This window comes from Vitis riparia, chromosome 7 (assembly GCF_004353265.1).
Source record: "Vitis riparia cultivar Riparia Gloire de Montpellier isolate 1030 chromosome 7, EGFV_Vit.rip_1.0, whole genome shotgun sequence".
In the NCBI taxonomy this organism is placed as follows: domain Eukaryota; kingdom Viridiplantae; phylum Streptophyta; class Magnoliopsida; order Vitales; family Vitaceae; genus Vitis; species Vitis riparia.
This window is the reverse complement of record NC_048437.1, coordinates 18,650,566-18,722,654: the sequence shown is the minus strand read 5'-3', so window position 1 is coordinate 18,722,654 and position 72,089 is coordinate 18,650,566. Positions and strand designations below refer to the sequence as shown.

The following is a 72,089-nucleotide window of genomic DNA, read 5'->3' as shown; positions in this document are numbered from 1 at the left end:
ACTCAAGAATTATTATTAGCTTAAGACTAAAGCCAATGCATATTTGAAGTGACTGCAATTTCATTCCTTGAAGTGAATCTAATGTTATTATCAAAAGTGAATGTAAATTTTCTTCTTTGATTATTAATACTAAAGTAAAAGTTGACATAACAAAATAAACTACAACAAATATATCACTAGAAGTGAAACAATATTGAAAGTATGGTGTTAATTAAGAGCATTTATCATGTACGTGTTATACACTTAAATATTTATTAAACATTTATCAAATCCTAATCTATACTAATATTAAAAGTGAGAGGTGTTTGTCAAACTTTTATACCAAAAAAACCCTTTATCTTTACCTTTTTTATTCCATTAATATCAATTTACATTATAAAATATTTATAATTAATAAATTATGTAATAAAATGTACCTCACCAAGTTCTTTATTTTTCTTGATAACACCCTATTACAATTAATATATCATCAAAACCCAATAACCTAGCTCAAATAAAAATTTTAGGGGAAAAAGGAGTAATGGGTAGCTGGAAGGGAAAAAAGGAAAATGAAGGTTTGTAAAGAAAACAAAGGGGGTGAGTATGGGAAAGAGACGTTTATTTATTAACACCTAACTGTTTCTAATAATATAATTATTTTAGAATCTTAAATATTAAGAAATAAATTAAGCATTTACCATAAACGTTTCTTTTCCCTTCCACAATCTTGAACCCCTCACAGTAACGCTCATGAATCTCATAAATGCATTTTGACTTCAATATTCTATCTATAATTTGATTGTTTAGAGAGAGGCTTTTTCTCCTTAACATATTGCAAAGCTAAATCCTTCTCATTAATGAAACAACGTATAAATACATATCCAAGAGTGGTTGAAGATCCTACAAACTAGGAAGGTTACAAACTGAATCCTATATATATGGATGATAGATAAATACAATTAAATACATAGATATATACAATTAAATACATTTGAATAAGCTGATATGAAAGACTAAGTCAAGCTAAGATGAATGACTAAGTCAAGCAACTGATTATCTCTATTATGCCCCCTCAAGATGGAGCTCGGGAGAGAAGTCCAATCTTGTGTTTAAGTTGAAGAAACGTTGTCGTGGAAGTGGCTTGGTAAGAGCATCTGTAAGCTGATCTTCAGAGGAGACATGGGCTACACGAAGAGCTCCATTTTGAACTTGATCCCTAATAAAATGAAAGTCTATTGCAACATGCTTCATACGGGAATGAAAAATTGGATTGGAACAGAGTTGAGTGGCCCCTATATTATCACAGTAAATGACAGGACAGGAGGGAAGCGAAATACCAAGATCAGTCAAGAGATAACAAATGAAATTAAGCTCAGCAGTTGTATTTGCAACTGAACAATACTCTGCCTTAGTAGAGGATCTAGCAATAGTCCGTTACTTTTTAGAACACTAGGAGATCGGATTTTTACCGAGATAAACAACATAAGCACCGGTTGAGCAAAAAGTGTCCTTGTCTCCTGCCCAATCAGCATCAGAAAAGGCTTGGAGAATGAGAGAGGTATCTGAGAACGCATGCAAGTTGAGAGTAGAGTCTTTGTAGAGTTGTAAACCATCATCAACGGTGCCAACAAGATAACGCAGTAGGCGTTTAACAAAGAACCAATGTGCAGTTGTTGGGCAGTGCATATATTAGGACAATTTGTTGACAGCAAAGGCAATGTCTGGTCTTGTTATGAGCAAATACTGGAGGCTCCAACTACCTGGCGATACTCAGTGGGATCAAACAGAGAAGAACCTGCGTTTAACATGAGAGTCAGACTAGTTGGGATGGGAGTAGGAACAGTTTTGGCATCTTGCATCTTGGTTTAAGTGAGGAGATCCAGAATATATCGCCTTTGTGAGAGTAACAAGCCATGTTTGTTTGGGACAACTTCCATACCCAAAAAGTAAGTTAGTAAACCAAGGTCTTTGATGGAAAATCGCTAAGCAAGGATGTCAATGAAGTGATTAAATTTGGTATCATTATCGCCTGTGAGAATTAAATCATCAACATAAACAAGGAGATACATAGTGTGGCCATCGGCATGAAAGACAAAGAATGATGTGTCAGCATATGAATTCTGAAAGCCAAACTGTAGAAGAAAGTTTCTGAGTTCATGGTACCACGCCCGAGGGCTTGTTTCAGGCCATATATTGCTTTGTTGAGTTTGCAGACATAAGAGGGGTTGTCATTATCAATAAATCCCGGTGGCTGTGACATGTATACATTCTCTGATAGATGTCCTTGAAGAAAGGTATTGTTAACATCAAGTTGCCTTAAGGACCAGCCATGACTGACGGCGATACTAAGAACAATGCGGACAGTAGTTGGTTTTACAACGGGACTGAATGTGTCATGGTAGTCTATTCCAGGACGTTGGTGGTAGCCTTTTGCCACCAATCGGGCCTTGAACCTGTCAATAGAGCCATCAGATTTGCGTTTAGTTCTAAAAATCCACTTGCAACCAACCAGATTTGACTGCTATCCAGTGGACTTAGAGCCCATGTGCCATTCTTTACTAAAACATCATACTCTTCAGACATGGCTCGATGCCATTTATGATCTTTGAGAGCTTGGGTCAAGATGGTTGGTTCATGATCATCACTTTTGGTTAATTGAGTGTGAAGATTCAGTTTGGTGATGGGTTTGCGAATATTGTTTTTGGCTCTAGTAGTCATGGGGTGGGTGGGTTGTGGATGAGGCTCAGGTTGGCTTATATGTGGTGATGGGTGTTAGGGATTGTGGGGATGTGAAGGTTCACGTGATGGTGATTAAGGTGATGTGGCAGGCAGGTTTGGTGGTGAAGCGGCACTGGGGGATTGCTATTGAGCGTCCACGGAAGATGACGGATTGAGTGGTGGTACCAAAGGCAAGTTGGGAATGCAAAGGGATGGTAGAATCCAAGTAGCAATGGAATCTGATGGAGGACAAGAGGAAAGAGCAGAGAAATGAGGGAAGGGAAAGACAGACTCAACAAATTTAACATGCCTAAAGACATATATTTTAGACGTGGATGGATCAAGGCAGTAGTAGGCACTTTGAGTTAAAGAGTATCCAAGGAAGACACATGGTTTGGATCGAGTGTGGAGTTTGTGGGTAGTATATGGTCTAAGCCAAGAATAGCATAAACAACCAAAAATTTTGAGTTTTGAGTAATTAGGTGCTGTTGTAAAAAAAATTCATAAGGAGAGGAAAGGTTCAGTGTGGGTGTTGGCATGCGATTTATTAGGTAAACTGCTGTGGCTAGGGCATAAGGCCAATAACTTAAAGGAAAATATGCATGAGAGAGTAAAGCTAGTCCAGTTTCTACAATATGAAGATGTCTACGTTCAGAAAATCCATTGTGTTCAGGTATGTGAGGTGGTGTAGTGAGATGAGAAATACCATTTGTTGAGAGAAAATAGGCAAGGGTAATATATTCACCACCATTGTTCGAATAAAGTGTTTTGATGGTTTTATCAAAGTGTTTCTCAACAATTGCTTTAAATTGAATAAAAATATCTTTGACTTCTGACTTTTGTTTAAGAGGATAAAACCAAATATATCGGATGAAGTGATCCACAAAAATGACATAATATTTGAATCCATTATTTGATATAATTGGAGATGTCCAAACATCAGAAAAGATAGTTTCAAGGGGTTGAGAAGAGACAATGGTGGATTTAGAAAATGACAATTTGTGGCTTTTATTACTCAAACAAGCATTACATGGAAAATTATTAGATAATGCAGAAGAGAAATCGAGTTTATTTTTGGAAACAATCTGTTTCAGAATTTTGAAAATTGGGTGTCCTAATCTTTGATGCCACTCGGATAAAGTTGTTTTGAGGCTGGAAAATGCAAGCAAGGGTGGAGATACAAGCCACTCATAGACGCCATCTTTAGTGTTACCCTTCAGAAGTGTTATCCCCATTTGAATGTCCTTTACAAGGAAAGCAGTTGGTAGGAATTCAATGGAAACATTATTTGAGGTACAAAATTGAGAAATGGATATGAGATTCTTTTTCATAGTAGGAACACAGAGAACATTGTTCAATTTAAAAGTGTTATGAGTTGTATGGAGAGAGGAAGACCTGCTATGAGTAATGGAGAGACCCGAGCCATCACCAATCATAATGTCATCCGAGCCATTGTATGGAGTATGCATGGAGAGATTGTGTAGATCAGTTGTAACATGGTGAGATGCGCCACTGTCGAGGAACCAAGATGTGTGGCTGGGAGTGTTGGAGGCATAATGGGCCCTTGGTCTCCATGAGGTGGTAGAGGGATTGTTCAAAGCAGGAGAAGGACTATTGGATGTGTTGACTAGGATTAGCCGAAAAAAGGGACACCGTTTTGCTGTATATCCTTATATCCTGTAGATTTGGCAATAACCCAAGTATGGCTGAAATGGGCGACTACCTTGAGGTGTGGGTTGGTCGTTGGTTTGTGTAAGAGGATACCTGTGTTGGTGGCTGTTAGAGGCGCGCCATGTATGATTGGTGGTGCCTGAAGGTGTAGGTGAGCGCCTAGGTGTTGGGTTCCTACTCGTGGGATTAGCAATGGTAGGAAACTGAAGGGGGTTTGGTTTGGGGGTGATCACTGAAGCTTCAAAATTGAGCAACTTTTCATGTAGTTCCTTAAAGGTTATAGGCATGTCTCTGGCTTGGACAGCACGTGTGAGTTCTCTGTATTCATCACCAAGGCCATCAAGTGTCTTGTCAATGAGATCTTCTGCATTGAGTAGGGCTCCAAGAAGGGCAAGCTCATCAGCCTTTGCCTTGATGGATTGCATAAATGAAGTGACACTGTCAGAGCCTTTGGTGATTAGCTTGAGTTGGCTTTGGGCCTGTTTGATGCGGCCATGAGAAGGCTTAGCTTAAGTGGTGGCCAGGATTGTTCATGCTTCACGGGCTATCTTGGCTTGTGCAATAAATGGTATGATGGTGTGGGAGATGAAGCCAATGATTGCATTCAAGATCAATTGGTCCTATCGGATCCAAAGGGTATGAGCAAGATTGGATCTGGTTGTGTCATTGTGTGTGAGAGTGGCTGAAGGACTTGGCTTGGAGCCATCTATATATCCTAAGAGGTCATAGCCAATGAAGAGGGTGTGGAATTGTAGTTTCCAGGAGAGGTAGTTGGTGGATGTGAGTTTTAGAGGGGTTTGGGCAGCAACATTAATGCTGATAAGGGTGTTATGGGAATCATTTGTGGTGAGAATGGAGGGGGAAGAGGTAGCCATGGCTTTTAGAGATTGAAAAGATGAGGAGTTTTGGGAGAAAATTGGAATTTGTTACCTTTGGTTTTGCTCTGATACCATAACAGATTGCACAGCTAAATCCTTCTCATTAATGAAACAACGTATAAATACATATCCAAGAGTGGTTGAAGATCCTATAAAACTAGGAAAGCTACAAACTGAATCCTATATCTATGGATGATAGATAAATACAATTAAATACATTTGAATAAGCTAATATGAAAGACTAAGTCAAGCTGAGATGAATGACTAAGTCAAGCAACTGATTATCTCTATTACTCCTTTCCATGGCCGTGACAACTTTTTCAAGCTCTTAGATTTTTCTGCAAAATTGCCATCATAACATTCCTCTTTGCTGCAAATGGCAGCCGATTCAAGATTGTGTTTGAAGTTATGGTTGTGGTTCTGGAAGGTTTGGATCAATAAAAATGTTTTGTTTGGGATGAGTGAGCCTTGGTAAAATGCAATGTTTTGGGCAAAGCTGAGAATGGCGGTGGCGGCAAAGAAGGTGTTTTTGAAAAGGTGAAGAACTAGCAACTTGTGTGGTGGTTTTGAGAGTCGTGGTTATTTTTGCGCACATAGGGGCGACACCTTTGTTGTCATAATTTATGGTGTTGTCAGTCCTTACTTGGAACCCATATTGAAGGCACGTTTCCCGTAAAAAAATTTCTGTGTTAATTTAGTTTGGGTGAATAAACTATTATTAAGTTTCACAAAAGCAGGACGGAAGGTTGGTTTTGGAGAGTGGTGATACTCCATATTCATTCAAATATACTTATCTTTTGTATTTTGAAACTAAGGAATCATGACATGTTTATTGGTGAAAGGAGATTGTTGTTCATCCCCCGCTTGTTTAAAGAGAAGGAATTGTGTTTGTGAAGTTGACAATTTTTATCACTTAATGAGTTTTTTTGGGAACACAATTAGGCTAATTGTTGTTGCCATTTAGTATTCTTGATGATTTTGCCTCCATCTTTATCAAGGAAAGATTGGAATCCAATTTAGTATTCAAGTATATAAATTTTTTTTATGAATCCTAATTTTTTATTTTATAATCCAATGTTTATTGGAAGCAAAGTTTGTTACTTATCTATAAATTTAGTATTTTTGTAAATATTTTTTAATTTGTCTAATTGTATTTTTTTTTACAAGTATTTATAACTTAAAGGTTTAACTAAAAAGAAAATGAAGTTGGTTGTTTCAATTAAAATTGGGGCTAAGTGTTTCTTAAGGGGCTTTTTTTTTTCTTTTTCATTTTTTTGTTCTTTCTGGATGATTTTGCTTAAAATGTTTGTGTTACTTATATGTTGAGTACAATTTGAGTACATTATTGAATATTATTTCTCTAATTTTGGATTTTTTTTAAACAATACTAATTAATTCATTGAGGAGTTTATTGCATGTGAGTTGGGAGAAGATTGCAATTTAAGATGGTAAATTTGAGAGGTAACCAAGTTTAGTATTCAAGCATACATGTTTTTTTTTTTTTTTTTTAAAGAATTCTAATTCTTTATTTTATAATCCAACGTTTATTGGAATTGAAGTTTGCTATTTATCTTATAATTTTAGTATTTTTGTAAATACTTTTAATTTGTCTAATTATGCTTTTAATTTTTATTATTTTTAGACAAGTATTCACAACTTAAATTTTTTTAATAAAAAAAATGAATTTGGTTGTTTGAATTGAAATTTGGGTAAGTGTTTCTTAAGTGTTTTTTCCTCAATTTTAGTTTAACCGAATCTTAATTTTAGAATGTTTAGAACTCTCTAATGAATAAAATCTTTAAATTTTTTAAATATAAATTACTATTCTAGAAGGAAATGCATTTCTTTATTTTATAATCCAATGTCTATAAGAATTAGAGACTATAGTTCTTTATTTTATAATCTAATGTTTATAAATAATTGGAGACTTTTTTTTTATATATATAATCCAATATTTATAGGAATTGGAGATTCTTACTTCTGCTATAAATTTAGTATTTTTGCAAATGCTTTTAATTTGTCTTATTTTAATTCTTTTAAATTTTATTTTTAACCAATATTCACAACTTAAATCTTATAATCAGAAAAATAAAGTTATTTATTTTAATTGAAATTGATGTAAGTATTTTTTTTTTCCATTTTTATTTTAGTTGAATCTTCATTTTGGGATTACTAGATTTTTCTCATAATCTTTGTTTATTTTACTTTTTTTTATTTATAACAATCACTATTCTAAAAGGAATTTTAAATGACTATATTTTATTCTTAATAAGATATTTCTCTTTTTTATTTGCTAATGATTTCTCTTTATTATGACTTTGTACTACAATCCAATTACATATAGTTTTTCTTGTGCAAGTAAATTGATAAAATTAAAATAAATTTACAAGGAAAGTATGTAAGTAAAAAAATATGTTTGAATAAGTAATCTAATTTATATTTTTTTTAATATTTATCTATTTCTCATAAAAATAAAAAAAAATTTAGTACATATCATCACTAAGGACTAAGTTGACATTTATTTTGCTTAACTTAGAAAATTTGATTTTAAAAAGAATTTTACTATCTAAAATTTTGGTATGGAAAAATGTAACTTTATTTATATTCCCTCCCAATCATTTTTTTTTCTATTTGTATTTCAACCCAATTATTTTTTTTCTATTTTATTTTATGTCTAAATCAATTATTTGACTTTGAATCTTTTTTAAGTTTCTTACATAGATTTTAAGAAAATAAATTCACATATTCAATTTTTTATTATATTTTTTTCATATTACCTCACATGAAAATGAAAGAGATGAGAATGAATTTGATTAATGGTGGTGGTTTAGATCATGCTTACTTTGATCTTGATTTCGTAAATCTCTAGTGAAAATTTGACCTTCTAGCAAATGATGAAAATATTCTTATTGATTGAAATCGTAGCTTAGTGATAACCTAGCGCCCTTCTTTATAGAGTAGGCTGAAGTTGGAGTCCCCTCTCCCTACCTCTCAAATCTCCATTTAAAAAATGGTTCAATTACTATTTGGCATAAGCATCATAATAACAATAAATAAATTCCAAAAATTAATAAAAATTAGAAGGAGATAAAAATAAATTTCATTAATAGTGATGAATTACATCTGACTTACTTTGATATTATTATTTTTTTTAATGCCCTAATGAAAAATTGATCTTCTAGCAATTGATAAAAATATTCTTTGAAAAAATGCTTCTAATTAGGTATAAGAAGTGAACTTGAATTAGCAAGTCATAGTAATTCTTTCATGATTCCCATAAAGCATTTCTTGGACATTAACTATGGCATTGCATCAACAATGTGAGGAAGGAGAAACAAAGAAATTGTTCACACGGGAAACCACGACAAGCAGATAAGAGTTCAAATTAAAACTTATTACAAATAAACAGACAGCACAACCCACAATCCAAGCCTTTAACCCAGTGCAGATTCCAACAATTGGATTTTCAAGTCTTATATAATATACATCAATTCCTATGGATAAAAATATAATAATTAAAATACATCTAGAGTGAATTAAAGAGGAAAAAAGACTTACTGGGTTTTATTGCCACTGAGGGGAACTTGAGACTCCAATTCCCATACCTATTGCATATCACAATGAAGCCTCGGTTAGAAGAGGAATAAGGTTTAACAAAACTCAATGCAACTCAACCTGATAGCCTTCTATTAAATATTTATAAAAACAAGTTTCGCATTCACTTATACCCAAATTGCATGCTCTTTCGATTAAACAAACTTGAAATGTATATATTTACAAAAAATAAATCATTGACACAAAATAGAATTAAATTGTGACATATTAATAAAATTTAGTTAGTTATTTCAATTAATTAAAATAATTTGGGCTTATACAAGGCTCACCTTTGTGTGGGAATTAAGATTTGTAGTCAGATAGCTCTCGTAGGCTTTGAGTTTCATTCCCATAAAAAAGGACGTTTGGAATGTGCTCAACTATCTTATAATTTCTGCCCCGGGAGGGTATCATACTTAGTTTCAGTTCTTCCTGCAAATCAATAAATTCAAGACTTGTAAGTCCGGTAAGGTGGCGGATACCCGGGGGGAGCTCCTCCAGTTGTGGGAAGGGCCCAACTGAAAGCACCTCGAGTAGGGGCAGTGCTCCTTTCTCTATTTTCACTCTCTTTAGTCCCATCAAGTAACGGAGAACTAAGTGCTTAAGTTTCTGAAACCCAGTGGCCTCAAAACACATTTGCTCAACAACAGAGGCACGGAATAGGCCAAGGTGCTGCAGGCTAGGCAGGGCTTGAAGGACTTGCACTGGATCATTCATCAAGTTAGAATCATATAAGCTTACAGAAGATAAATATTGAAGTCCAGAAATCCAGTCAGGTAACTTCTCCAAAGGCCCGATCAATTTGAGACGTGAAAGACAGGGGGGCGGATATGATATGTACTGTAAATCAAGAATCTCATCTTCCCCCAATGACGAAATCAACAAAGATTCAAGGCGATTCATGTTTGTAATGGAGGCACATAAATGCTTCCCATTTTCTCTAGTAAGTTTTGTAATACTCAGCTTCCTCAACTGCCTCAGCTTTCCCAGCTCTTTAATTACCCCCACCCCATGGTTTGCCTCCACACAGGACAGCTTCTGCAACTCTTCCAAACACCCAATACCCTCCTTTACTTGCACTCCTTTAACACAAACCGTGTCCAAATCACGATCAACATCATAATTCTGGGCTAGAATATTGCGCAGCTTTTTAAGCCTATTGATCTCCACAGGAAGATCCTCCACAAGGGTATATCTCAGATCCAAAGTCTGTAGGTTTTGCAGTTTACCTATGGACCTTGGAAGCATCCTGACTTTTGTATTCCTCAGGCTTAAGTACCTCAAATGCAACAGATTTCCCAAATTTTCAGGAACGCTATCCAAACCAGAATCATCAATATCCAATACTTTCAGAAGATTAAATCTTGAAGCCAATGTCCCCAGAAAAAATGTCTGAGAGTCGTAAAGAAAAATGGAGCGGATGTACGACTTTTTACCAGTAATGTTTGCAACATTATTTGGGCTATTATGAACTGATAGGCGCCTAAATCTTCCATCAAAACTTGAAGTTTCTTCACCCATCACACAACAAAAACTCAACTCCTCGGCCTTTGTGAGAATAATCTCACGCATCAAGTCATGAACGTGACAATGTCTAATTTTTCCATCAGCAAATACCTCAGACACTAGAACTAAGCTCCTTTGTATGAGCTCGGTCAAGAATTCTTCTGCAACCTCTTCTAGTGTTACACCTCTCTTGGTTTTTACAAAACCCTCAGCAATCCAAAGCCGAGTAAGTGGTCCACATCTAATTGTGTAGTCCTCCGGGAAAATGGCCAAGTACAAGAAACAGGACTTGAGGTAGTAAGGCAGATCATGGTAACTGAGAGAGAGAATGGTATTGATACTTTCAAGGTGCGAATTACTTTGTAACTCACAGCCTATGGTGTCATTAAATTTTTGCCATTCGGAGACAAGCTTCTCTTTTCTTGACAAAAGACCACCGATTGCTACAATTGCTAGTGGCAATCCTCCACATCTTCTGATAATATCATGAGACAATTTCTCTAATTCCGGGGGACATCCACCCTGAAACACTTTCTTGCAAAAGAGTTCCCAGGAGCTCTTTGGAGGCAGAGGTTGCAGCTTGTGGATGTAATCAAATGAAGATTCTTTACAACAAGAAGCTACTTCATCATTCCGTGTTGTGATTATTATCCTGCTCCCTTTTTTATTTTCTGGTAAAACATATTTAATAAATCCCCAGAAATCTAGTTTCCATACATCATCAAAAACAACCACATACCTTTTATCTTGTAAATATTGCCTGGTTATGGTCATTAGTGAGGACTCGTCCATGCTATTGATACCCTCAGGAACTGGCTCCTTCCTTGATTGATAGAATTTCATTGACATGTTCCGCAGTAGCTCTTCCATCTTGAATGACTGAGACACAGTGATCCAAGCAGAGCAATCAAAGTGTCCCACCAATTCCTTCTTGTCATATACTTTGTTGGCAAGAGTGGTCTTGCCAAGTCCGCCCATGCCAACCACTGAAATTACAGTTCGTTCTCGAGTTCCCTCCACCAGCCGGCTTGTGAGTTCAATTTTTTGAGATTCAATACCAACAATTTCAGCTTCATCTATGAAAAGGGAAATCACCCGAGGGTCATGCCATGGCGCACTTGTACTACTGCCTCCAGATCCTGGCTGAACTGAACTAATGAAGCCGTAGGTTGAACTTGTTTCCTTGAGTTTGACAACCTTTTTCTGGATATCACGGATCTTGGAGGCTACCTCATGGCGTCGTTTCAATTTTTTTATCAAGCGACCAACTTTGCAGAGGAAACCAATGAATCTATGCCGTCGACTTGGATTTCCCAAGTGAAGCAAGTATTCATCGATGACATCTTCTATGGAATAAGCAGTCTCCCTTAAGTCTTGAATCCAAGTTTTAAGGCCTTGGCTGACATCTGCTTTCTCCCCCTTTGCATCTGCATCCTTTAGGAAAGCTTGAATATATAGTAGCTCTGTTTTAATGTCTTCAACTTGTGTGTGGACGCCTCCCAATAGTCTGGCTTCTTGATCTAGTAATGGGAGCAACTTGTCGATGACAATGTTGACGGCAATCTCCGCCATTTCTCCTTCTTTTCCCCCTTTGAGAAGGCCAGTGAACAACAAATGCGTTAGCTCATTTCAGATCTAATCTTCCATCTATCCAAACTTTGTGGCCTTAGAACCAATGAACCCAACACCACTACTGCCAAAAATTAGAGTGTCTTTTTCTAATACCGGAAATTTGGGTACACTAAATTTTTGTCAAAGTAATCACAAAATTTAGTCAAAAAGACAGGTGTTGAAAACTAACTGGACATTAGAAAAGTTGAAATTAGGCTTAAGTGTAACATTTGATTTCTTACGTGTCTGCTTTTGACAGAATTGAAATAAAATTTTTATAATTTAATTTATGGTATTTTATATAAATACATTTTTTAAAATGCACTTACAAATATTGCCAATTAATGTTTAATATCGAAGCAGATGATTGATCATGAAGAGCAAAATATTTGACCTTATAATATTTTGTAGAAGTAAATTCAAATAAGATGTGTGTGGTTGAAGGTTAAATTCAAACCCCGGAATATAAAGGATATAATTAAATAAGATGTCTAATCCTATATGCATACTCTAGTTTCTTAGTCATATACCCTTTTTTTCCCCTTTTCCATAGTATGGTGTATATAAAATACATAACTTGTTGGGTCACCACAGCACTCATGCCCCTTTTTAATTTATTGGTGTTCAAACAGTGGGGTGTTTTTTTAAGATGTGGAAATGAAACTCACAATAAAATGGCCATGGAGGCTTTGGATCAAAGCTGAAATGTTTCAACTTGAACCCAATAATTCAACTACCATTTGATATTCATTTTCAGAACTTTGGACCCAAAAGCAAGTAGGGAGTTGCAACCACACGAAAATTCTTTGCCTTCGATGGTAACATTAGACTCTTCCATTCTCCTAACTTTTCATAAAACCGAAAAGTTGCAGTTTGTATAACAATTATTTAGGTTTATTATTAAAAAAATGTCATATTTAACTTTGTTTATTGAATTGTAATATCTAAGGTTAAAATTATACTCATCTTCACTAATATTTTAGGAAGTATAGTCATTCTAGATTTTTGCTATTGCCATATTACTTCTTAGGGATAATTTTGTTGGGTTGTAAAGCCTAAGTAAGTCTTGTAACGTTATAATGAGAAATTTAGGGGTCAAACTTTCCAATCAACTTTTGGGATTGAAGGGAGAGCATTCTCTTAAGATAATGTTATTTTATTTATTAAATGAAGAGTTTGTTTCTGTTGTATTTTATCCTCTTATAACTTAGAAAAATTGTGTGCCATCACAATTGAGATGAGAAGGAAAACCTTCACCAATATAACCCTTTTATCTTCATTTGGTTAATGGATTCTTAAATATTGGTACCCTGCATGAATGTAAGGATCAAATTGGTAGTTGAATCATGTCACAATCTTTATCTTTTATCTTTACTTCTGCCCATGTACGTGACTATGTTAATAAATCCATTATCTCTTTGGGAAAACTTTCAAAAATTTTAAAATATAAAATTCAAGAAATGGTCCTTAGACAATAAAATTCAAGAAATGGTCCTTAGACAAATATTGTATTGCATTATTATATTTTCTATTTAAAAAAATGAAATTCTCTTACATTTAACCATATTCATGATTAAAATATTTAAACTTCATAAAATAATTTTTTTTTATATTATGCAATTCAATATATAAAAATAAATTATATATATATATATATTAAATAATACACATATTAATATTATTTAACAATATATTTTATAAATATTTTTAATTCTTTTTAAAAATAAATTTAATTTATAATTAAAAAAATTATTTTGCAAGATAAGTAATATAGAAAAATAAAAAATTAATAAAAAGAATAAGAATGTGTTTGATAATGATTTTAGGAAACGTTTATAGCCTCTTTAATATTTGAACAATAAAAAATTTTAAGTGTTTGAAAGATTAGAAACGCTTCCTAAAATCACTACCAAACGGATTATAAATATATAATACATGAAATACGTATATTCTACATATTGGTTTAGGATTAACATATCATATATAGAAAAGATATAAAAATGATGGTAAATAATATATCCCGACATTTATCCTATTCCATATTTGGTTGAAGATGAGATAGGATAAGTAGTGAAATAACTTAACTTATTTCATCACCAACAACATATGGGATGTGATTTGTTATATACCCTCTCTTTTGTCCTATCTCTGTTGGGTTTTTCCTCATGTGGAAGGCCCAAAATTAAGAGCCCAAAATTTAAGGTCTCTTAGGCCTTTATATAAAGGGGTTAGAAGAATAATCCTTTCTTCTTCTTCTTCCAATTTTTTGCAGCCATCGGAGGTAGAAGAAAAAGATAGAGAAGGAGAAAAGAGAGAGAAGGGGAGAACCACCATTTTTTAAGAGAAAAACACAGTTTTTTCTTCACTGCCCAGATTTCATCAAAGATACGATGTCGCTTTGTCTGTGGGCTGATCAACCTAAAATTTGGAGGAGAGGTTTGTGACTCATTGATCTTCAATTTGAATAGTGGAGATCGCATTTGGAGATCCAGACGGTCGTCTTTCAGTCCGAGAACAGAGCCTCTGTTTTGATTCATTTTTCTATCCGGACAGTTTTGATCATAAGCTCTGATCAAGGTTAATCCGTGGTTCGATTGAGCCGATTTTTGGAAAGCACGTTCGTGACTTATTGATATTCATTTTGAACGGTGGATATTGGATTTGGAGTTCAGAACAATTATATTTCAGTTCGAGAACAGTGGTGCATTTGGTGAGATCTCTCCATTATTTTTATCCAAAGTTGTTGAAATTGCCAAGATTAATTGATCTTGAGATATGGTTGATGTATGCCTCTAGTTTTCTCTAGAGAGAATTGTGTAGCCCATTAATTATATTAGTAGAGTTTTTAAGTGGCGTAAGGGTCCGTGGTTTTTACTTCTCATATTGGAGAAGGTTTTCCATGCTAAAATTATTGGTGTTCATATACTTGTTGATTGGGTGAATTCTTGTTGCTCTATTTGATTGATTCCTATTAGGTTCTCACAAGAGGGGATAAAACTTGGTTGTGCATTCTTTGTGTTTATCCCATCAATCTCATGTTATATCCAGTCAACTGAACATATGTTTAGAGTTTTTAATTTGTATATATTGATTGTCGAAGCAATTGACCCACAATTCTCTATAAAAAAAAATAAAAAAAAAAGTAAAGGAAAGGGCTTCAAAGTATAAAAAATCATAATAAATAATTGAGAAAAAGTAGAAAACTTTTTACCCATCCTCTGTCCATCAAAATCTCAAAAAACAAAGATTGTGATTTGCCTTTTTTAGAGACATGTAAGGTATTGCAAGCTTCTGAACTGAGTCCAAGGTTGCATTACCAGGTTCCTTAGGAGGAGTGTGCATCTTAAATTTTAAACTCTTTGCTTCTTTGGATATGAGTTAGGCTCAATAAAAATCGTTATATTTATTGTCATTGAAGACTGAAGTTCTATCATTTTTAAAGGATCATCTATTCATCCCTTGCCTCTGAGTAGGTTTATGTAGAAACAATATGTTTAAAGTGGTAAAAGAGCCATTTAATTTAATCATATTTCTTTTGTTCTTAACTAATATGTATTTTGAAAAGAGAAGCTGATGAATTAGTATCTCAACCAAAGAAAAAATAGTTGATCTAATAAATTATCCAAATGAAAGCTTTATTAAGAGGAGATGATTTCAATTTTTTCTTAAAAGAGTTTAGGATATTCAAATAGACAAAATTAAAATACTAAGAAGTTTATAAAAATATATAAAAAAAAATCACAATTTACATAAAAATTGATGTAAAATATTTTTAGAACCTAATTGGCTATTAAACAAATGTTGTTAGATCATGATTCACTTATTAGACCAATGGTTAAACCATAGTCAAATTGTAATATTATTTTGACATTATAAATATATAATTTATATATTATCAAAATTAAAATAATTAAAAAACATAAAATATTTCATCTTTTTGTTTTTAACTTTAATATATTAAATCATGAAAAAATGTAAATCTTTTAGTATTTTTAATTTTGTCAAATGGTAAAATTATAATATTTAATTGTTAAAGAGACAAAAATATATTAACGAGTGAAATAAAATTTTATTATTTATTTTAATTTATTTTTCATTAGCTTTATATTTTTATCATTATACTATCTTAATATGCTTTTGGTACAATGCATTTGTTTATTCTAGATAGTCCATGTATGCATAATCTAGTATCATTATGAAAGAAAAGTATAGCTCAGTGGTTTGTTTGTTTGTTTTTTTTTTTTTTTTTGAGAAGATCCTTCTAATTCCCTGTACAATCTTCATTTGAAAAATGGTTCAATGAAAGCATAGCTTAGTGGTAGCCTAGCCTAGCCCCCTTTTTCAAGTTTGAGTCCCCTCTTCCTACCTCTCAAATCTCCATTGCAAAAAATGCTTCAACTACTATTTGGTATAAGCCATCAATATGACAAAATAAATAGATAAATAAATAAGAAATAACTTCCAAGTACCAATAAATATAAAAAGAGTTGAAAATAAATTTCACTAATAGTGATGAATTAGATTCAACTTACTTTGATATATAAATTTTTCTAAATGTCTTAATGAAAAAATTGATATTCTAGAAAATGATGAAAATATTGTTATTGAATGATATTATATCATATATTTTTATTGCCCTTCTCTTAAATATTATTCATATATGAGATTACATATGTTTTTCAAGTTTTAATTAGAATGAAAGAATAATTTTGGAAAAGTAATACCCAAATGCATATAAGGAGAATATTTCTTAACAATGAATAATGGTGAAAGGTGATTAGAACACCATTTGTTAATTAGTTTTAAACTAGTGTGTTAGCCCAATGGTTTTCCTTAGTACGTTTTGATGATAAAAAATTATGGTTAGTTTGCTGATCATTGGAAATTGAGATAAGTTTCATGTATAAATCAAGAAAATCAAAAGAGAAGTCAAGTGAACCATAAAAGGATCTAAGGAAAGCAAGATCAAAGGTGCATGAAGACCATTCGAACTTAGGAACTTGATATAAGATAAATACCTAGGTGCACCTAGGATTTTTACTTAATCATGCATCTATTTCATACTTGGTTTGTCATTAAAATTAAGATTTAAAGTTCAATATTATCCAAACTTGAGTATGTTTTAAAAAACCTTAAGCTAAAACTACTTTAAATTGACATAGTAAGTACCTAAAGGTGTTTGTAGACCATCAATTTTGTCCCTTTAGCACATCTTTAAGTTCACTTCCAATGTTCCACAGTAGTTCCTTGGTGGCCCATAGCTACTCATACTACTTACCTTTTTTGAGCCACCTCGAAAACTTTGGTTGAGAGATTATCTGACCCCCTATTGTGACCCTTGACAGTCTTGATTTAGACTTAAGCTTTTCATTCCTTTTTAGGATAGCTTTTAGGTGCATTTTTAGGTCCACTTAGGCATCACTCTTGGCTAATTTAGACACTCTGGGCCCGTTTAGACACCTTAGACTCGCTTAGGTTCACCTAGATACACTTAGGTTCACCTTAGGCGTGCTTAGACACTTTATTGGGGCTTAACTTTTTATATAATCTCTTGATCATTATTGCATGCATTTGATGATTTTATTTGCTTTGTTTATTCATTTATTTATTCATCTATTTATTTATTCATTTTTAATTTCTATTACTTTTTTTCTTTCATTTATTTACCTTCTTAATAGAGAATTGTTGGAATTATTTAGACTTTAAATATGCATACAACCCTTTATTGAATGAGGGAATTATATAACTTGGTCTCTCCTTTTTCCCTTTCTTTTCTTTTAAAATGGTATTATGTTTTATTACCAATCTCATAATTTTTCTTTAGTTTCTTCTCTTTTCTTTTAACTTTTTAATTTTATTTTATTTTGTTTTGCATGAGGAGAAAAATTGCATGGGATTTTTTTTATTGGGAAGATTATGAGCAAGGCAAAGACGTACATGCAACAAGGAGGATCTGAGAAAGCCATCTGCAGAATATTATCGTAAATTATAGTTGGGCATTTACACCCATCTCTAGTGTGCGTCCCAGCATCACGTGACCACCACGGTTCGGTCCCAAAAGGCTTTAAGAGGTTGTAGACGCATGTGTTTTAGGGGACTACATCTTATCACGAGTAACCCGGGCAGCGCTGCTTCCATGAGAGTTGCGACCACCACCGGCGTTTCCTTCTCCTGCCTTCATGGAACCTCTCCCCGCCGGGTTTACCCTTGGCAAATACAAACTCGCCGTCCACTGGACAGTGAGAAAAGATCATCAAAACCCAATTTTTTGGAGCTCCAAAACCTTTAAACCTCCCTCTCTCTGTCTCTCATCAAGTCAGACTCTTACGGAGAGAGATACATGCTTGAGAAAGTGGGATTCCTCACCATCGCCGGCCGAATCTAACATGGAAGAAGACGCCTCCAATGGCTTCCGCTGCCATCACCACCATAACCGCCATCATCACAGTCGATAAAGCTTTGCGACCGCTGATCGTCATTGCACAAGTTCTAGCCCTGCAGACGAAGGAGATGACTCCGGTGAGAGGCGGAGAGGGGCAGCGCCGAGGTCTAGGAGACCTTCAACGACTGACTTCGGCAGGTACAGTCCGTGTTAGATCAGAACCGCATTTTGATTCAGCAGATTGTTTCGCTCTACTCCGACCGTCGTCACCGACATTCGCTCCTCACCCCATTCCTCTCTGATGCGTTCACCTTCTGAGTCAGACGAGGAAGCAGAGTCTCTGATCTCTCAGAGGCAAGACCCCTCCAGATTTCGCAGGAATCCTCTCATCAAATTCATCTGATTGCGGCATCTCGGTCTTCCCCAGAGACTACCACTTGCTGATCGATCTGCTGAAGAAAGGTTCCTGCAACAGTCCTCAAGACGCGTATCGGGTATGAGCACGAGTCACTCACGGCGCATTTTAGCGCTTGATGTGGTGCAGCTGTGAGACTTGTTGGAATTTTTATGTGTGGACTTACATAATTAATTTGATAATATCATAAATCAGTGTTAATTTATTTTTGCATTGTGGTCCATAATGGGATTGGACACATATTGTTGCTTGATTTTTTATGGGCTCACCTTAATTCATTTGACTGGCCCATTAAGTCAAGTAGTCCAACTAAAGTGTGTAATGTGCAATATATATATATATATATATATAGGGATGTGTTTGCATTTTTTGGTGAGCATCATTTCTTCTCTTTGGAGAGCACTCCCGGCAAACACACTCACACACTCCACTTTGGACTGAATTTTGGGAGACAAGGGAAGAGCTCATTGATCGCTCATTCTCGGACCATCACGCACCCGGAAAGCAGATTATTAGATATCAAAGGGAGCAGAAATGGCTTCTCAAAGCAAGAACCAAGGTAACGGACTGAATTTTGCTATTAAATGCATGCTTAATTGTCAACATGTGATCCTATGCAATTTAAATTCTCTTTAATTGGTATTAGAGCAAGCATGATTGACATTTGAGCTGCAATTTTGGGTTAATTTTTTTATTTCTCGTTTTCTGGTTTCGGAAGACATTTTTTGGGGTTTTTTTTTTTTTTTTCGTTTGGTGTTAATTCTTGGTTTTCAAGCCCGATTGAGGTTGGAAACTTGTAGAGAATATTATTTGGAGCAAAACCCATCAAATTTTGTGATTTTTGGAGTTCATTTGATGATATTTCGAAAATTAGGGCTTGTTTGGTTCTTGCTATTATGCGTTTTTTGTGCATTTTTTTGGGTTTGGATTGAAGAATTCATGTTTGAGGATGGAAATCTATGTATTTTTGTCGAAAAATGCGTGAAATTTTGGGCGGAAATTTTTTTTTTTTTCTTCTCCAGAACCAGGCCGTGCTCAGTTGGAGGAGAAGATGAATAGTGACTCGCTGACGTCATCATGACGTCATAAAAAAAAATTTTTGTTTTGTTTGCCTTGGTATTGGTATAATTCTTGGATTGATTATTCATATGTTAGAATTATTATGCATTTGTTAAAATTGACTTTAATTGGACAATTATTATAATTATTGTTTTTATGGTATAATTTTTATTTTGTACTAATAATGTTGTCCAAGGTCAATTTTGTTAACTATTTAAATTTATTGTGGCAATTTATAACACTTGTGTGATTGCCTATCGCAATTCCAAGTGTGTCAAGTTGCGCAAATTAAATATTTCAGTTTATCATGACAATAGTGAACATATATGTGGTTGCCTATCGTGACCCTATATGTGTCAAATTGTTTTTGCTGAGATAATTTAACTCCCACATTTAATCGCTTTATTATTGTGATTACTAAGATCCATACGGGTATTGTAATTGTCCTATCGATGATAACAATGCTTGGTAGGATGCTTAGATTGGTGAAGGAAATTAATTGTATATTATGAACCGTACTAATTTTCTTTGCCCTTTCGGTAATAAAATTAGTACATCTTGGTTGTAATATTTAATTAGTCGTCCTTACCACCATGGAATTTTTAAAATTCCAAGCTATTGCTAAATTGAGAAATTATGGAAACTAGCAAATGCATGATATTGTAATAACATGCATATTGTTGAATTTTTGCTATTTTCCAGCTACCAACAATCCTGGTATTTTTCTGCAATTGTCTGCCATCAAACCTCTTACTGGAAATAATTTTGAAGAATGGTTTGAGTCTTTTAACGTGCATATGACTCTGCAAAATCTAGACTTGGCTTTGAGGGTTGATGAGCCAAGTAAGCCCACTGATGTGAGCTCTGCAGATGAAAGATTATTTTATGAAAGATGGGAGCACTCCAACAGGAGTTGTTTGATGGTGATGAAATACACTATGGATAAATCTATCAAAGAATGTGGGCCAAAGACGGAAAGGGCCAAAGACTTCTTGGAATATGTGAAGGCTAATTATACCAAAGTTGATAAGGCAGAAATGGCAACTCATTTGAAGCTTCTCACAACTACTGTATATGACGGAGTCAGTGGGGTTAGAGATCATATCATCAAGCTAAGGCACTACTTCAACAAGGCAAATGAGATGAAAGTGGAGTTGGGTGAAAAATTTCTGAAATAGTTGATACTTGAGTCTCTTTCTGTTTCCTTTGATGCAGTGAAGTTGACTTACAATGCCTTGAAGGAAGAATGGACTCTGGAGGAGTTGATGTCCATTGTAGTGCAACATGAAGTCTCACTGAAGAAAAATGAGACTCACTCCCTTGCTCTTGTAACTGATCAAGTCAGTAATATGAAGAAAAAACCTCCACACAAGAATTTTGGAGGCTTTAAACAGTTCAAGAGGAAAGGGAATTCAAATCAAGGAACCTCCAATGCATCAGCTTCTTCTAATGCTTCAAAGAGTGAGAAATTCAAGGGGAAGTGCAACTTTTGCCATAAGATTGGCCACAAGCAAGCTGATTGCTTCAAATTTAAAAATTGGCTAGAGAAGAAAAAGAAAGGTGAAATTGTGGTTGTGGTTAATTTGAATGCAAACATGATTGAGACAAATATTGTTGATGTTCATGCCAATTCTTGGTGGTTAGATACTGGTGCCACTATTCATGTCACTAATTCTTTGCAGGAGATGACAAACAGAAGGAAGCCGTCAAAGCATGAAGAATGTGTGTATATGGGTGACGAAAGCAAAGTGAAAGTGGAATTTTTTGGCATGATAAAGCTGAAGTTGATCACAGAAAGTTTTTTGTTGTTACACAATGTGGCTTTCATACCCTCACTTCGGAGGAATCTGATTTCTGTATCTTCTTTGGATAGACATGGTTATTCTTTTCACTTTAGAGGTGGAAAAGTGGATGTTTTTTGCAACTCAATCTTAATTGGCAATGGTGTTTTGTTTGGAAATCTTTATAGTCTCAGTTTGCATCATGGTTTATTATGTGATTCATCTTCTGTTAATTCTGTTGGTGGTTGCAAGCGTGCTAGAATGAATTTGAGTTCTTTCATGTTGTGGCACAAACGCCTAGGTCATATTTCTAGGCAAAGATTAGAGAGATTGGTGAAAGATGGTGTGCTTTCTAATCTTGATTTCTCAGACTTCAAAACTTGTGTTGTTTGCTTAAAGGGGAAGATGACAGCAAAGACCAGAAAGGAGAAGATTGATAGGTGTGGAAGTACTTTAGACTTGATCCACACAGATATATGTGGTCCTTTGTCACCAACTGCTTTAGGGGGTTATAAATATTTCATCACTTTTATTGATGATTTCTCTAGATTTGGTTATGTTAAACTAATCCATGAGAAATCTGACTCCCTGAATGTGTTCAAAGCCTTTAAGGCTAAGGTGGAGTTGCAATTGGGAAAACCCATTAAAGCTGTGAAGTCTAATAGAGGTGGCGAGTATTATGGGAGATATGATGAGACTGGATGGAATCCTGGACCATTTGCTAAGTTTCTGTTGGAATGTGGCATTGATGCGAGATATACAATGCCAGACACTCCTAAATAGAATGGGGTTGCAAAAAGGAGGAATCACACATTGTTAGATATGGTGAGGTGCATGTTGTCCAATTCCTCTTTACCAGAATTTCTATGGGGTGAAGCCTTAAGGATTGCGGCATATATTTTGAATCAAGTGCCCAGTAAGTCTATGCCTAAGACACCTTATGAGCTATGGTCAGGAAAGAAACCCAGCCTTCACCATTTCCATGTTTGGGGATGTAAGGCTGAGGTTAGGCCCTATAACCCACAGTCAAATAAACTTGATCCTAAAACCATTAGTGGTTTCTTTGTTGGCTATTGCATTGGATCAAGGGGTTCTAGATTTTATTGTCCATCTCATACCACCAGGATCATTGAATCAGATAGAGCTATATATTTTGAGGATGAAGTTAATGCTGATCCAAATTTTGTGTCTCGTGAGATACCTTTTGGAGAAGAGCATGTTGTGATTCCTTTTCCTACATCTCATGTTCCAAATATGGATGTTCCTATTGTCCAACAGCCAACCACTAATCAAGGAGAGCATGGTGATCAAGTGGAATCTGGCCTTCCTGTAGATGATACTGTTGTTAATGAGGTTCCTTTGAGAAGATCACAGAGGGTTCGTAGGCCGGCTATTTCAGATGATTATATGGTTTATTTGCAGGAGCATGAGTATGATGGTTATGATGCTTTTGATCCAGTCACTTATCAAGAAGCAATTCATTGTCCTCAATTCATTTCTTGGAAAGAAGCCATGGATGATGAAATGAATTCTATGTATATGAATGGTGTTTGGGACTTGGTTGAATTGCCTCATGGTTGTAAACCAGTTGGGTGTAAGTGGGTCTTTAAGACCAAACGTGATTCTAGCGGGAAAATAGAGAGACAAAAAGCTAGACTTGTGGTTAAAGGTTATAGTCAAAGAGAAGGAATTGATTTCAAAGAAACCTTCTCACCTGTGTCGACCAAGGACTCTTTTAGAGTGATTATGACCATAGTAGCTCATTTTGATTTGGAGCTACATCAGATGGATGTCAAGACAACTTTCTTGAATGGTGATTTGGATGAGGAGGTGTATATGGAGCAACCTACTGGTTTTGTAGAAGTTGGAAAGGAAGATTTAGTTTGCAAGCTCAATAAGTCCATTTATGGTCTTAAACAAGCTTTGAGGTAGTGGTATCTGAAGTTTGATAAGATTATCACCCAAAATGGCTTTAAAGAGAATACAGTTGACAGATGCATATATTTGAGGGTCAGTGGGAGTAGTTACATATTTCTTGTTTTATATGTTGATGATATACTACTCGCATCAAATGATCCTGACTTGTTGATTGAGACAAAGCACATGTTGTCAACCCATTTTGACATGAAGGATCTTGGTGAGGCTTCTTATGTCTTGGGCATAAAGATTCTTCGTGATAGGGCTAATGGAGTGCTTAAATTGTCTTAAAGAGCCTATATTGAAAAGATATTGAAGAGGTTCAATATGCACAACTGTAAATCTACTAAAACGCCAATTGTGAAGGGTGATAAATTTTCAAAGGCTTAGTGTCCTCAAAATGATGATGAGAGAGAGGAAATGAAGACCATTCCTTATTCATATGTGGTGGGCAGCCTTATGTATGCTCAAGTATGTACACGCCCTGATGTTGCTTTTGTTGTGGGCATGTTGGGAAGGTACTTGAGCAATCCTGGGAGTCAACATTGGAAAGCAGCTAAGAAGGTTCTTAGGTATTTGCAAGGAACTAAGGACTTAATGTTGACATATCAGCGCACCAGCTTACTTGATGTAGTTGGGTTTTGTGATGCTGATTTTGCTGACTGCATAGATGATAAGAAATCCACTACGGGCTATATTTTTGTGATGGCAGGAGGAGCTGTATCTTGGAAAAGTGTCAAGCAGACACTTACAGCATCCTCAACTATGGAGGCAGAGTATGTGGTATGTTATGAGGCTTGTTGTCATGCTATGTGGATGCGGAATTTTATTTCAGCTTTGGGAGTTGTTGACTCCATTTCTAGACCGCTGAAATTATTTTGTGATAATTCTGCAGCTGTTGCTTTCTCCAAGAACACTAAGAGTATTTCTCGTTCCAAACATATTGATGTAAAGTTCTATTTTGTTAAGGAGAAAGTGGCAGAGTCACTTATTGATATTGAACACATGTCCACAAAAAGTATGTTGGCCGATCCATTAACAAAAGGCTTACCCATAATTGCGTTTCAGGAACATGTATCTCAAATGGGGTTATTGGAAGCCTAGGTTGTATTAAGTTAGTGGGAGCCATTTTTTGGTATTGTAATACTATGTTATTGTTGAAAGGATTGCTATTATTGTACATTTCCCTATGAATCAAGCAATGAAGCATATATGATTGCTTTTGATTATTTATTTCTGATGAGATTCTATGGGACATTGATTTATGATTATGTTTATGTTGTGATGTTTGATTATGTAGTCCAAGTGGGAGAATTGTTGGAATTTTTATGTGTGGACTTACATAATTAATTTGATAATATCATAAATCAGTATTAATTTATTTTTGCATTGTGGTCCATAATGGGACTGGACACATATTGTTGCTTGATTTTTTATGGGCTCACCCTAATTCACTTGACTGGCCCATTAAGTCAAGTCGTCCAACTAAAGTGTGTAATGTGCAATATATATATATATATATATATATATATATATATATATATATATATATATATAGGGATGTGTTTGCATTTTTTGGTGAGCATCCTTTCTTCTCTTTGGAGAGCACTCCTGGCAAACACACTCACACACTCCACTTTGGACTGAATTTTGGGAGACAAGGGAAGAGCTCATTGATTGCTCATTCTCGGACCATCACGCACCCGGAAAGCAGATTATTGGATATCAAAGGGAGCAGAAATGGCTTCCCAAAGCACGAACCAAGGTAACAGACTGAATTTTGCTATTAAATGCATGCTTAATTGTCAACATGTGATCCTATGCAATTTAAATTCTCTTCAATCGCATCGGGAATGTAAAGAAATGACAAAAGCGACCGAGAGGAGAACGCCCAGATAACGAATCGGTGAGTGGGTTTTCCGTGCAAGATCGACCGTTTCAAACAAGAGATCAGATCATATAGAAGTGCCTCTCGGTGAGTCCTTCAAAGACCTTGTCATTTCTAATTGGAAGAGAGAAGAGAATATGACCAAGGGACCCACCAGACAACGTTCATTGGGTTAACATGTTTATTTTATTAAGTCAATTGAAATAGAAAGTGCCATGAGATGTTTAGAAAATGGGATCTCCTTTAAGGTTATAAAGGCATCTCCAAAAAGGAAATAAAATATTCCATAAGGAGCGGGGTTGCCATATAAATAAAGATAGAAAGAGATCTAGAGGGGGAGGGATTTTTTCTTTAGCAGAGAGAGGGACACAGGGAGAACATTCTTTTCTTTGGTAGGGAGATCATACAAGGAATTTTAGGAGCAGTGGGGGGAATTCAGACAGGCATCGGATTGCCACTTTGATTGGCATCAAGAGGGGATTTTGATTTTTCTATAACACATGTTAGTTTTTCAATTGAGCTTTTTTTTTTTTTTTAGTTCTTTGGTTAATTTGATTCTTAGTGATAAATTTCTATAATCTCAATTCGCATAATTTCTATTTATCTCCTAGATTAGATGTTTTTTTTTATCGTTTTGGTTTATTAGTTAAATAGTTGTAAAAATTTATATTTTTAGTTCTACATTAGTTTATTTTTAATCTATCTGTTGGTTTAAGTCTGTTCGTGATTTTAATTCTTTAACGTAATTAATCTTGTTAGATAAAACACGTATTTTTAACTTTGATTTAATTTAGTTACAATTTATTTTTTAATTTGAATGTGTTAATGATGTTAATTCCTTATTTTAAATAATTTGAGAGATAAAGTTTATTTTTTAAAATTTCCGGATTAATTTAGTTTTAGTTTATAATTTAATTTAAATGAGTTAGTGATTTTAATTCCTTAGTTTAAATAATTTGTGAGATGAAGTTTATTTTTTTAATTCCGGATTAATTTAGTTTTAGTTTATAATTTAATTTAAATGAGTTAGTGATTTTAATTCCTTAGTTTAAATAATTTGAGAGATAAAGTTTATTTTTTTAATTCCGGATTAATTTACTTTTAGTTTATAATTTAATTTAAATGAATTAGTGATTTTTATTACTTAGTTTAAATAATTTGTGAGGTGAAGGTTTTTTTTTTAAATTTCTGGATTAATTTAGTTTTAGTTTTAGTTTATAATTTAATTTGAATGTGTTAATGATGTTAATTCCTTAGTTTAAATAATTTGAGAGATAAAGTTTATTTTTTTAATTCCGGATTAATTTAGTTTTAGTTTATGATTTAATTTGGAATGTGTTAGTGATCTTAATTAGTTTGCCTTTAATTCGTTTTTAGTTTAAATGTTAATCACGCTAAATAAAGTTAGTGTTTTTAATTCCAATTACTTTAATTTTAATTCGTTTTTAGTTTAAATGCATTCATTGATTTTAATTTATTAGTTTAATTGATCGTAGCAAATAGAGTTTGAGTTTTTAATTCCAATAATTTTATTAAATAGAGTTTAATTTCAATTTAGTTTGATTTTAATTTATTTTATAATTTGAATGCGTTCATGATTTTAATTCAATTGTTTGATTAACCCTCTTTGACAAATTCCATATTTTTAATTTCGATTTTAGTTTAATTTTATTTTGTTAATTTATTTATTTGCTTTAGTTTAAATATATTTGTGATTTCAATTTGATAGTTTAGGCAATCTTATTAGATGACGTTGATGTTGTTAATTTAATCTAGTATTAATTATTTTTAGTATTGAATGTGTTTGTGTGTTTGTGTGTTTTTTATTTCATTAACTTCAAATTTAATCCATTTATATCTAATTTTGTAGTTGATTATAATTTTTTTTAATTAATTTAGTCAATCACGTGTAATTATTTTCATGTTTTAAGTATGGTAATTTTGGCTTTGATCTATTGACATTTAGTATGAGCTTTAGGAATTTTAGATAATCAATCCAGTTAATTGCATGTTATTGTTTTCATACCTTCAAGATTGTTGAACTTTGGTCTTTGATTTATCATATTTTGTTAGAATGCTAATTTACCTTTATTGATCCCATATTATTATCTCCATATGCTAAGTTTGTTGACTTTAATCTTTGATTGGTTATTTTTTTTTTTTTACCTTAATTCATGCATTTCTTGAAATCTAAATGTTAGCCTTGGAGAATATTTGTGTTAGTTTGTTTGATTAGGAGGTCATTATTTTGATGTCTTATTAATTGTTAGTCAAATTCTTTTTTTGAAGGCCACTAGAAACCCATGAAGGTTGGCCCTACTCTCACCACTTTAATTGACATGATTGTCAAAATCTTTATTTTGTGATTTCCGTTTTCTTTGTTTTGATTGGTATTTTGTTCTCTTTTGTGTTTTTGCTTAATATTTCCTTCCTTATGTCTCATTGTTTTCAAATTAATTTCTTTTATTCTAGAATAAAACCCTTTTCTTAAAAGATCCCTTTAAAAATCTATTTAAAAAGAAAATTCATTTAGAGTCCTCAGGATCAAATTTTTTTTTTTTTAAAAAAATAATATGCAATCATATCTTGATCGGTTTGCATTATTCTTGGTTTTCAAATGAAAATTTTGGTTTTAAATAAAACACAAATTAAAACTTGTGGTCCCAAATAAATGGGATAATTCTAAGCTAAATTCATGCATATTAGTTGGGGAATTGGTGAAACCCCTATATAAGAAAATCTTTTCAAAACTTATCTTTGCTATCATTCTTGCCATTTGTCGTAATCATATCTATCTATTTTTTTGGAATTGTATAAAGATGGGTGTGATAATTGATGATTTCGTATTCTTTGATCATTTTTGCTATGCTAATTAGATATGCTTGTTAGGATTTCTTATTTTACTATTTATTATCTAACCCCCCATGTCCTGATGAAGCGCATTAGGAGTTATCTATGTTATCCAAGTACGTCCCCTGACACCTACCTTCTAAATCCTGTAAATATGATTGTCATTGTGAATTATACCTATGTTTGAGAATACTTGGGATGTCTTGATATATGTTTCCTTGTTCAATTATCTATGATAAAATGCATGTTGGGTGATATATTATCTAAACTAACCATTGATGTTTTATGATAGCGCTTAAGAAGTGGTTCAAGTACGCACCCTAACTCTCCTTTGTTGTGATTTGATCTTGTTTGGTATGCTATTTTTTGAAATCACCTAGCCTACTTAGGTATCTATAATTAACCAATTAATTGTCACATTTCGTTCAACTTAGTCGGTAGAGACCTTTATAGGGCTTAGAGGGGTGCTACCTCTTTGAGGTACCTTCCCAATAAGTAACCTGATCCCCGGACCTAGACTCGGGTTTTTCAAAGACATGCTTTTCCAAAAATTATGGAGTCACTTTTTTAGGGTTTTTCTTTCTTGTTTTATTTTCCCTTTAAAATAAAAATAAAATAAGTGGCGACTTCGACTTTTCCAAAAATTAATTTTTCACCAAATAAAAGCGAGTCTCGCCGATGGAGTGGGGGCACATGAAAAATGTGGGTCCACAATGTTGTTTAGGTGTTAGAAAGTTTTTTATTAGAAACATATAGGTTTTATGTTGGATTTTGTCCATGCTGGGAACCTTGGATTTCTTCGTTCCAAAACTCCGAATTGTATAGGTACATGAAAATCTACCTTAAGCTTTCTAGAAAATTGTTCAAGTAGAAATAATGACAATAAAAACCATTTAGAATAATAAACTAGGGAAGATAGTAGTCAAACATGAATCTCGATGTTCTTATATTGATGAAGATGAAGTTTAAAGAGTTTGGAGGTCGTTCACCCAAGATCTTTCACCAAATAACTCACACCACGATCTTATCACTCCAAAGTGTGGGTTTTGAAAGAGTGAATACCTCGGATCTTTCTCTTCAACTCTTTGGAGGTGGAAGATGATTGTCAAAAGCCTTAGAAACCCTAACCTCTAAGGAGGTATTTAGAGGGTTCCTCTATTGAGCTTAAGTGACTTGAGCCTGCTAAGGCTTGGATCACTTAATTTAGCTTAAAATGTATCCTAATTGATTAATTAACCACACAAGGTTATATAATTAATCAATGAACCCAATCCAAAGACCTCGTTCACTATCCCCCATGCCACCTTGCATAATTACCAAATTCCCTTATTCATAAGAGTGAACCTAAAGCCAATCTAATCCTTATAAACTGTGTTATCATGATATATGAGCTCAAAGTAAGGACCATTAGGACTCGTAGGAATATTGTCTCTCTCAAGATCCAATTTTGAAGTTGATTCAATATTCCACTAAAGAGAATTAACTACACTCGAATACCTTATGTAAATAACAACAAGATGGAGCTTGGGTTCGTGACCTACTATTCATTGCATGCAAACTCCTCATGAACTAGTGTCCATAATCTAACAAGATAATATTATCACCTATTAAGATTACCTCTTCAATCCTTGAATCATAGATCCCACTTATTATGCAATCAATTGACATATTCTAGCTCTAGGGAACATATGTCAAATTTCCACTAAAAGAAATGCGATAACCAGTCTTCTACATAAAATGTCATTTGGATCACCCAATGAGACACATTTTGTCTCAATCCCATGACATATCATGGTGTCTTTATTTAGAATGCCTATTGCCACCAACCTCCATGTTGAAGAACCAACCTTAAACTAGGGACTGTTAGAACAGAAACTAAACCCAAAAGAGACGATCGGTTTACAAAGAACTTCTTTTAGGAATAAAATCAAACAACTTACACACAATCAACCAAGATCAAGAACACAAGAGAATTATCGTGGTTCAATCAACTTGATCTACGTCTATACTGAGTTCTTGAAGCCTTTATTAAACTATACCAACCAGAGTTTACACAACATTCAAAAACAAAGAAATTATAGCTTTTTCCAATAACCCTTCTCACCTCTATTTCTTTCTATACAAGAAAACCGAAATAGACCTATGGTTATGGATTACAAAGCTCTCTTCTTTTCTTACTCTCTATTCTATACAATTGGAGGCCATTTTCAAGTTTTCTAGAGTTTGCACTTTATACAACAAACAAAACCTCTAACTAACTAACAATATTCCCAAGATAGTCGTTATTTTCTGCCCAGGTCAGCAAGCTTTACTGTTGTTAGTTGAGCTTAGTTAGCAGCCTTGCCACTTGTCACTTGATAGTTGGCAAGCTCTACAAAACTCCACCTTAGCAACCTATTAAGTTGACAAGTGTCTGAACTACCTTTAGGTCTTAGTACCTTCCTTAATGGGAAGTCTTCAACAGTCTCCCATGTTGACCTAATTCAAACAATGTTTGAACTTAGTCACATTTAGAGACTTAGTCAACATGTCGGATGGATTGTCTTTAGTAGGAACTTTTCCAACTCCAATATCTCATGTGGCAATGATATCTCTCAGAAAGGACAGTCTTACATCAATATGTTTAGACTTTTCATGGAAGGATTGATTCTTAGCTAAACGAATGCACTTTGGTTATCATAATATACAATAACTTTACTTCTATACATGCCCAATTCTTTTGTAATACCCTTCAACCAAATTGTCTTTTTCACAGCCTCTGTCATTGCCATGTATTTAGCTTCAGTGGTTGAGAGAGCTACCACTGACTGAAGGTTGGCCTTTCAACTCACTACTCCTCCAAACGCTTTGAATACATACCCAGTAAGAGACTTTCTGGTGTCAATGTTTCCAGCATAATCAGCATCTACAAACCCTTGTAATTGAGTTTCCAACTGACTATTACCCCCATAAACCAGCCTCAAGCTTCTAGTACCAACTAAGTATTGAAAAAGCCACTTTACTACTTGCCAATGTGGCTTTCCAAGGCAGCTCATATATCTACTTATCATGCTAACCGCATATGCAAGATCAGGCTGAGAACACACCATAGTGTACATCACACTGCTCACCATGCTAGCATAAGGTATCTGTTAGCCCAAGGGTTCTCCTAGTCAAGTTTTGATAATAACAAACCATGGTTAAGTTACTAATTGGTTTAATTGTAAAGAATCTCATGCATTAATTTGGAAATTCATCAAATGACCTAATGGATACAAAATCAAGATGTTTGGAAGACCTTTATTCATAGGAAACAAATGTAAGATGAATGCATGGGTGCACTTAGGGTTTACAGATCATTTCATGCATCTTTGGAAAACTCCGTTTATTCTTTAAAGTTACAGTTTCATTAAAACCCGAGTTTTATCAAATGTACCTTAGGCAAAACATTTCAAAATTGGCATATCAATTTACCTAAACATTTTGCCTAAGTGTTAGAAGAGAAAAGAATAGAAAAAGATAGGTTTTCAAGGCCAAAACTTTGAATCAGCCGAGGCACTGAGCCAACCAGCTCAATCGGCCAGGGCACCAGTCGACCGGTTCCATTTGCCCGATCGAAGTCCACTCAAGGAGTGCAAAAACACTCTCTTTCTCTTCCAGTAGCCTTCCCTTCCCGATCGAGGTATCCTTCTTCTCAGTTGAGGTCCGATTGAAGCAACGATAACTTGTCAAAGCATTAAATGCTCCAACAGCTAGTGAACCGGTCGACCCCCAGTTCGACTAGTTGAGGCCGCTTTTTGTTTTTCTTGGCTCCTGAGGTTAGAAACCTATAAATTGAGAGCTTTACTTCATTTATGACATAGAGAACACTTGCATTTATTTATCTACCCACTTGTTCTTGCCTTAAAAGCTCTCATTTCTTTCTTGGTGCATTAAATCTTCACTTACATATCCTTTAGTGCACCCTTGTGATTCATCCTAGCTTTGATTTGTATTTGAGCTATTATTGAACTAGGTTGAGGAAAGTTCATTATTGTAAATTGAGTGTTAGAGCCTTCAATGAGTTGAGTCTTGAAGAGATTTTGTAAGAGCCCATTGGAGTAGGAATCCAAGTATAAAGAAGATTAGAAACTTGGTTGAAGCTTCAAGTTAGTGGAACCCTCACTCGGTTAGGAGCTTGAGGAGAGTGGACGTAGGTAAGGAAGTGTCGAACCACTATAAAATTTGAATTTGATTTCTCTAACTCTATCTCTTTATATTTGCTTCTATTGTGTTTGAATTTGTTGTGTTAAAAAAGAATTTTAAAAAACCCAATTCACCCTCTCCCATCTTAGGTGTTTTTCTCATTTAAGATTAGCCTTTATTTTCTCAGTATCCTTTCCATAAACCTTTTCTCTTCATGAGTCTCGGGTGCTTGTGTTATGGAAAGTCTAAAATGTTGTCCTAGAGGAGTACTCATTGTCTTTACATTATTCATCTAAAATCTGCTTAGTACCTTTGAGATGTATGACTTTTAAGATAGCCTAAGTACCCTCTTGCTCCTATCTCTTTCTATCTTCATTCCCAAAATCCTCTTGGTTGAACTAAGGTCTTTCATTTCAAATTTAGCCTTAAGCATCTCTTTGACTTGCTCTAAGTGTCTTCTTTCCTTATATGCCACTAGCATGTCATCCACATATAGTAAAAGATATACCATGTTGTCTTCAGTTAGCTTAAAATATACACATCCATCATTGTTGCTCTGATTGAAACCAATATCTAGCATTTACTTATCAAATCTTTTATACCATTGCCTAGGTAATTGCTTTAGGCCATAAAAAGATTTCTTAAGTAAACATACCTGACCATCCTTGATTCCTTTCCCAAAGCCTTCGAGTAGTTACATATAAATCAGCTCATCAAGCTGTCCATGCAAGAATGTTGTTTTCACATCTAATTGATCCAACTCCAAGTCTTCATGAGCTACAAAAGCCAACAGCAATCAGATTGAAATGTGTTTGACTATAGGAGAAAATATCTCATTGTAGTCAATACCCTCATTTTGTGAAAATCCTTTAGCCACCATCATTGTCTTGTACCTTGGAGCCTCCTCTCCTGGTGTCCCTTACTTTCTTTTGAAAACCCACGGAGCCTACTAGCTTTCGGTCCTTGGGTTTAGTGATCAATTCCCAAGTCTCATTTTTCCTCAAGGAATCCATTTTCTCTTGTATAGATTTTACCTACTGATCAACCTCATTGCTGTTGATGGCTTCTTGGAACGTTTTTGGCTCCATATTCCTTATTTCTTTAACTACACTTAACGCAAATGTTGTCATCTTAGCTCGGCCATGCTCTTGGGAGGTTTGACTTTTCTACCTGTCTCTTACCAGTCTATAGGATTCCAACCCTTGAGTTGGTTCATCTTGTCTTTCCTATACTGCTTCTTCTTGAATTGTTTCTGATGAAGTCTTTGCAGACTTTTCAGGTTGCAAAGTCTCATGCTCCACCTCAAAGTGCAGCTGATCTGACCCTTCCACATCTTTGGCTAGAGTTTGTTTTGGCATATCTTGCTCATTAAAAGTTACATTTCTGTTGATTATACACTTCTCTTTGCCTTGTGTTTCTGTCCACAACTTGAAACCTTTAACTCCCTTCAGATACCCCAAGAAAATACACTTTACAACCTGTGGTTCTAACTTATTTATTTTGGTGTGTACATAAGCTGTGCACCCAAAAAATTTAAGATATTGATAATCTACAGCTTTCCCAATCCACTTTTCTTGAGGGGTTTTGAATTGTAATGCTGATAATGGGCTCCTATTGATCAAATGGATAGCTATTTCTGTAGTCTCAGCCTAGAAAACCTTTGACAACCCTGAACTTGACAGCATACATCTTACCCTCTCCAAGATGATCCTATTCATGCACTTAGCTAGGCCATTTTGTTGAGGTGTATATCTAACAGTTCTATGTGTAGCTATGCCTTCATTTTGAAAAAATGAGTTAAAAACATTTGACAAAAACTCGAGCCCATTATTTGATCTCAACTTCTTCATTTTTTTTGCCTACTTGAGTTTCAACTAGAATTTTCCATTCTTTGAACTTTATGAATCGCAACTCTTTGCACTGAATCAATGAGCATTTTCCACCAAATAAGTTGGTTGTTCTCTTTCCACCTATTATGGTGATCTGATAGAAATTTTTCAGAGCTAGATCATCGTGATAAAATTGTCATGAATGATCTCGATGATGTTATTGCTTATAAAGAATTAGTTGAGAGACTGCGAGTGTATATTTTTCTGAATGGACTAGATGTAGAATTTGAACAAATTCGAGGTGAGATTCTTAGAAGGGATCCTGTATTGGATCTTGAAGAAACTTATGCATATGTTCGTCGTGATTTTGTTCACCAAGTTACACCAAATGGCTAACCTAAACATTCAGAGCTATCTACTATGGTAGCTTGTCAAGTCAAGTATCAACAACTATAAACAAACCCGAAACCAGATTGAACATCTGGTCCACCGAATCATAATCATAATAAGTCATTTAGATCATAAAATTATAGCTACAAAATAGGAGTTGCATGACCAGAACGTATGTGTACTCACTATGGTGAAACTAGACACACTAAGTCATGGTGCTATGAATTGAATGGATATCCAGAATGGTGAGATTTTGCTAAGGCACCTCACAAATGAAATTCAAAGACAAACCATCATGCTTTTATTGTGCTGGTCAAGCCTAGTCATGCTTCCTCTAGCAATCTTGAGAAAGCCTCCTCTTTCATTTCTACTTCTGAGAATGTGGGTAAGACTCTTCATACCTCTACTCCTGTTAGTCATAGTCAATGGATAATTGATTCAGGTGACACAAATCACCTGACCTTTGACAATAATCATATTTATAGTTCATAAAATCCTCAGACCAACATATAGTGTCCACAACCAATGGTACCCCCTCTCCCGTGTTAGGAGAGGTTCAATTTCTCTTACAAAAAAATTGAATTTAGATTCTATTTTGGTTGTCCCTTCTCTTAATCATAACTTATTGTATGTTGCTCAAATAACCCTTGCTTTAAATTGTGTTGTGATTTTTTGTTCCAACCTTTGTGTCTTTAAGGACATTCAGACTCGAAAGACGATTGGTTATGGTATTAGGAGAGGGAAACTCTACTATCTGGATCTAATTTCGGCAAGCTTAAATTAGTTAGCTCAAGTTTTTTCAGCTAATACACCTGATAAACTTCAGAGTTCAGAAATCTGGTTGTGGCACAAACATTTAGGCCATGCATCTTTTGGATATTTACAGAAATCATTTCCATAACTTTTTTCACAATTGACTATTTCAAGTTTTAAGTGTGACATTTGTGAACTAGCTAAAAGTCATCGTGTTTCATTTCTCATTAGTATGAATAAAAGTCTTGTGTCTTTTATGGTTATTCACTCTAATATATGGGAGCCTACAAATACTTCTTCTTTGAGTAAAACACGTTGGTTTGTTTCATTTATTAATGATCACACTCACATGACTTGGATTTGCTTGATGAAATCAAAGAGCGAGGTAAGTTCTCTGTTTCATCAATTTCACAAAATGATAGCAACTCTATATCAATCTAACGTTCAGGTTATTCGTACTAATAATGGAGGTGAGTTTATCAATCAAGACTTGAAATATTACCCGAATTTACATGAAATTGTTCATTAAACTACTTACCCTTTCACCCCTCAACAAAATGGAGTAGCCAAATGAAAAAATCATCACCTTCTTGAGGTTATTCGTGTTTTCTTATTTCGAGCTCACATGCCTACCAATTATTAGGGTGAAGTGTCACCATTGCAACCTACCTCATCAACCCTATACCTTCTAGTTTCCTACAATTTTATGCTCCCTTTGATGTCTTTCATCATATTGTAAATGTTCCTACCCTACCAAATATGTCCCCTAAATTTTTTAGATGTGTAGCCTTTGTGCATATTCACAAAGGCTTAAGAACTAAGTTGGAACCCTAAGCACTTCGATGTGTATTTGTTGGCTATGCCTTGCATAAAAAAGGCTATCGATGTTATCACCCCCTTTCTCGAAAGCTTTATGTTACCCTTGATGTGGTCTTTCATGAAAATGATATGTGTTACTCTGAGTCTTCACTTCAGGGGGAGAATAAAGATGAAGTGCAAACTTTACATTATCCTTTGGACAACTTGGATTTTATAAGAAGTGATAACTTGGGAACTAGTGGTAAATGTCCAAGTGATGATAACACCATAGATAACAAGGAGGAGTGTCCAAGTGAGACTGGTGATGGTCCAAAATTTTTTGAGGATGAGAATTAGGGTTAGAAGGAAGTTCAGAATTAAATGGAAGTGTCATCAATCTTGCACGATGTACTATCAAACCAATTGTCTTCTCCAGTTGATTCCATGCTTGAGTCTTACGAAAATTCTAAATTTGAACCTCACCTAAAAGTGTTACCCAATCGAGTCACAAGAGGGAAACCTAAAGTTAGCTATGAACCTGTCATCAACTCTAAATCTAAATATCCCATAAATAACTATGTATCCTATCATAGATTGTCAAAGGAAAGTATGAATTTTGTGAATCAATTATCTATTGTATCCATTCCTAACAATGTGTAAGAAGCCTTGAAAAATCCCAAATGAAAGGAGGCAATGAATAAAGAAATGAAGGCCCTTAAAAAAAAATCAACGTGGGAAGTTGTTGACTTGCCTGAAAGGAAGATACCTATTGGATATAGGTGGGTCTTCACCATTAAGTACAAAGTCGATGGAACTATTGAACAGTGCAAAGTAAAACTTGTCGCCAAGGGATATACTCAAACATATGGAATTGATTATATGGAGACATTCACACCAGTGGCTAAAATTAATAATGTTTGTATTCTATTATCTATGGCGGTGAATCTTAATTGGCCTTTACACTAGTTTGATGTAAAGAATGCAAATCTACATGGAAATCTCCAAGAATAAGTGTATATGGAGTTACTATCTAGCTATAATAAGCAAACTGAAGGTAATAAATAGGTTTGCAGGTTGAGAAAATCCTTAAATGGTTTGAAATAGTCTACTACAACGTGGTTTGGAAGGTTCACAAGTTTTATGAAGTCTATTGGTTACAAGCAAAGTAACTTAAATCATACTCTATTCTTGAAGCATAATAAAGCACAAATCACAACTCTTATTATGTACGTTGATGATATGATAGTGATTGGAAATGATCTTGAAGAAAGGAAAACACTAAAGGACATTTTGCCCATGAGTTTGAGATGAAAGACCTCGGTGAATTGAAGAATTTCCTCGAAATTGAAGTGTTAAGATCGAAGAAAGGTATTTTTCTGTCATAAAGAAAATATGCCTTAGACTTAATGAATGAAACTAGTATGACAACATGTAGTCCAACAAACACTCCTATGGAAGAAAATCTGAAACTATGTGTGCATTCAAATCAAGTTCCTATTAACAAGGAACACTATCAGAGACTGGTTGGAAAATTAATGTATCTTGCACATACTCGGCCTGATTTAGCTTATGCGATGAGTGTGGTTAGTCAATTCATGCACTCCCCAAACAAAGAACATATGAATGCTATCATCCGTATCTTACGCTAAATGAAGTCATCTCCAGGAAAGGGAATTTTATTCACAAAAGGAGATAGTTTGGATATTAACAACTATACAGATGCCGATTAGGCTAGGTCAATTCAAGATAGACGTCCTACGTCTAGCTATTTTACATTTGTAGGAGGAAATTTGGTTACTTGGCGAAGTAAAAAACAAGAGGTAGTTGCTAGATCCAATGTTGAATTCAAATACAGAGGAATGGCTAAGGCAATATGTGAATTGTTGTGGATCAAAAATCTAATGCAAAATTTACATATTAAGCAAATCAGCCCTATGAAGTTATATTGTGATAACAAGGCAACGGGTGATATTGCCCATAATCTTGTCCAATATGATTGAACCAAACATGTTAAGGTTGATAGGCATTTTATCAAGGACAAATTGGAAGCAAAATTGATTGAAGTTCCTCATGTTTGATCTCAAGACCAACTTGCTGATGTGTTGACCAAGGCAATGTCAAACCAAGCATTTAATGGTTGTCTCGACAAACTAAGCAAGAGCGACATCTATGCACCAACTTGAGGGGGAGTGTTGACAATTAGGAGTAATTATCTCCAAGTTGATTCTCCAACATTCAAGCCCCTAATTTTCCTCTACTGCTAGTTGTAAAGATAGACTAGAATTACTAGAATTCCTGTAAATATGTGATTGTATCTCGATAGCTATAGTTTTCTTATTGTTAGTCAATTGGTCCTAAACTATGGGATCTAAAGCTTTGTATAGTGGCTATTTATGCCCAGCCAGTAATAGAGAAAACTATCATAGTCTTCTCCTCACAAACTCTGTATTTTTTACATTTTTTTGTATTAATTGGTTCATTCTTTGAGTTTTAAATTATTTTTAGAAATTATTAAACTCGTTAATGAATCCAAAATATTAAGTCTTACTTAATTTGAAATTTATTTGTCTGATAAAAAATTTATAAAAATATGATATATATATATATATATATAAAGCTAACCTAGACATTTAAAATAATTTTTGTCTATGACTTACTAATATTATTGAGTAATATTACTAATATGCAGGCAAGGCAGGGCTTGACAGACTTGCATTGGATCATTCACTAAGTTACAACGATTTATGCCCACTCTTACTAAATTCGGAAGTTTAGAAATCCAGTCAGGTAACTTCTCCAAACGACCCGTTAAGTAGATAGTTGAAAGAAGCGGAGGTGGATTTGATATATACTGTAAATCCAGAATCTCATCTCCTCTCAGCGACCAAACAGACAAATATTTAAGGTGGACCATGTTTGAAATGGAGGCACATAAACGCTGCCCATTTCCTCTAGAAAGTTTTGTAATACCCAGCTTCCTCAACTGCCTCAGCTTTCCCAACTCTGTTATTATCTGCACCCCATGAGTTACGTCCACAGAAGTCAGCTTCTGCAAGTCTTCCAAACCCCCAATATCCTCCTTTACATGCACTCCACTAACAGAAACCGGTATGAAATCAGCATTATCATATGTATAATCAAAGCATAGAATATTGCACAGTTTTTTAAGCCTACTGATCTCAACAGGAAGATCTTCCACGAGGGAATATTTCAGATCCAAAGTCTGTAGGTTTTGTAGTTTACCTATGGACCTTGGAAGCATCCGGACTTTTGTCTTCCTCAGGCTTAAGTATCTCAAATGAAATAGATTTCCCAAATCTTCAGAAATTCTGTCCAAAGGAGCACCACCAAGATCCAATACTTTCAGAAGCTTAAATTTTGAAGCCAATGTCCCCAGAGAAAACATCTCAGAGTTGTAAAGAAAAATGGAGCGGATGTGAGACATTTTACTGGTAATGTCTAGAGCATTATTTGAGCTATTCTGAACTGATAGGCGCCTAAATCTTCCATCAAAACACGAGGCTTCTTCAGCCATTACACAAGAAAAACTCAACCCCTCAGCCTTTTTGAGAATAATCTCACGCATCAAGTCATGAATGTGGCATCTTTTACTAAGTCCATCAATATATACCTGTGACACTTGAACTAAGCTCCTGTGTATGAGCTCAGTCAAGAATTCTTCTGCAGTGTCTTCTAGCGTCACACCCCTCTTCGCCTTTACAAAACCCTCAGCAATCCACAGCCGAGTAAGGATCCCACATTTAATTGTGTAGTCCTCTGGAAAGATTGCCAAATACAAGAAACAGGACTTGAGGTGGTAAGGCAGATCATGATAACTGAGAGAGAGAATGGGATTGATACTTTCAAGATGGGAATTACTTTCCAACTCAGACCCAAGGCTGTCACTGAATTTTTTCCATTCGGACACAATCTTCTCTTTTCTTGACAAAAGACCACCAATTGCTACAATTGCTAGTGGCAGTCCTCCACATCTTTTGACAATATCATCAGACAAAGTCTTTAGTTCTGGGGGACATCTACCCTGAAATGCCTTCTTGAATTAACTGGACATTAGAAAAGTTGAAATTAAGCTTAAGTGTAACATTTGAATTCTTATATGTCTGCTTTTGACAGAATTGAAATAAAAATTTTATATTTAATACAATTACATTAATTTATGATATTTTACATAAATACATTTTTTAAAAAGCTTTTAGAGTGGACTAAATATTTAGAAACAGTTTTGGTTACAAATATTGCCAATTAATGTTTATTGATCATCAAAAGCAAAATATTTCACCCTATAAAATTTTGAAGATGTAATAAATTCAAATAAAATTTTTGTAGTTGAAGGTTCAATCCAAACCCTAGAATGTAAAGGACATAATTAAATATTTGAGATCTCTTCCATTATCACTCATAATTCCGATAGCATTTTCAACATAATATTATCTCAAATAAATTCTCTATTAACATTCATAAATGAAATATTTGCTAATTACACTAATCATGATGTTTGAATCTTCTTTAGTAGATAATTTTATTATTATAAAAATTTTATCAATAAGTTTTAGTTAATCTGAATAAAGTTTTGACCATTTAAACTTGGAAGCTAAGAAGTAAATGAGATCTGGTATGTCTTGTCATTGTATTATTGGGGTCCATCCTGGGACGGAAGCCATTAATGGGCTGTGTTCACAAGTCAATGTCCGAATGACAACAATATTGTCCATGAAAATAAAGGGTGAGCCATGGAGGCTTTGGATCAAAGCTGAAATGTTTCAACTTGAACCCAATAATTCAACTACCATTTAATATCTAAAACTTTATTGTCTGGTAGAGAATTGCTACCACACAATAATTCCTACCCATCAAAGGTGACATTTAATTCCTTCATTTTCTAATATTTCACCGAATAGAAAATTGCAATTAGTTTATTATTAAAATGTCATTTTTCAGTTCATTTATTAAATTTCTGATATCTCATCTACCCATTTTCTGATGAACAAATAAGCAGAGGTTAAGAATTGCTTTGAATGCATATAAGTAGGGAAAAAAAAAAAAAACTGATTGGTATGTAGTTTTGTTGACAATTTGTGTTCAAAAATGTGAATTTGATAAGAAATAAGTTTTACTTCTTTGGAATTTAATCATAACGCCAGTAGCCAATCAAGCATCGGTTTTACCCAAGAGATGTTTTAAGGTTTATTTTATCATTTTTTCCATTTGATGCATTGACATCTAATAATTAAATATGAGTTAGGCTTAATTAAGATTATATTTTTATTATCAATTAAGATTAAATATGAGTTAGGCTCATATTTATATTTTTATAAATATGAGTTCAATTTTTTTAAAGGACCGCCATTTCATACCTTCCCTCAAAGGAGCTAGGTTAATAGAAAGAATATATTTCAAGTGGTTGAAAAAGGCAAATTAGTACCTCAACCGAAGTAAATATAGTAATTCTAGTAGAATGACTTGTACGGTAGCTTTATTAAGAGATTATTATTTGGATTCTTTCTTGAAAGAATATAGGATATTACCTTACGGAATGAGATTTTTAAAATGTTGAAGAAAACAAAAAATAAATTTAAAGTCAATAAATTATTCTTATATCTTACCTTCAACTCATTTCATTTATTTTTATTTTATTCTTCCATATAAAATGTGATAATTTAAAAAATGTTTAAGTTTCTAAGTAATTTTAGTTAATCTCATTTTCTTTTGTATTTTACATAGTACAACCAAACATCGTAAAATCATTTTCCTCATATTATGTTTGATTCCCAAAAAAATTTGAGGAAAATTACAAAGAAAATAAAATAGAAAATGAAGAAAAAAAATAGATTTAAAATCAATAAATTATTTGTCTAGAATATTTCAAACTAATTTAACTTATTTTTCTTTTTTACTTAAAAATTAAATAATTTGAAAATATATAAATTTTTAAGTAATTTTAATTGTATTTTATTTTCTTTCATATCCCTCCTACAAATTTTAATAGAAAGTATGTATATGTGGAATAACCTTAAGTTGTTATTACTTACAATAACCATGATCTTTGATTTTCCTTTTGATGACTAATTTTATTTCAAAATAACAATCATAAAAATCTCATCAATAAACTTAATAAGTTAATCTAAGGTTGTGTATGGTTCCTAGGAAGTCCAAATGAAAGAAAAAAAAATGGTAAGTAAAAATGATTTTATCATGTTTAGTTATACTATGAAAAATAAAAAATAAAAAAATAATTAAAATTAGTTAAAAAATTTATGTATTTCTAAATTGTTTAATCTTTATATAAAAGAATTAAAATAAGTGAAATGAGCTTGAATTAATACATAGAAATGATTTATTGATTTTAATTTTTTTAAATTTTTCATTTTTTTTCTTTTACCTTTTTTTTTATTTTTTCTAATTTGTTTTCCTCATATTTTTCCTCATAATATCATTCACTTTTCCCTCGTATTTTTCAGTAATCAAACATAGCCTAAGTGAGTATTTGATAAAATTTAATATTTATTACCTAATCATTTGATTTGCTAAATTATACGTAAGTTGTTAACTTTAAGTTTATTATTTATTTTTTACTTTAAGCATTACGGTTGCTTGATAAAATTAACTTATTTTATTCTAAATCCTCAAATTAACATTTTTACCCTCAGTTATTTTTAATTAATATTTATCCCTATTGATTTTAACTTTTATATTCATATATATATATATATATATATATATATATATATATATATATATATATATGAATATAAAATCATAATCTTAAAATATAATCTCAATAATGTGGATAAATGAGATAAAAGAAATTTAAAATTAAAAATAAATTAACTATTTTAATTTAGTATTTAAAATTAAACATAACTTTGAGTTATAATACCAAGTTATTTTATTATGTTATAATTTATTAATAACTTAATTTAGATTATTAAGTCACGTTAAATTAAGTTGATTTATCGAATACCTAGATTTCTAACCATTGAAACGTTTGGAAGTGAAGTTACAAGAAGAGTGAAACAAATGACCTCGGATGTGTCATGTCGTTGTATCCATCGTGGGGCAATAGCCATTAAAGACAACAATGTCCATGAAAATAAAAGCTGGGCCACGGAGACTTTTGATCAAAGCAGAAATGTCTCAATTTAAACCCAATAATTCAACCACCATTTAATATTGGACATTTTCAAAATTTGGACCCAAAAAGCAGGTAGAGAATTGGAATCACACAATAATTCCTTCCCATCAAAGGTGACATTTAATTCCTTCATTTTATAATTCTTTCGCCAAAAAGAAAATTGCAATTTGTATCACAATTATTTTAGTTTATTATTAAAATGTCATTTTTCACTTCATTTATTAAATTTGTGATATCTCATCTACCCATTTTCTGATGAACAAACAAACAAGCAGAGGTTAAAAATCGCTTTAAATGCATATAAATATGGAAAAACTAATTAATATATAGTTTTGTTGGTAATTTGTGTTCAAAATTTTGAATTTGATAAAAGAATAAGTTTTACTTCTTTGGAATTTTGTCATAACGTCTATAGCCAATTAAGCACGGGTTTTACCCAAGAGATGTTTTAAAGTTTTTCTTTCCAACATATATTTAAGCTATATTTAGTTCCCAAAAAATACTAAGAAAAGAAAAAAATATTGAGGAAAATGATTTTTTCATACTTGGTTTCAAAATGGAAAATAGAAAAGAAAATCAAATATAATTAAAATTAGATATAAATTTATATTTTTTTTGTATATTTAATCATTACATAGAAGAGGAAAGATAATTAAAATAAGTTTGAAGTAATATATAAAATAATTTATGGATTTTAAATTTTTTGTTTTTTTTTCTTCGTTTTTTCTTTTCTTCTACTTTTCCTTTCTATTTTTTTTCTTTGGCATTTTCCCTCATATTTTCGAGGAACCAAACATAGCCTTAATATTATGCATCGATCTTGTTTGTTTTATCATATTCTCCATTTGATCCATTGACCTCTAATAATTAAATATGCGTTAGGCTTAATTAAGATTATCTCTTCATTATCAATTAGGATTAAAATTCAAATTTTTTAAAGGACCACCTTTTCATACCTTCTTTCTATTTCAAGTGGTTGGTGAAGGTAAATGAGTACCTCAACCAAATTATATTTAGTAATTCTAGCAAAATGACCTTAATGAAAGCTTTCTTAAGAGACTATTATTTGGATTTTTTTTCTTGAAAGAATTTACGATATTCCTTGAAAATAAATTGGCAAAAATTGTGAATAAGTTCATATAAATAAAAGGAATCATAATTTATATAGAAGTTGATATAAAATGCTTTAGTTGTCAAGGAATAAGATAAAACATACTGAATACCCTAATTATGAAACAATGAACATATGAATGTAACTTGAAGTAATAGAGCCAACTTAACAGATTCGGACATGCTTATTGATTACAATTGTCTTATGCCTATTCTCATTCTATAGAAATATATATACTTGTCGTGTCACCTAGACTTAGACGTTGTTCACATTGTAGACTAAGATAAATTCTCATTCTCATGAACCCTGATTTGGATAACAAATCATATTAAGCTAAATAAAATATGGTAGGTGCGCTTTGGTCAAGGGTGAGAGCAGCCCCACATAATACGGCCAACAAAGACGGGTAGCAAATGCTCACCAGACTTTTATCACATACAAAAGAGCTTATGCAAGAGACAAAATAGCATTAATAACCATGTGGAGCTCTCAATATGACAGTCAGTTTGAACGGGACATGCCACCTACTTGAATGCCTGTTTTGGGAAAAATAGGAGTCAATGACTTTTATATCTTTATATATGCCAATAGATTTTTTACTTTTACCATTTTATAAAAATATGTTGTTTGGCATACATTCAAATATCATATTAAAAATTTTCAATTTTATTTGTTTTTCACATCTCTTTATATATATATAATTAAAGGTGGGTGAGTGAAGGCCCACATGATAGGGGCAACAAAGATGGGTAGCAAATGCTCACCAGACTTTTATCAAAGAAACTGCTTTATGAAGAAAAAAAATGGCTAATTTAGTTAAGATAATCACCCAAGAAAAGGTGAATTAAGTGCTAACTTTTTTAAAAATAATTAAATACAAATAAGATATGAGAAATCAAAGAACAAATCAATAGCAATCACTACAATAAAAATGGGGTTTTGCCATAAATTAATTTGTGATTAAAAGAGAGTATTTTGCGGTAAAAGATTTTTTTCCACAAAAAATTATTTGTGGTGAGTTTGTTGTTATAAGTCCATGGCAGTTATTATTAACCATAAAAATTTTTATAGTAAAAATAAATAATTTTTCCATAATAAAATTTGTTGTCACATGTTACTTTTCACCATAAAATGAAATTTGTGGTAACATATATATATATATATATATATATATATATATATATATATATATATATATATATATATATATATTTTGTCATAAACAAGTTTGTTAGGAATATTAGGCTAATCCAACCTATGGTAATCGCCTTGAGGGGAGGTGAATAGGGTGATAGTCTCTTTTCGCAAATTTAAACAAGTGAATTTAAGAAACAATTATATGTAAGTATATGATAAGCAATATAAAGACAATTGCATATAAATTAAAGAGTAGGGAAGAAAGAATGCAAACACAAGAGTTTATAGTGGTTAGGCGCAGCCCGACCTACATCCACTCTCCTCTAGGTTCAATCCCAAGCTTGAGGTTCAACTAATTCAAGGCTTCCAAACCAAGCTTTCAAGATAAACAATTGGATTATGGTTCCAATTCACTCTCTTGGACTTTTGGCTCCAAGCACCCTTTACACTTCTCAAGAGATATCCCATTCTTGAACAACTTCCTCTCAAGGATTTACAAATAAAATGATCTCTCACAAATCCTAGCACAAGAACTTTAAGCTCAAATGATACAAGAAAACTAGGATTGGTTGGTGCACTAAGGATATGCAAGTTTTAGAACAATGGTGCAATAAAAAACACTCTTCTAAGGCTCAAATATAATCAAGAAAGATTTGGGAAGGTTAAGCTCATGAAACAATGAAGATTGGAGCCTTTTTATAGAAGAAAAAAAAATCTAAACTAGCCATTGGGGTTCGACCAGTCGAGCTAGGGGTCGACCGGTTGATTAGCCGTTAGCATTTAATGCTTGGCAGGTGACTGTTGGGCCTCAACCGGTTGAGGTTCAACCTTGACCGGTTGAACAACCCTTCTAGAAGAAAGAGAGTTTTTTGCACCCTCGACCAGTTGAGCTGGGGGTCTACCCGGGCCTCGATCGGTTGAGCTGTGGGTCAACCCGGACCTCGACCGGTTGAGCTGGGGGATCGACCCGGACCTCGACCAGTTGAGCTTTCGGTCGAACAATTCCTCATCCAGTTCAACCGGTTGAGTCGTTTTTTAGCTCAACAACCAACTTTTTCAACTTAAAACCTTTTAAAACAATTTTGAAAGACATTTAACACAAGGTTTTAGTTGAAAACATGAAATCATCCGATTCTTAAAATATTTAAAAACAAAATAACTCTTGGATGATTTTGGTGCATAAGTAAAGAATGTAATGCATGAAAATCCTAGTGCACCAACAACCTTACAAAGAGATCTTATGAAGCTTGGGTCTTTGAAAAACACTTCTCTTTGAGGTGGTCTTCTTCTTCATGATTTCTTCTTGGCTTGATTTGTCTTTGTGATTGTCACTTTGGAAATCATCTTGCCTAATCACACTTGAAATATAATCATTAGTTCTAAACCTTGTTTTGTTATCATCAAAATCAAGATTAATCAAACCTTGGTTTCACAAAGTTTATAGTAACATATCGATCATTTTTTTTAATATGAAAATAATCATTGATAAAGTGTCACTTTTTAACCATAAAAAGAAACTCATGAATATAACAAAAATGACCCTAGATGATTACTTTAATGCTAAATAAGCATGCTAATGAAACCGAAACCATTCTTCGGACATTGTTAGCCATGATGTTGTAGGTGAGACGGATGTGAATATATTAGAAAGCAGTCTTAGAGCCAAAATTAAGCAAGATTGATATTTATCTAGATATTTCATCCAAATGATTTCAATACTGTTGATCAGAAGGCAACATCCCCTTACAAATGGGAAAGTCATACAAACAAAATGTGCCCAGAGACATGAATTAGAGATTAAGAAAAAAAATGATGGCATGAATGTGTGTAGGGATTCAAAACCCCTCCCCCCACTATAAAAGCTAACCAATTGTTTTTCCTATCCCAATGCCTGAACCATATCCAAGACCCTTCACACATGAGAGTATCACAAGTGTTATATGAGAGATCCCTAAGAACAACTCTTTGATGTTCACTGCACAGTAACTAGCCCACTTGCTTTATCTTGAAGAGACTCCTCTTTTGGAGCACTGGTTTATAGCTGCAATGTTTTAATTAAATTCTTCATCAGGACGTCCAACACAAAATTTTCTGAACAAGGATAAATCCACAAACCATAACAGGAGAAGAATGGAAAGAAGAAAATCTTATAAGCATGCTAGACCATTGTGGGATATTTTAAGCCACTTCTCCACAAGTACATCTTCTAATGCCAACATAGCATTCATTCTATTGTCATCATCAATGAAGATTGCAATTACCGACCTCCAACCATAATAATCAACAAGCTCAACTATTGCCTTCATTTGGTACAAATCACTCTGGGTTGTCCTAACAAAAAAGGGAAACTAAAGAGAAGAGTGGGTGGGGTCTATGGCTGCAAATGATAACAGAGGAACTTGGAGTTCATTTGGGACATGGGATATCATATGGGCCACCACATAAGATTGTGGCCCTATAATGGCAATGGTATCAATCTCCATAAACTGCAAAGTTGTAATCAACAAAAATTCACTAGTTTACACACATGGAATCTTGCGATTCTTTAATAATAGAAATATTGCTTAAGGCATACCAAGTGTGCAACTATTAAGAAACAGGGGAAAAGATGGAGACAATGAGGTACCTCCAATCATGCCTATAAACCCACTACAATTTTATTATATAAATGTGTGATTAGTTTAATATGTCACATATTTGAGCTGTTCCTTTTTTTTAATAGTTCATTTTTACAATTTAATTCTATTTTGTATCAACGACTTATTTTTTGTAAATATATACATTTCAAGTTTGTTAATCGAAAAAGCATGCAATTTGTGTATTACTGAATGCCAAACTTGCTTTTAAAAAAATTTAATAGAAGGCTATCAGGTTGAGTTGCATTGAGTTATGTTAAACCTTATTCCTCTTCTAATCGAAGTTTGATTGTGATATGCAATAGGTATGGGAATTCAAGTCTCAAGTTCCCCTCAATGGCAATAAAACTCAGTAAGTCTACTTCTATTTTCCCCTTTTTTCTCCCTCTTTCATTCACTCTAGTTGTATTTTAATTATTATATTTTTATCCACATGAATTGATGTATATAATTCAATTGCTAGTGTTGTCTGTTTATTTGTAATAAGTTGTAATTTGAACTCTTATCTCCTTGTCGTGGTTTATGGCATGAACAATTTCTTTGTTTTTCCTTCCACACTTTGTTGATGGAATCATGAAAGAATTACCATTTTGACTTAATAATTCAACTTTACTTCTTTTACCAAATTAGAAGCATTTTCTCAAAGAATATTTTCATCACTTGTTAGAAGATCAATTTGTCATTAGGGCATTAAAAAAAAAAAATTCAATATCAAGATAAGTCTGATCTAATTCATCATTATTTATAAATTTATTTTCATCTCTTTCTGTTTTTATTGATTCTTGGAATTTATTTATTTATTGTTATTATGATGGCTTATATCAAGTAGTAGTTGAACTGTTTTTTAAATGGAGATTTGAGAGGTAGGGGGAGGGGACTCCAACTTGAGCCTACTCTATAAAGGGGGGCAAGGCTACCAATAAGCTATGATTTTTTCAAATGAAGATTTGAGAGGTAGGGATAGGGAACTAGAAAAGCCTTCTCCAAAAAACAAAAAGGTAGTTAGCATAACAATAAACTATACTTTCCTTTTATAATCATAATGGCACTAAACTATAGTTTAGCAAACCACGAAACTATAACTACATGGACTATCTAGAATAAACAGACTTATTTGTAGCGAAATATATTGAAATAAAATAATGATAAAATATAAAAATAATGAAAAGTAAATTAAAATAAATAATAAAATTTTATTTCACCCATAATATATTTTTATCTTTTTAACAATTAAATATTATAATTTTACAATTTAATAAAATTAAGAATACTAAAAGATTTAAATTTTTATCATGGCTTAATATATTAATATATATTAAAATACGGGAACAAAAAAGTGAGAAAAGTTGAAGGTTGCAACTTTCTTATAAGGTTTAAAGTCACCCATGATTTGGGGGAAAAAAATATGATGCACTGATTCAAGTATACTTTTTTAGTCCGTAGAACACATTAGAAGCATTTTTTAAAAGAAAAATTAGATTTCCATATATTATTTTAAAATAAATTAATAAATGGTGGTCTTTTTTTTTTACATTTTTGCATTACTTACAAAAAAAAAAAAAAAATTGTTTCAGCAAAGTGGAAGCAATTTTTCAAGGGAAAACTAACTTGTCATATAAATGAATAGACTTCTCACCTTTCACCATTAAGAACTAGGTATAATATATATTAAGAAATATTCTCCTTGATGGATTCAGGTATTACTTTACCAAAACTACTGTTTCATTCCAAAACTTGAAGTAGCATATATAATCTCGTATATGAATAATATTGGACAAAAACAAAAAGCATATGATAAATTTAAAAAATATAATAAAGTGATCACAATATATGATATAATATTTCAATCAATAAGAATATTTCCATCATTCATTATAAGGTCAATTTTTCCTTAGAAATTTATAGAAATCAAGATCAAAGTAAGCCTGATTTAATCCACGACCATTAATAAAATTCATTTTCATCTCTTTCCTTTTACTTTTATTAGGACTTGATTAAAGTCTAATAAATATTTCAGTGTATAATAGGTACACGATAAACGCTCTTTACTACCACACCTATAATAATTCTCGATATTGTTTCACTTTTAGTGATATATATGTTGTAATTTGTTATGTCAACTTTTATTTTAGTATTAATAATCAAAGAAGAAAATTTACATTCACTTTTGATAATAACATTAGATTTGCTTCAAGGAATTAAATTGCAGTCACTTCAAATATGTATTGAATTTAGTTTTAAGTTGATAATAATTCTTGAGTAGCTTCAAGTTATACCAATATATAAAATTTCTTTTCTTTATATAGTTTTTTGCTATGAGAAAAATATAAAATTATTTCTATATAACTTTTGGATGCAATCAAATTTTAAAGTAATTTTCCATAGAGCTTTTGATCATGGGAGTTTTCAAATAGGTTCTAGCTATAAGAATGATTTTTACGTAGTTTCTGATTATATAATAATTTATGCATAGCATATAACAATGATGGTATTTGATGAGATTTATGCATAGGAAGACATCTATGAACCCATATTTCTCATGTGTGTCCCTACTCAATGGCAAGACCTTTTTCCATTTGAATATATATATATATATATATATATATATATATATATATATTATAAACAATCCTTCTAGAGTAATTAATTTTTAAAGGAAAAAAATATAAAATAAGAAACTTAAAATCCTAATAAGACTCTAGTAAAAATAAGATAATACTTGTGAATTAAGAACATGTCCAAAGGTCAAGTCACATATTACAAAGGTTTGAGGTACCCTTCTATGATGAGGAGCCAAATTAACACTTTAATGAGCTCTAAAAAACCTATTTTGTGCCTTTTATGTATGCTTAAAACACATCCACTACCAATTCTTTTGGCTAATGCCTTAATTATTTCATTTGATTGGTTTATGTATATTTAGTAGGTTTCCAATTAGTAAAAGCAACATCCAAAACTTAGAAGGATCTTGTGGAAGATATCAGGTAAGAAAAGGTTAAAACACTTCAAACATGGACGTATGGGAGGAACAACTTGCATATGCATCCTATCCAAAGTTAATTCCTATTGTTTCTTTTTTTTTTCTTCAATTAGAATTGCTCTCTATTATGCCTTTCAAGGATCCTTTTCCATTTAGTTTTTCCCTATTTCTTCTTACAATCACACATTTCCTAAAGACATTATTGCCTAACAGTCAACATGCTAGGAGAACCTCCAATAATGATTCCTCGTACACATGGCTTAACTAGGAGGTATACTTCTTATGAATATGAATAAGAGGATTTGGGTATTAGCTCTATAGGAGCTTTACCAAGTTGATTTGTCAAACTAATCTAGATATCAACCAATACTAAGCTGACAATCAAACATAATGTTGATTTCTTTCTCTAATTGCAATATAACCCCTTTTATCCTCCAAAAATCATCATTTGGTGTCTTCTTCTCCCTCCTTACTCTTGTTCACATTTGTCTAACTCTTAAAAATACATTTCCAATCCCTATTTTTCTATTGAAGCACTTAAATTTCACATTGGTTACCAAAATAAGAGTCTAGAAAAAATATAAGTTAAAAGTAACAAATTATGATCTTCATTACACCAAAATAATAATTTTTAGCATGAAAAATCCTTGATTTGATTACTAATCAATAGTGAGGTACAATGATCTCTAGAATCATTTCACCTCTCCGAATATAATTGTCATATAGCCTAAATCTCAACTCCAATTTGGGGTACAAACAAATATACAAAAACAAAAAGGCTCCAATTTGGCTAAATAATAATGGTACAAGCCTAAAAGGAATAATACAACTCAAAGAAATAAATTGAAAATCATCAAATATATAAATGATGAATACATGGAAAAGACGATCATATTAGAATTGAGCCCCAAAACACTATATAACAAATTGAGATTCATTTATAATTTATTTATATATGTTTCTTAGTTCTCCTTTATTATCCCATTTGCATTAATTAGATATCTAAGCATACAAGCCCATATCTCTTACCACTGGTGAAACCAGCATATGCCTAAGGGGGTAAGTACCATTCCTAAAAAATCAAATTTCCACTAAGCCATTAAGCTACTAAGTCAAATTTAAAGGGGGAAAAAAAACAAAACTTAACGATGAAGCCTAATTTGCATCTTGAAAACACATTGCCCCCTTGAAACAATTTTTTCAATTCTGCACCCCCTTCCCTCACCCCCACCCTATATTTCTGACTCTATCAATGTCTCTTACATTGTACATGACTTGGGTGTACTAGATGTAGTATAGAGGATACAAGTCATGGGTTTCTTGTAAGTAGATATATTGTCAATAGTCAGTTCATGGATTTGGGCAATTCAGTAAAGATTGTAGTGCACTGCCTCCTAATTGGAGGATGACTTATCTTGGCTATTAGGATGGGTTTCTCATGGTTAGTGCACTATTGTGTATGGTTACACATTGGACAACACCTCAAGTGAATCATGACCTAAGGCTATTGATTGTCATGATTCACTAAGCTACTATATTGCATAGATTTTCAACCTTGAGAAGATATTGAACTTGTTCCAAAGTCAACAGGAGGCTTTGACATATGGGTGAGACCCTAAGGTGGTCATATATCCCTATGGATTAGGTTACTATTGATGGAGGTTGATGATAACAGGTATTCTCAATAGAGGCACCATGATATCTCATGGGATTGAAACAATGTATAGCCTTGGGTGATCTAAAGGACATGTGATCTAGAAGACTATGGTCATAACGCTTTTTTTAATGGAAATTTGACATATGATCTTTGAAGTTAAGAGTTTGTCAATTGATTACATCATAAGTGAGATCTGTGACTTAAGGATTAAAGAGGTAATCTTCATAGGTGATACCACTACCTTGTTAGATTATGAACGCCAATTCATGGGGAGTTTGCATGCAGTAGATAATAGGTCATGGACTCATGCTTCATCTTGTTGTTATTTACATAGGGTACTAGAGTGCAATTGATTATCTTTATTGGAATGTTGAATCAACTCCAGAATTGGATTCTAAGGGAGCCAGTACTCCTATGGGTCCTAGTGGTCCTCGCTTTGAGCTCATATACCATGATGACACAATTTATGAGGGTTGGATTGGCTTTAAGTTCACTATTGTGCATAAAGGGATTTTGGTAATTATGCAAGATTACATAGGAGATAGTCAACAAGTTCTCTAGAATGGGCTAATTGATTAATTATATGGCTTTATGTGGTTAATTAATCAAGTAGCATCCATTTTAAGCTAGATTAAGTAACCTAAGCCTTGGTGGGCTCCAATCATTTAAGCCTAGTAAGGAAACCTTATAAATACCCCCTTAAGAGTTAGGGTTTCCACTACTTTTTGAGAGATAGTTGTTTTCCACCTTTAGAGAAAGAGAAAAAATAGCATAGGAATCCTCATTTCTAAAGGCCACACTTTAGAGGGCGAAGATCATGGTTTGAGTCATCGGGCGAAAGATCTTGGATGTATAAGACCTATGGACTCTTCAGGCTTGATTTTCACTTAATGGGATTGATTTGGGAACATCTAAATCAAAGGTAAATTTTTCTAATGTTTTTCCTCTTGATCCTAGAATGTTAAAAATACTATTTCGCTTCCATTACATAGGATCTAAAGGCCTAGGGTAGATTTATATGCACCTATATGATCCAAGGTAAGAGAATAGAGAAATCTAGGGTTCTTAGCAAGTGGATCCACCATCTAGCAAGATCCTATTCACTTTACATTCATAGGCATACCCAATAACAAATAGAGGATGATTGTGAGGCTTGGAACCTAGGAGCAAATCCTCATTGGTAAATGTGATTGCTGGTGGGTAAGTTGCACAAATCTAAGGTTGATCATTTTGACTTTCTTTAAAAATTATTCTTATTATTGGTGTTTTATCTTCATCATCAGAGAATTCCTTGCCACTATGTACTTCATAACATACTTCCACCATATCATGCATATCTTAGAACTCTTTTAGCATAAACTTCCATAAGGTAACAAGACTTCTTGGTCTGACTTTCCATCATGGAAGCTAGTTGACAATTTGTGGTTGGAGTTTGCTTTTAAGACTAGAAACCTCAAACTTACTATTTCAGCAAATGACATAAATCCTTACAACTCCTTAGTAGTCATTATAGTTGTTGGCCAATTATAATGATCATATATAACCTTCCACCATGGTTGTGCATGAAAATAAAATTTATGATGCTATCATTATTGATATCGAGTCCACAACAACCTGGAAATGACATAGATGTTTACTTAACACCATTAATCGAAAATCTTAAAACTCTTTAGGAGATATGAGTCAAGTATATGATACACATCAACGAGAGTTGTTCATAATAAAGGCAATCCTATTATAGACAATTAATGACTTCCCTACATATGAGAACTTGTTAGGTTGCACTATTAAGGGATATTATGCTTGCCCGATATGTGGAAAAGAAACATATTTTTGTAGATTGAAGCATGGAAAGAAGAACTCATGTACAGGTCATAGATGGCTTTTTCCATACAATCATCCTTATAGAAAACAAAAAAGGGCATTCAATGGTCAGCAAGAGTTTGGGTTACCTCCATAACCATTAATTGGAGAGGAAATACTAGAAGGGGTTGATTCCATTTGTATTTATTGGGAAATAAGATGGTTAAAGCCAGTGATTCTGATGTGAATACTATAACTTGTTGGAAAGAGAAGTCCATATTCTTTGATTTAGAATATTGGAAACACCTACATGTTCGTCACAACTTGGATGTTATGCACATTGAGAAAAATATGTGTGAAAGTATCATTGGAACCTTGCTTAACATTCAAGGAAAAATAAATGATGGACTCAATTCTAGGTTGGATCTTATGGAGATGGGCATAAGGTCTGAATTGACACCAAAATTCCACTTGGAGTTGACTTACCTCCCCACCTACATGGTACACACTTTCTAGGATGGAGAAAAAAGTGGTATGTTAAACCTTAGCTAACTTGAAAGTCTCTTGAAGGATACTTCTCTAACTTCATAATCAATGGAAAAGTTGAAGCTTTATGGTCTTAAGTCTCATGATTATCATGCACTCACTCAACAAGTGTTACCTATAGCATTATGATCTATTCTACCTAAGCATGTGAGACACATTATATCTAGATTATGTTTCTTTTTCAATGCCTAATGCAGTAAAGTGGTCCATGTGTCTAAATTGGATGGAATACAAGACGAGTTGGTGGTAACATTATTCTTACTTGAAAAATATTTTCCACCTTCATTTTTTGACATCATCCTTCATTTAACAGTGCACCTGACAAGAGATGTGAGACTATGCGGGCCATCTTACCTAAGATGGATGTATTCTTTTGAAGGGTTTATGAATGTATTAAAGGGTTATGTATGGAATCATAATTGCCTACAGGGATGTATTGTTGAATGTTATATTGCAAAGGAAACTTTAGAGTTTTGTACACAATACCTATCAAACATAGATGCAATTGGAATTCCTAATGCTAGGAATGATGAATGTAAAGGTGGGAAGACTTTACCTAGGTGTTATGTGGCCACTATCGACCATAAATTACTATTACAAGCACATTATTATGTGTTGAAAAATACAACTATCATCAAACCTTATATTAAATAAGCACAACTTATTTTTTGTGCTTACTTTACTTTCATTAATTGGGGATATTAAGCATTTTGAATTCTTTATTCATAACTTGATAGGGAGCACATGAAATATTGTTTGAAGTCAAAATTCCCTTGTCAATCTAAAAGATAAAAATGATTGCAAGATCAACACATGCATACATTTACTTCTTGGCTTCGAAAAAAGGTATTTGAAATTATAACCCTATTTAAATTTTCTTTTCATAAATCATTAGCAATGTGTAAAACGATAACATTCACTAATTCATATAGGTTGCAAATGCCATTAGCAACCATGAACCTATATCACACGCTCTTAGGTGGATAACTCATGGACCTAATCAACAAGTGATTAAATATCCTAGCTATGCCGTTAATCGGTGTCAATATCACACAAAGGAGTGCGATGCTATATGAGTTACTCAAAATAGTAAAGTCAATATTCTAGCAACAACTATGCAAATTTCAAGTGCTAAGGATAAGAACCTTGTGTTTGGCCAACTATGTTTCTATGAAGTTATCATTGAGATTTGGGATCTTGATTATAATATGTTCAAGATTCCAATTTTCAAGTGTGATTAGGTGAACAACAAGAGGGCCATTAAATGGATGAGTTTGGGTTCACATTGGTTGACTTTAATAATTTAGGCCACAAATCAGATCTTTTTATGTTAGCTTCTCAAGCTAAGCAAGTCTTTTATGTGCAAGACCTACTTGATCCGAGATGGTCAATTGTTCTATCACCATGTAGACATTCCATTTTTTCCCCTTAGCACATGACTTAGGTGTTCTTTTAGCACTCTATAGCAATTCCTAAGTGGCTCATTGCTACTCACACAACTTACCTTTTGAGTCACCTTGAAGACTCTAGTTGAGAGATTTATTTGATCTCTCATTGTGACCCTTGGCAGACCCAAGTTAGGTCTAAGATTTTCATTTTTCTTTTTTAGGATAGCTCATTTAGGTACACCTTAAGGATAACATACTTAGGCATATTCAAGTATACTTTTTCTAGGTTATTTAAGCACATTTCTAATTACCCTAGGTCTTTTAGGCACTTTTTTCATATCACCCTAGGTCACTTAGGCAACTTTTTGATCACCCAAGGTCACTTAGACACCTTTTTGATCACCTTAGGCATATTTAAGTACTTTTCAGGCTCACCTAGGCCCACATATATACACTTGATCCATTGGGCACCCCTATAGGCCCACTTAGGTTCACCTTGGCCGAATTAGATTCACTTGGCCCACTTAGGTTCATCTAGGCCCATTTAAGTCCACCTAGGCCCACATAGGTACAGTTGGCCCACCTAGGTTCACCTTGGTCCGCTTAAGTTCACCTAGGCCCACTTAGATTCATCTAGGCCCACTTAAGTTCACTTTGGCTACACTTCGAGTTTAGGTTAGGCTTTACTTAGGTGCACTTTAGGTTAGATTCCATTTAATTCACCCTAGGACACTTAGACACACCTTTGGTCATTTGTACACATCATAGGACACCTAGGCACACCTAGGCCCACTTAGATTCACTAGGCACACGTTGGCCTACCTTGATATACCTCAGCCCAAATAGGTCACCGTTTAGGTAATTATTGCATGATTGCATGATGCTTGCATAGTTACATGGCTCACTTTTTTTTTTTTTTTTGTCATTGTTGCATGGCTTGGTTCTTGAATGGCTTGCTTGATTTTTTATTTATTATTTACTTATTTATTTTACCCATTATTTTGTTTTTAAATTTTATCATTTTCTAAAACATTTTTTTATTTTATTCATTATTTAATCTAATAATTTTGTGCTTTTGTAGGGGAGACTTTTAGGAATGGAGAATAAATTTTTTTAGAAGGATTTTGCATGCTTTGGACCAAATGAAGAGATTCCTATTCGAATTGTTGATACGATGGACAAGGTTCTCTGATGTGCAGTAGTTAAGTTGGTGAAAGTTTAGTGGAGTAATCACTCAAAAGATGAAGCTACTTGGGAACTAGAGAACGAGATAAAGGATAAATTTCTAAGCATCTTTCATACTTCAAGTATGCAAGTTTAGAGGACTAACCTTTTTTTTTTTAAGGAGGGAAGGATGTAATACCCTAAGCCCAAAAGGTTTTAATATTTAATTATGGGCTTAGGCTAATTAAAATAAGTAAATAAATAAATAATAGTTAAAATATGAATACTAGACTCACGTTCTAACTATCATTTCTAAACTTTCAAACATTGTAGAGAACTTTCACAAAGAAATCTAGGGTTCCAAATTTAAGGAGAGAGAATGAGGATTCTTCTGTGAAAATTTCAGGGTAAATGATACTTTTAAAAGATCTATTTTTTTTTTTTCTTCTTAGAAACTTTCTTGCCTAATAAGATTTAGAAAGAATTAATGAAAACAAGAAATTAAGAAAATAAATTGAAATTAATTAAATTTAGAATAATAGAAAAATAATAATAAAAAAACAATAGAAAGTTTGATGTGTTATTGCCAAAACTTAGAAGAAAATTCTATGTGAAATGGTCTCTTATGTTTTTTTTTTTTTCTAAAAAAAATATAGGATTTTTTTTTTTGGGAGAAATAGGTATCCATGTAAATAAAAATTCTTTTATGTAGGAAATGAGAATTGTATTAAAAAAATATATTGAAGGCTAAAGCCTAGAGATTGGTATTCGTGCAACAAGATTCCAAGTATACAAGAGGTAGAATTACATGAAACTTAGAATTTCATGCATAATGGGATTCTTTATTTAAAACAAATAGAATTTGATGCATAGTAGGATTCCTTATTTTAAGGAAATATAATTTATTGGGAGATACATGGAAGATTTTGATTGTTAAGCTAAGACTTTTATGTTTGGTATTGTGTGTTGGTGTGCATGCATAGTGGAAGTGCATGGGACATAAACTTTTGATGGAGTGTTGGTATAGGAAATAGAGTTTTATAAATTAAAAAAAAAAGGAAAAAAGAAACTAATCTAATATAAAAATATTGGAGGCCTAGAATTTTATTATGCTAGGATTTCAAAATCAATTAAATTATTCTAAATTAAATCAAATTAAAATAATATAATTTAGATTAGATTAATTATAAGTGAAGGAATTTGAAAAGTTTAGGACAATAAATTCAAGACAATTAAAAAAATAGAAATATGATATTTTTCCCAAATGAATGAATAATTTATGTGTTAAATTAATATATATATATATATATATATATATATATATATATATATATATATATATATATATATATATATATATATTCAGAATATAATTATTATTGGAATATTAGTTTAAAGAACTCTTCTAATTTGTTAGGTGATTTGTAGGAAATTCTATCGCTTTGATATTTGGAGTTTGAGTCCAAGTAGGGGACCTAACTAAAAAATATTTCTTTTATGAATGGTCAAGCATAATTTTCTTTTGAAAGTTTCAAGAAATTGGGAAATAATTTTGTTATATTGTATATGTTTTCTTACATGTGTGATATGAATTTATTTTTATTTTAAAAGAAAAAAAAATTAGGACTCTAGTAATATGATCCTTGATAATAAAGGAAAGTGTTTTGACTTTCATTACCTTTGGTGGAGGTAATGATAGTCTAGAAACCCAATCAGTAGGTTAGTTATTGACCTATGGTATACCATTAGATTAGAAAAAAGGTAAGTTAATTTTATTTTAGTTTAATTTTTAATTCATACTTAATTAAAAAAGCTTTTTTTTTTTTTTTTTTTGTTTAGCCCTAATTTTGATTCATATTAAATTGAGGAAGCTCAAATATTGGTTTGGTTATTTTTTAATTCATGTGAGATATTGAAAACTTAAATTTTGGTTTAGTTTTATTTTTTAAAATTCATGCAGAGATATTGAAAGTTTAAATTTTAATTTAGTTCTATATTTTTAATAATGTGAGATGTTGAAAGTTTAAATTTTAGTTTAGTTCTATTTTTAATTCATGTGATCAAGCTCATAACTTTACTTTTGTTTAAATTTAGTTTTAATACTTTTCTTTATTCAAACCATTTTTGTTTAAAAAGAGCTTTTTAAATTTGACTAGTTGGGATAAGTAAAAATTCCTTTTACCAAAAAAATGAATTTCCTTCCATCATGAATGAGGCTCTTTGATTCCAAATGAAAGGTAGCCAAAAAGGTTATCCAAGTTGATTTTCTCTTGTTTTCAAAATTCTTCGAAGTTAGACAAAAAAAAATCCCCATTTTGTGTCCAGTGTTTTGGATTTATCATTTCACATGGTTCCTTTTGTTTTCCTAAAATCATTTTCAAAGGAATTTAAATCATTTAAAAACTTTTAAAAGAAAATCTATTCTGCATCTAAGGCAAAGATCTCACTTTCTTTTAAAAATATGCAACTCATTTCCATTTAAGTTGCATTCTCCTTTGTTGGTTTTCAAAATTATTTTTTTATTCACATAGGGTAAAACTTATGGATATTGAATGGGGACTTGATGGAACCCTTCGATGAATTTTTTTTTTTCAAAACTCATCATTTGCTGCCAATTTCAACTCTACTACTAATCCTCTGGTTTTAAAATTCATTTTGATAATTTTAAAATGTTTTAAAATTTTTATGATGTCCCTTACTTCTTAAGCTTGATTCAGGAATGTTATTTGAGTCAAAAAGCTTTTCTTAAAGTTGAGTTATGATCATCTCTTTCATCATGTTCTGTTCAGGCTTACTTCTATACACTCAAGAGCACTTTGTAAAATTAAATTACTTTTTTGATCTTTCTAATTTAAATGAATATTTTTTTTCCAAATCCTTGACTTCTTAAAATTGAATTTTGATACATAAAATATTAAAAAAATACATTTTCTTGAGGTAGATATGATTTTTCAAATTCGCACCTACTGCACATGACTGATTTTGGACAACTGATAAGTTTAAGCATTTAAAAAATACTTTTGAGGGCTTACTAGTCTTGGATATTTGTTTCTATAAACTAGAAACCTTAAAGGACATGAATGATTTTTTTATGATTTTAAGAGACATCTGAATATTTTAAAAAATCAGTTTATGCATGTCACTATTTTCTACTCACTTTTGGACCTTCCATAACTTTTAGGTGTTTTTGCTTAAATCTATTATTTGAATGAGTGTTTGGCCTTTGTATTTGTTCTAGATGTGTAGGAGATGTTTCCTAAAAGTTTTTGTGAGTAAATTCCATTTCAAGATTTTGTTTTGAGATTTGTTTTGTGATGTTTCCTATTCTGACTACATGCTGATGATATTGTACTTTGCTTGAATTTGTTATTTATTTTGGAGTTATTTGACTTCTCCTGGCTCAACTTTGGCTATGGTATTGTATATTAGACATAATGAGGATGGTGTATAATTCATTCCATGATCAAATAATGCTTCTAGGTATTTAATTAAGATTTTTCTTGTAAATGCTATTATTCTACCCCTTTGCCGCATATTTTGTCTTGGTCACTAATTTTGATATTTTTAACTCTCTTGTACATTAGCTTAGCTTTAACATTGAACTGCATGTATGCCACATACGATAGTTAATATTATTTAGGGTCTCAAACTAATTTTTTACAATGTATGAAGGCTTGTTTTGTTGATTGCATGAAAAGTACATCTTTAAGTTTATTTTTTCCTTGTCATTCGATCTTGCTAAGTTCTTGCTATTTCATTTGAATTATGTATATACAATATGTATTAGGATTTACCATCATTATTATTTTTCCTTATACTTGTTCTAACCCACTCTAGCATTTTTGGAAGCACCTTGTAAATTATGCATGCTATCCAAGTATACCTCTCCCCCATTTATCCTTTTAAGTTCTATAAATTGATATGCTTTATGTGTAAAATACCTCATGCTTGATAGTGTTTTGGTTTGCTTTGACTAGTGCCTAGTCTTTTGAATAGAATAGAATGCACATTGTATGTTATATATCTTGTTGTTTGAACTAACTTTGATGTCTTGTGATAACACTTAAGTTATGGTTCAGGTATGCATACTATCATTTCTTTATGATTGTGTTTTGAACTCTTTTTTGACATGCTAGTGATAATAGAGTTTTGAAATCACCTTAGTTTGCCTAGGCATCCTCAATCAATTGACTAATTGTCATACTTCCCTTAGCTTAGCTAGTAGAGACCTTTTTAGGTCATAGAGAGGTGTTGTCTCTTTGAGGTACCTTCCCAATAGGTAACCTGATCTGCAAACATAGACTCAGGTTTTTCAAAGATAAGCTTTTCCAAAACTTAAGGAGTAATTTTTCATAGGGTTTTAGTTTTTTATTTTAATTTCCCTTTAAAAAAATAAAAATAAGTGGTGACTCTAGTTTTTTATAAAATACAGTTTTTCACCTTAAAAAACAAGTCTCGTCGATGAGTAGGGACGCACACGAAATTTGCAGGTCCACACACCACCTCAAAAATATTTTGTGGAAAAAGTGGGTGTTGATGACCTAACTAATGAATGTACGAAACACAATCCTTTTATCAATGCATTACCAAATGTTGAAACATTTGATGAAATGAATGACTCCAATGCAACATGTGTGCGGGCAAATTATGAAGGAATTTGGATAGAAACTAAATCATCAATTTGAAACTATTTAAAACGTGTTATAATGATGGCTTATGTGTTTAAATTTTGTATTTATTCTCTAATTGATACATGAATTATTTACATTTTGTTGCAAACATTGTTGTAACCAACAATAAAATATTTTGTCATTTCTTTCTTTGTTCTTGTGTTACAAATTAGTTTCTCATAATTGGAAATTGGAAACTAAATTGTATTGCTTGTTATGATTGAGGGCTTTGATGAACAAAAAGTATTTATATATTTTGCTTATATATATATGCAATAGCCAATACACATATATGACTCTCAAAAAAGGAAACAAAGACGTGATCAAACATAGGGGGATAACTACTAAACTTGAAATAACAAAAAATAGAAACAAATGAGTCGACCTTCCTATTAAATACAATGCCCAAGGTGCACCTATTAAGAAGTATTCTATATATCTAACAAGCTACTTAAGTGTTTTGGCATGTAGAATGGTTCCAATCAATCATAAATCATGGAAAGATGTGCCTAATGAATAAAAACATAAATTGTGGGATTGCATTCAAGTATGTAATATTCACACATTAATTGATATTTTTGCTACTTTATTCATTCCATACAATTTAAACACTACAAGAAAAAGGGTCATTGTTGACATATATTATCTTTACTTAAAGTAGTATATGTCAATATTTTTTATTTAAATGGGCAACTATGACATATAAAACTTAGTTAAAAGAAATAATGACATATATGAATTCCAGTAATTATTCCATAGCTTATGACGATGCAACCTTGACAGAGAATTTATAAGTCAATATAAAATTAATATATTCGCATGTCAAGGTAGGTAAATAAAGGCAATAATGACATATATGGAATTTGCTAAAATTTTCTTTAATTTATAGTAATACAATCTTGATAGAAAAATTATAAGTCAATATATATAGTTAAAATATTCTTATGTCAAGGTTGGTAAAAGCTATCTTGACAAATAATTTATAAGTCAATGTAATTTCATTTATAAATCTATCAAGGTTATATTAGTAAATATTGAAAATCTCACTTCTCAAAATTTTTTTTTTCTTTTAATTATTTTGTTTTTCTTTTAATTCTATCTAGACCCATTCCCATCTAGAAGCAACTTGAAAGAAAATCCTAAGAGGCCACCATTAAAAATTTTGTGAAAAGTCAAAATAGTTTTTATGAAAATTTATTAGATTAGATATTTATTCTCCATGCAAATATATATATCCTTTATAGGGTTTAAATTTTTGTTTTTGTTTTTTTGTTTTTTTTTTTTTTTGCATTTTTTATGACATTTATTAAATGATGTAACATGACTTCCTTTTATTTGGTTTATTATTGCAACCATAATAATTACGAAAAAAAATTCATTATAGTATTTTAGGAAAATTTGGAACTTAAAAAATGTGGTTCTTAATTATTTTAGATTTAAACCAAGTGAATGGATCATATCTTGTGTCTTGGTGTTTTTCTCAGGTCAACTTGATTTATACCATCCAAAACCACGGAATTTGAATATTTCAATTAAGATAAAATTTTGACATATTGGAATCATATCAACTAATGATCAACTTAACTTAAGTAAATCAAATCCATTTTTTGGCTTACTAGACGTGACCCTTTTTAAGTTCCACAACTAAATTTTTAGTTGAGATAATTTGCTAATGTGTTGAATAGTAGGCCCCTTATAGAACACACCAATCTTCTACAAATACCGGCAAGAAGAAATCTTAGCTCATTGTTGCCACTTCAATATGAAGGGACATAATGAAGAGAGATGCCATGGAGTTCTCATTAAGATACTAGCATTCAATGCCTTAGAATTTATGCTTAGAGAGGTGCCATGGCTAGATTTGAGGTCATGTACTTGAGAGCCAAATTTGATAAAAGAAACAAATTGAGAAACTGAAATGGGGATGACATGCCTGAAATCATTTTTTCTACTAATATCAGAGGCGAAGTGCCTTCAGATGCAGTGAAATGCCTTTTTTCATAGTCAGCTGAGTTGTCCTCATCCTTGGCTGCTAAGCACCATATCGTTTAAAAGTTTCTTTGTATTTTCCTTTTCTCAATATCACTTCATGTATAGCCCGTGTTTAAGTTGAAATTGAGAATGCAAGTTTTTCCCTTGTAATTTTTTTTTCTTTTGATGGTGGAGAGGCAATTGAGATGAGCTGAACACTAAAAAAGAGTTGGGAAAATAGCTAAGACTAATGGGTTTGCCACTTCATGTTTCATATAATTTATTTTATTTCAAAGTTCTACCATGCAAGTAAGCATCAATTGAATCCTGAAGCAATAAAGTAGAATCATCATAGGGAGAAGGAACAAGAAGCATATGCATTCCCTAGGTTAACAATTTCCAAACCTTATCACCAGTGAGTTTCTTGCCAAAATCAGTAGTAATAGACAACAAAAGGTTTATAACATTTTAAAAGCATAGGAACAAGAAACCATCACAAACGGTATCCTAATTATTATATCTCAATCAATTTAGAACTGAACTACATAAGCAATCCCATTATTTTTTTTTTTTTTTTGCTTATTATTAAGCCAAAAAAAATATCAAGGTCTAAAATATTAACCAATAGCCTTGAATAATAACTAGTTCAAATATATACATACACATCTCAACAAATTCAATTAAGTTGATATACTAACAACAAAGTGATATTTTGGCAGGGGATAGATGCTTTTCCAAATGGAAGGGGTTAGTTGTGGACTCAATGGTTGGAGTCTTCCTCACACAGAATGTTTCAGATCACCTTTCTAGATGAACTACAATTTTTGAGATAGTTGTTAATAGAATTTAACATTATAGACAAAAAGTGAGAAAGCTCATTAATCCATCTCTTCCTTCTTTGTAGTTCTGCATTCATGTCACTTGCTGCCCATTTTCCCTGTAAGTGCAACCATAGACCATCAACTAAATTGGAAACGAGGATTTTAGTTGTGATCATATCACCTGATTCAATAGATAAAATATTTCAGTCTATTTTCTGTTTAAACTTATGGCAATCCTGTACCATGGGTAAATCAGAAAGTTCAGCACTTACTTCCAACATTATATAACCAGATTTCTAGAAGAAAAAAAATGTACACCCTCTTGATACTATCCATGACCCAAGGGAACAAAGTAGTGGAATCATACAATACTAAATTGTAAATTATGTAGAAATATATATATAATTTCTTACCTATACGGATTTGGGAACATGACTGCTCTTTCACCATTCAAGTTCATGGAGAACTCTCAAACAACACAACAAAATAGATAATTACAGAGGGATTTGGAAAACCCTACCTCTCCAAAGTTGAAACCTTCAAATGGAACAACCATCTCCACTTCTTCACCAATCCTCTCGGCATGCTTAACAAGTACACTGGATCCATGTCCTACCGCCCAAAATATCGTGGAGTCATCATCAACATATTTCAGCTAGCACATTACAGAAAATTTTCATGTGATCAATATGGACAGATAGAATATCCATTATAACAGTAAATCATGCTCCTGCAGGTCAGTGGGTTTGGCCGAAAATAACATTACTAAAGACCTTAGCTTCAAGAAAAATGAGACAAAAACAGTTGCTTAGCAATTCATCAATTCAAAACTTATTTCCTTCTCTTCCAGTTGGATATATTTCATTTGCAACTTTTGACAGGGATGTATGCATGCAGCTCATCTACATGGAGGTTCCTTTGAATCCTTCCTTGAGCTATTCTTCCCTCTAAAAGATAGGAGACTTCACATTTCAACAGATTCAGAATGTTAGTGAGAACTAATGCATGTTCCTACATGGCCTTACACTGAGCAACAATAGAAATAAAACTGCATGTTGATCTGAATTTGGTTATTATGAACATTGACCATGAGAAGAAAGCTAAAAAGAAATTGCAGGACTTTGAATCTCAGGACTACAAAACTTGAAGATCATATGAACTAGAAGGTCATCCTTAAATCTGATGATTTTAAGGATAGACAAAGGCAAAAAAGAAAAATGCACACAATTTATAAATCAATCCCATCACTGATAAAAGTATATGATTCGTATAAAGTAACCAGTTCTTATATTAACAACTAATATAAATTATTTTTTACAACATAATAATTGAGCCTCCCAAATCATCAATAGTTGAGAAAATGAAAATTGGAACAAGAAAATCAAAATTGAGTATTTGCCAAGAGGAAAATGAAATACAATAGTTTGCCCAGCTCAACTCAACAAAGCCATTACTCCCAACTGTTTAGGGCTGGCTAACTGGAATAAATCCATTTTTCTATTTATGACAATTCATAACTTCAGATCAAGCATTGCATCTATGGATGTAGAAATAAATGGAATTAATGAATAACATAGGTGGACAGCAGAAATTTGGCAAAAGATAGTTGAAAAGCAACTATTATCGTAGTTAGGATGGAAACTTATAGCAAACATTGGGAACTTCCTATAGTTGTCAAGAAAGGCTTGGTTTTTTCTCAACTTCTCATACTGGCTCAGGCATTTGCTGAATAGGTGTCAGATACTTGTATGGCTAGCGAGCATAAGACCACTGACCTAAAAAATGCAAGCACAAACATAATTTTCTTTCATTCTTTTTTCCAACTAACCTTCCAATAATCATGGCATTACTCTAAAACAAATGTGCATTTTATATTGGAAGAATGAAACTTACAAACTGAAAAAACTAAAGATAGAAATGCTTACATTCTCCAAAAATTTCTTAAGAACAAAAAGCAATACAAGCATGGCAAACTAAGTAATCCTTACCTTATGGGCAGTTTGAACATAGGGAGACTTCCTAATAGAGCAACCTACAAAAGAACAGAAATCGCAAAGATAATGTTACTCCAGATAATAGTAGATAGAAGAATGGACTGAATGATATAAATAAATGCTTTTAGCATGGAGAAAACCTGAATGCTTGCAAGTCTCCATTCAATAAATTAACAAGCTTTCTTTCACGTATTCTCTGCAAACTTTCATGAACCTGATTTGAAGATCATAAAAAGTATCAAATGTGGCACCTCTAGTAGAATTCACAATTCTGAGCAAGAGAGAAACCTTCACTGAAATGAATGGCATCTCAATCAATAACAAGATTAATGTCCCAATGACAAAGAAAAAGGAAAAAGATACATGGACAGGGACAGGGACACATCAAACCACGGATATGGTAAATTGCCAATATTGCAAATTGTAAAATGTGCATTATGATTTTATAGTCAATATTATTTATACTGCATATAGCAAATATATGAGTTTGGATCTAATATCTAGATATTGTTGCTAACAGTTGCAAACAATAAGGAAGCTCAACCATGAACACACTACAGTGTTTCTCCTCTCTTATTAAAACTGGTGTTAGAAGTATAATTTGTTGTTATAGCAACAGCTATATTCTGATATGTTCACATCTTTTTTCAACTGTTATGGAACACGTGTTATCATAAAGTTATAATCTCTGATATGTTCAATGTTACAACATTGCACATATAATCTCTGATTCCAGCAACAAGATCTGAATGACGAGAAAATGGGGCATCTACAATTATGTTTTATTGCTACATGGAATTTAGCTCCAACTCCAGAGCCAGTTATTTATTTGCCTTTCAAATCAACTGATGATGATTAAGACCTGGAAAAAGCATGAAGTCTCTTCAAAAATCAGTATGTTCTCTCTTACCAAAGATGAAACAAAATAGAGGTTATAATTACTTCAGTATATTCTAAACTAGAAGTTTTTGTGGCATCAAAATCTCATCAGGATTACCACATAGAAAAATTGTCATTTGGAATGCCCTTTGAGATATAACATTGAATCAACAGTTACCTTGGAAAGTCAACATAACCTGGAAATTCAATAGCTGGAAATCTAATCTACCAGTAGTGAAGATAGAAAGAATTTAAAAAATAAAAATCTCATAAAAAGAATTCAAGACATAATCAGACCTTTAAATCTTTAACCAAGAAACTTCTGATACCTGGGAACGTTTAAAACGTCCATTGAATTCCAAAGCCAACTGGAAAGCAAACTAAAGCACAAAGCCTAAAGCTCCAATAATCATATAGGATTGCGAGGTTCTATTCCTCTTTTCTTTGATCAAATAAAGCTAGTCACCTGAGTGAATTTTTTTTTTTTTATTTATGGAAATACATAAAGCACTAGAAGGCTTTTGTTTTCTATTGTTAACAAACTAGAATTTAAGAATCATCTTGGAGTAGGAACATTTCCAAGATCAACAAAAAATGAGATCATGAAAGGATCTGTCCGTTGCTGTGAATATAATCTAACTAGTAAGGTATTTATCACATGCATCATTAATTTGTTCGAACCTAGCTTACAGATCAACCATGTAATTTTCTTGAACTTTGTTATGATCAAGACCTACATTATCATTAACAACACTAAGACGCTAGAATGGAATAAGAAGCTCCCCTTCAACCCATGATGAAATATTAAACAGATGACTCGTTTCTTGGAGAATAAAATCAATTCTTATGCAACAGAGTGCAGAAAAAAAATCTAGACTAGAAAGAAAGTGTCTAGATTACTTGGGGAATTCAAATTCTCAAATTGGTCTTTATCAAACAGCTACAGTGTTTGCAGCTACATTATGGAACAAAGGTCCCTTTTACTTTTCAGAAGGATCATTGTGACACATATTTTCAAAAGTTCTACTGAAGAACCTATCAGTATTACCTGCGTAGGTCCAGTTATCCTTGAATTATATTTAGAATCAATATGCACTTTGCTTGACTAGCTTCTTTTGTACGAGCATACGAAGAAAAATTGTTAGGCAAGAATAGTGAACAAACTTCACCAATTATATATAAAAAAAAATTCCTATTCCAGAAAACCTACCAAAAAGCACCCATAACCACTAAGCTTGAAACAAAAACTCTTTTAATTCAATTGATTTACCACAAAGTCCACAACAATTAATATCTAAAACAAGAGTTGAACACTTGTTGCATGTCGGATTCCCCGCGGTGAGTTCCGATGGAGTTGACAACCGAGTTCTACATGATGAGCCAAAAAACGTTTGGGTAAGGCCATCCTTGCCACCTCTTCACATATCATTTGCTGCATATTGAAACTGCTATAGTGTTCAGTTTGAAGGAAAGAAGAAGACGACATCACAGTGAGGCTGGGTGGTGCTGATCAAAAGGTGCATGTGTGGAGGGATAAGGAGAGAGAATTAGTGGATGGGAAGCATGGATAGCTATTCATTATGACACCTGGGATTTGGGCAGCCCAAAGCATGGGCTGTGGAAAAAGAAAGACTTTTGATGTCTGATGAAGGTGGTAGGGATAGGTTTTTTTGATTGCTTAAAGAATAGGTCATTACACACGAAATAGGGATCCACTTAGTCTCTCCAAAATATCTAATTGAAAATCCAAAACTAGTGATCGATATAGTCTAAGTGGACCATCAATTAATAAGAGCTAAAAACAACTAAAAAAATGACCACAATTGCACACTAAAGCATCAAAGGATATAGGAGGACAATCCTATATGAAATGTGTCAAGATAACAAAATAGAGGGATTATAATATTGTAAGAAAAAAACACGTTACCATATACATAATCACTTTGTAAAAAATATTTTCATTAGGATTATAATTGAAATATTAATATAGAAATTAACTAAGATGTAGAAATTCATTATGTTTCTTATATATTATTGTATTTAGATGCCATATTAAATTATAAATAAGAATTCATTGGAAAACATATATTGAACATGTTATCCTGGCATCCTGCAAGTGTAAAGGCAATGTTGGAGGTTAGATGGGAAGTGGAGGACTATTTTAATTCATTTAGTGGAGTCACGTCATCAGCATCCTAACTATCAAGTGCTTAAATGCTGCAGGTTAGATGGGAAGTGGAGGACTACTTATAGGCTATAGGATAGTGGAGAAGTGGAGAAAAGGTCATATCCCCAATCATCATCCCTAAATTGTTAGCTACTTATAGCATGTCAAAATATTGAATATTACCACCTAATCTGTGGAGAAAAAACGTTCTGAGTGGGAAACAAAAATCCATAAAAACTTGTTGCTATATATTTAAATGGTTTTTATTTAAATAATTAAAACCAAGGACAAAATATCAATAATTACGGATATATCAGTACTTCGATTTTAGAGATATATCAGAAATATTATAGAAATATCATTGAATATTTTTTTCACAAATATCGGTGGAGCAAAAATTATTCAACATTCATACGAATGCTTGGAAAAACTGTAAAAATGATAAAATAAGCAAGAATACACATTTTTAAAGTATTTTGTAAGTATAATTGACATAGATATGATAAAAAGAAAAAAAACATAGGTAAACATAGATATATTGGTAGATTCGATATTTCAATTTTAAGAATAATAAATATGAATTTTGGAAATTTATAAAGTTAGAATTGAGTTAAAAAAAAATATTTGTTTTTATTGAATAAAAACAATTTATACATAAATATAATGCATATGACATTGCAATAGTACTTAGTATCAAAATGAAGATCGATGTGGTTCTATCATATTGTTAGATAAAGGGAGTCTATCTTGTTGAAGACAATATTTATTTAAAAAAATTTAAAATACTTTTATTATAACATGTTTTATTACATTTTAAATGAAAAATGAATTTAATTTATATAAAATATTTTATTTGAGATTTTATTTCTACAATTTTATTAAAAATATGAGGTAACAATTTTTTCTATTAACATTAATTTATTTAAATAATTAAAATTATTAATAATTTATTTTATAAAATTAATTTTAATTTCTAAAATATGGCCTATAGAAACTGAAAATTCAAGCCATAGTAGTGATTTCATCAAGATGGATAATTAATATATATTTTTATAGAGGGAGGCAAATTGTTCTCATAATTTGTTTCCTTGTTTTTTTATCTGTACTAAATCTAACAATCAAAAGCCACTCACTTCTTTGACTTGGCCATCAAGAAGCCATTGTTGAAGTTGCCTTCCACAAGAGAGAATCCCTAAAAAGGCCATTTTTCCATTTGCCACTCTCATTCGTCCCAGGTATTAATCTAATGAGGTTATTATTATCATTATTATTTTTGAAATCCCCATTTGCTTCCCAATAAAATCCATCCCCTATTCCATTTTTGGGAAGATTCTTCCTCGTTTGATTTCGGTGACAATCCATGCAAAACCCCCATGGAAAACCATAAATTTTTTTTTTCTCCCTGTGGTTTTTGGATCTGTTGTAAGGGTCTCTTGGCTTTTGTGGCATTGGATTTAAATGTCATGAACCCTAAATCCACGATTTTTGAGCCAGGCTGAAAAACACAACATTTGGTTGCAAATCATGGTCAGATTACAGAATAGCATCTTATGTCTTTTTTTAAATAAAAAAAAACGGATAGCTTTTGTATCCTGTGTGTGGGTTGGACTGGTAGGAAATATCGATAACTTTCCCGAAAAATTGATAAAAATACCGATAAATACCGAAATATCGGAGAAAATTTGGAAAAATTATCGAAATTTCCGTGGACTGATAATCGGTTACGAATTTTGTGTTGGGTTGATCAGCGATATTTCTTTTTGAAATTGTTGGAGATTTCAATCCTTGGTTAGAACTATATATTCACTTAATTATGTTATGGTTATTAC

General features: G+C 32.7%; 2 protein-coding genes across 3 annotated transcripts; both read right to left on the bottom strand.

Moving 5' to 3' along the window:
- Nucleotides 1-8,589: 8,589 nt before the first annotated feature.
- LOC117917663 (disease resistance protein RPM1-like) lies at nucleotides 8,590-11,993 on the bottom strand. 2 transcript variants are annotated; one of them, XM_034834009.1, is made up of 2 exons: nucleotides 9,151-11,993; nucleotides 8,590-8,853 (listed from the first exon to the last, which is right to left on the bottom strand). In XM_034834009.1, exons 1-2 carry the CDS (start codon nucleotides 11,916-11,918, stop codon nucleotides 8,811-8,813), a joined length of 2,811 nt encoding a protein of 936 aa, XP_034689900.1. In that variant the 5' UTR covers nucleotides 11,919-11,993; the 3' UTR covers nucleotides 8,590-8,810. The 2 variants fall into 2 exon arrangements, with proteins under 2 accessions (XP_034689900.1, XP_034689901.1); XM_034834010.1 differs by having other exon boundaries at nucleotides 8,590-8,851; nucleotides 9,131-11,992.
- Nucleotides 11,994-33,639: 21,646 nt separating this feature from the next.
- Nucleotides 33,640-67,376, bottom strand: LOC117918118 (disease resistance protein RPM1-like). Its single transcript, XM_034834642.1, has 5 exons — nucleotides 67,355-67,376; nucleotides 67,209-67,252; nucleotides 65,741-65,875; nucleotides 38,894-40,234; nucleotides 33,640-33,858 (listed from the first exon to the last, which is right to left on the bottom strand). The coding sequence occupies exons 1-5, from the start codon at nucleotides 67,374-67,376 to the stop codon at nucleotides 33,640-33,642; spliced, it is 1,761 nt and encodes a 586-aa protein (XP_034690533.1).
- Between the last annotated feature and the right edge of the window lie 4,713 nt (nucleotides 67,377-72,089).

Bases quoted from the DNA above. Each gene is read 5' to 3' on its own strand.
- LOC117917663 (XM_034834009.1), bottom strand. From the start codon at position 11,918: ATGGCGGAGATTGCCGTCAACATTGTCATCGACAAGTTGCTCCCATTA. The intron at 8,854-9,150 runs ATCTTAATTCCC...GTGATATGCAAT, and splicing joins CGAGAGCTATCTGACTACAA to AGGTATGGGAATTGGAGTCT.
- LOC117918118 (XM_034834642.1), bottom strand. From the start codon at position 67,376: ATGGAGACTTGCAAGCATTCAG. The intron at 40,235-65,740 runs GTAGGGTTTTCC...TAATTCAAGAAG, and splicing joins AAGGTTTCAACTTTGGAGAG to GCATTTCAGGGTAGATGTCC. The intron at 33,859-38,893 runs GTCTGTCAAGCC...GGGTATCTGAAG, and splicing joins TAGTGAATGATCCAATGCAA to GGAGTTAAAGGTTTCAAGTT.